Source organism: Lolium rigidum, chromosome 3, assembly GCF_022539505.1.
Source record: "Lolium rigidum isolate FL_2022 chromosome 3, APGP_CSIRO_Lrig_0.1, whole genome shotgun sequence".
Lineage (NCBI taxonomy): Eukaryota > Viridiplantae > Streptophyta > Magnoliopsida > Poales > Poaceae > Lolium > Lolium rigidum.
In genome coordinates this window covers 284,135,111-284,207,199 of record NC_061510.1, presented here as the reverse complement: position 1 = coordinate 284,207,199, position 72,089 = coordinate 284,135,111, and the positions used below count along the sequence as shown (strand labels likewise).

At 41.1% G+C, this 72,089-nt stretch overlaps 2 protein-coding genes and 1 pseudogene across 2 annotated transcripts; 1 reads left to right on the top strand and 2 right to left on the bottom strand.

Annotated features, from left to right (window-relative positions):
- Window positions 1–39,931: 39,931 nt before the first annotated feature.
- On the bottom strand, window positions 39,932–43,454 carry LOC124703504 (AP-2 complex subunit sigma). Its single transcript, XM_047235713.1, has 6 exons — window positions 43,323–43,454; window positions 43,128–43,226; window positions 42,988–43,038; window positions 41,716–41,889; window positions 41,050–41,109; window positions 39,932–40,174 (listed from the first exon to the last, which is right to left on the bottom strand). Exons 1-6 carry the CDS (start codon window positions 43,323–43,325, stop codon window positions 40,133–40,135), a joined length of 429 nt encoding a protein of 142 aa, XP_047091669.1. The 5' UTR covers window positions 43,326–43,454; the 3' UTR covers window positions 39,932–40,132.
- Window positions 43,455–45,057: 1,603 nt separating this feature from the next.
- On the bottom strand, window positions 45,058–45,663 carry LOC124703503 (21.9 kDa heat shock protein-like). Its single transcript, XM_047235712.1, has one exon. The coding sequence runs from the start codon at window positions 45,661–45,663 to the stop codon at window positions 45,058–45,060; it is 606 nt and encodes a 201-aa protein (XP_047091668.1).
- A 2,948-nt stretch (window positions 45,664–48,611) lies between these two features.
- Window positions 48,612–49,766, top strand: LOC124696613 (annotated as a pseudogene).
- Window positions 49,767–72,089: the final 22,323 nt, after the last annotated feature.

The window sequence follows — 72,089 nt, the reverse complement described above, 5'->3', positions numbered from 1 at the left end:
CCACTAATGTCCAGTAGCATTATGCAATGTCCAGAAGTGTTAAGAATGAGTGTGTCACCTCTGAATATGTCAATTTATATTGTGCACTAACCCTCTAATGAGTTGTTTCGAGTTTGGTGTGGAGGAAGTTTTCAAGGATCAAGAGAGGAGTATGATGCAACATGATCAAGGAGAGTGAAAGCTCTAAGCTTGGGGATGCACCCGGTGGTTCACCCCTGCATATATCAAGAAGACTCAAGCGTTTAAGCTTGGGGATGCCCAAGGCATCCCCTTCTTCATCAACAAATTATCAGGTTCCTCCCCTGAAACTACATTTTTATTCGGCCACATCTTATGTGCTTTTTCTTGGAGCGTCGTTTTGTTTTTGTTTTTGTTTTGTTTGAATAAAATGGATCCTAGCATTCACTTTATGGGAGAGATACACACTCCGCTGTAGCTTATGGACAAATATGTCCTTGGTTTCTACTCATAGTATTCATGGCGAAGTTTCTCCTTCGTTAAATTGTTATATGGTTGGAATTGGAAAATGATACATGTAGTAATTGCTATAAATGTTTTGGGTAATGTGATACTTGGCAATTGTTGTGCTCATGTTTAAGCTCTTGCATCATATGCTTTGCACCCATTAATGAAGAAATACATAGAGCATGCTAAAATTTGGTTTGCATATTTGGTTTCTCTAAGGTCTAGATAATTTCTAGTTTTGAGTTTGAACAACAAGGAAGACGGTATAGAGTATTATAATGCTTTCAATATGTCTTTTATGTGAGTTTTGCTGTACTAGTTCATCCTTGTGTTTGCCTCAAACAACCTTGCTAGCCTAAACCTTGTATCGAGAGGGAATACTTCTCATGCATCCAAAATACTTGAGCCAACCACTATGCCATTTGTGTCCACCATACCTACCTATACTACATGGTATTTTCCCGCCATTCCAAAGTAAATTGCTTGAGTGCTACCTTTAAAATTCCATCATTCACCTTTGCAATATATAGCTCATGGGACAAATAGCTTAAAAACTATTGTGGTATTGAATATGTAATTATGCACTTTATCTCTTATTAAGTTGCTTGTTGTGCGATAACCATGTTTATCGGGGAACGCCATCAACTCATTGTTGAATTTCATGTGAGTTGCTATGCATGTTCGTCTTGTCCGAAGTAAGGGCGATCTACACCGAGTTGAATGGTTTGAGCATGCATATTGTGAGAGAAGAACATTGGGCCGCTAACTAAAGCCATGTTCCATGGTGGAAGTTTCAGTTTTGGACAAACATCCTCAAATCTCTAATGAGAAAAGAATTAATTGTTGTTGAATGCTTAAAGCATTAAAAGAGGAGTCCATTATCTCGTTGTCTATGTTGTCCCGGTATGGATGTCTAAGTTGAGAATAATCAAAAGCGAGAAATCCAAATGCGAGCTTTCTCCTTAGACCTTTGTACAGGCGGCATAGAGGTACCCCTTTGTGATACTTGGTTAAAGCATATGTATTGCGGTGATAATCCAGGTAGTCCAAGCTAATTAGGACAAGGTGCGAGCACTATTAGTACACTATGCATGAGGCTTGCAACTTATAAGATATAATTTACATGATGCATATGCTTTATTACTACCGTTGACAAAATTGTTTCATGTTTTCAAAATCAAAGCTCTAGCACAAATATAGCAATCGATGCTTTTCCTCTATGAGGACCATTCTTTTTACTTTCAATGTTGAGTCAGTTCACCTATTTCTCTCCACCTCAAGAAGCAAACACTTGTGTGAACTGTGCATTGATTCTTACATACTTGCTTATTGCACTTATTATATTACTCTATGTTGACAATATCCATGAGATATACATGTTACAAGTTGAAAGCAACCGCTGAAACTTAATCTTCTTTTGTGTTGCTTCAATACCTTTACTTCGAATTATTGCTTTATGAGTTAACTCTTATGCAAGACTTATTGATGCTTGTCTTGAAATGCTATTCATGAAAAGTCTTTGCTTTATGATTCACTTGTTTACTCATGTCATACACATTGTTTTGATCGCTGCATTCTCTACATATGCTTTACAAATAGTATGATCAAGTTTATGATGGCATGTCACTCCAGTAAATTATCTTTGTTATCGTTTTACCTCGCTCGGGACGAGCAGTAACTAAGCTTGGGGATGCTGATACGTCTCCAACGTATCGATAATTTCTTGTGTTCCATGCCACATTATTGATGTTATCTACATGTTTTATGCACACTTTATGTCATATTCGTGCATTTTCCGGAACTAACCTATTAACAAGATGCCGAAGTGCCGCTTGCCGTTTTCTCGCTGTTTTTGGTTTCAGTAAATCCTAGTAAAGAAATATTCTCGGAATTGGACGAAATAAAAGCCCGGAGGCCTATTTTCTCACGAAGCTTCCGAAGTCCGAAGGAGAGACGAAGAGGGGCCACGGGGTGGCCAAACCCTAGGGCGGCGCGGCCCCACCCCTGGCCGCGCCGGCCCGTGGTTTGGGCCCCCGTGCCGCCTCTTGACCTGCCCTTCCGCCTACAAATAGCCTCCGTGACGAAACCCCCGCACCGAGAGCCACGATACGGAAAACATTACCGAGACGCCGTCGCCGCCGATCCCATCTCGGGGGATCTCGGAGATCGCCTCCCGCACCCCGCCGGAGAGGGGATTCATCTCCCGGAGGACTCTACACCGCCATGGTCGCCTCCGGAGTGATGAGTGAGTAGTCTACCCCTGGACTATGGGTCCATAGCAGTAGCTAGATGGTTGTCTTCTCCCCATTGTGCTATCATTGTCGGATCTTGTGAGCTGCCTATCATGATCAAGATCATCTATATGTAATTCTATATGTTGCGTTTGTTGGGATCCGATGAATAGAGAATACTTGTTATGTTGATTATCAAAGTTATGCTTATGTGTTGTTTATGATCTTGCATGCTCTCCGTTATTAGTAGATGCTCTGGCCAAGTAGATGCTTTTAACTCCAAGAGGGAGTACTTATGCTCGATAGTGGGTTCATGCCCGCATTGACACCGGGACAAGTGACGAAAAGTTCTAAGGTTGTGTTGTGCTCGTTGCCACTAGGGATAAAACATTGATGCTATGTCTAAGGATGTAGTTGTTGATTACATTACGCACCATACTTAATGCAATTGTCTCGTTGTTTGCAACTTAATACCGGAGGGGGTTCGGATGATAACCCGAAGGTGGACTTTTTAGGCATAGATGCAGCTTGGATGGCGGTCTATGTACTTTGTCGTAATGCCCAATTAAATCTCACTATACTCATCATGATATGTATGTGCATTGTCATGCTCTCTTTATTTGTCAATTGCCCAACCGTAATTTGTTCACCCAACATGCTGTTCGTCTTATGGGAGAGACACCTCTAGTGAACTCGTGGACCCCGGTCCAATTCTCTTTACCGAAATACAATCTACTCGCAATACTTGTTTCTACTCGTTTTCTCTCGCAAACAATCATCTTCCACACAATACGGTTAATCCTTTGTTACAGAAGCCTGGTGAGATTGACAACCTCACTCGTTTCGTTGGGGCAAAGTAGCTTGGTTGTGTTGTGCAGGTTCCACGTTGGCGCCGGAATCTCCGGTGTTGCGCCGCACTACATCCCGCCGCCATCAACCTTCAACGTGCTTCTTGGCTCCTCCTGGTTCGATAAACCTTGGTTTCTTTCTGAGGGAAAACTTGCTGCTGTGCGCATCATACCTTCCTCTTGGGGTTGCCCAACGAACGTGTGAAATACACGCCATCACATGCACACTGTCAACATCAGCTATGAAAGGGGGAATAGATCACATCAATACTATCATAGTAATAGTTAACTTCATAATCTACAAGAGATCACAATCATAACCTACACCAAGTACTTCATGATGCACACACTGTCAACATTACATCATGGAGGAGGAATAGAGTACTTTTAATAACATCACTAGAGTAGCACATAGATGATATTCAACTAGATCACAAAGAGAGAGATGAACCACATAGCTACGGTAGAGCCCTCAGCCCCGGGGTGAACTACTCCTCCTCATCATGGAGACGAGCGATGGCGATGAAGATGGCGTGGAGTCGATGGAGATGACTCCGGGGCAATTCCCGTCCGGCAGGGTGCCGAACGCAGACTTCTGTCCCCCGAGATTGGAGTTTCGCGATGGCGGCGTCTCCGGAAGGTTTTCCGTATCGTGGCTCTCGCATCGGGGGTTTCGCGACGAAGGCTTTAAGTAGGCGGAAGGGCAGGTCGAGGGGCCACACGGGGGCCCACACACTAGGGCCGCGCGCGGCCCCGCTCTGGGCCGCGCCGCCCTAGTGTGGCGGCCACCCCGTGGTCCCACTTCGTATCTCCTCCGATGCTTCCGGAAGCTTCGTGGAAAAATAGGCCCTCGGGCGTTGATTTCGTCCAATTCCGAGAATATTTCCTTACTAGGATTTCTGAAACCAAAAACAGCAGTAAAACAAGAACCGGCTCTTCGGCATCTCGTCAATAGGTTAGTGCCGGAAAATGCATAAATATGACATATAAGTGTGTATAAAACATGTGAGTATCATCATAAAAGTAGCATGGAACATAAGAAATTATAGATACGTTTGGGACGTATCAAGCATCCCCAAGCTTAGTTCCTACTCGCCCTCGAGTAGGTAAACGATAACAAAGATAATTTCTGAAGTGACATGCTATCATAATCTTGATCATACTATTGTAAAGCATATGAGATGAATGCAGCGATTCGAAGCAATGATGAAGATAATGAGTAAACTAATGAATCATATAGCAAAGACTTTTCATGAATAATACTTTCAAGACAAGCATCAATAAGACTTGCATAAGAGTTACTCATAAAGCAATAGATTCAAAGTAAAGGTATTGAAGCAACACAAAGGAAGATATAAGTTTCAGCGGTTGCTTTCAACTTCAACATGTATATCTCATGGATAATTGTCAACACAAAGCAATATAACAAGTGCAATAAGTAAACATGTAAGAATCAATGCACACAGTTGATACAAGTGTTTGCTTCTAGGATAGAAAGAATAGGCAAACTGACTCAACAATAAAGTAGAAGATAGGCCCTTCGTAGAGGAAAGCATTGATTACTATATTTGTGCTAGAGCTTTTCATTTTGAAAACAAGAAACAATTTTGTCAACGGTAGTAATAAAGCATATGAGTTATGTATAAGATATCTTATAAGTTGCAAGCCTCATGCATAGTATACTAATAGTGCTCGCACCTTGTCCTAATTAGCTTGGGTTAACACTGATTATCATTGCATAGCATATGTTTCAACCAAGTGTCACAAAGGGGTACCTCTATGCCGCCCGTACAAAGGTCTAAGGAGAAAGCTCGCATTGGATTTCTCGCTTTTGATTATTCTCAACTTAGACATCCATACCGGGACAACATAGACAACAGATAATGGACTCCTCTTTAATGCATAAGCATTCAACAACAGTTAATATTCTCATAAGAGATTGAGGATTAGCTGTCCACACTGAAACTTCCACCATGAATCATGGCTTTAGTTAGCGGCCCAATGTTCTTCTCTAACAATATGCATACTCAAACCATTTGATTGTGAAAACCGCCCTTACTTCGTACAAGACGAACATGCATAGCAACTCACATGATATTCAACAAAGGTAAAAGAGTTGATGGCGTCCCCGTAAAACATGGTTACCGCTCAACAAGCAACTTACTAAGAAATAAGACACATAAGTACATATTCTTCACCACGATAGTTTTTAAGCTATTTTATCCCATGAGCTATATATTGCAAATGTAAAGAATAGAAATTTTAAAGGTAGCACTCAAGTAATGTACTTTGGAATGGCGGAGAAATACCATGTGGTAGGTAGGTATGGTGGACACAAATGGCATAGTATTTGGCTCAAGGATTTGGATGCACGAGAAGAATTCCTCTCAATACAAGGCTAGGCTAGCAAGGTTGTTTGAAGCAAACTCAAGTATAAAAGGTGCAGCAAAGCTCACATATGAACATATTGTAGCTATTATAAGACTTTACATTGTCTCCTTGTTGTTCAAACACCTCAACCAGAAAATATCTAGACTCTAGAGATCAATCATGCAAACCAAATTTTAACAAGCTCTATGTAGTTATTCATTAATGAGTACAAGGTACATGATGCAAGAGCTTAAACAAGATCTATATGAGCACAACAATTGCCAAGTATCACATTATTCAAGACATTAAACTATTTACCACATGCGGCATTTTCCGTTTCCAACCATATAACAATGAATGAAATAGTTCAACTTTTGCAATGAACATTAAAGATAAAGCTAAGAACATATGTGTTCATACGAAACAGCGGAGCGTGTCTCTCTCCCAAACAAAGAATGTTGGGATCCGATTTTATTCAAACAAAACAAAAATAAAAACAAACAGACGCTCCAAGTAAAGCACATAAGATGTGACGGAATAAAAATATAGTTTCACTAGAGGAACCTGATAAGTTGTCGATGAAGAAGGGATGCCTTGGGCATCCCCAAGCTTAGACGCTTGAGTCTTCTTAAAATATGCAGGGATGAACCACGGGGGCATCCCCAAGCTTTGACTTTTCACTCTTCTTGATCATATTGTATCATCCTCCTCTCTTGACCCTTGAAAACTTCCTCCACACCAAACTCGAAACAAACTCATTAGAGGGTCAGTGCATAATTCATATATTCAGAGGTGAAATAATCATTCTTAACACTTCTGGACATTGCACAAAGCTACTGAAAGTTAATGGAACAAAGAAATCCATCTAACATAGCAAAACAGGCAATGCGAAATAAAAGGAAGAATCTGTCAAAACAGAATAGTTCGTAAAGACGAATTTTAAAGTGGCACCAGACTTGCTCATATGAAAATGCCCAAATTGAATGAAAGTTGCGTACATATCTGAGGATCACGCACGTAAATTGGCAGATTTTTTTGATTTTTCTACAGGGACTACTGCTCAAATTCGTGACAGCAAGAAATCTGTTTCTGCGCAGCAATCCAAATCTAGTATTGGCTTTACTATCAAAGACTTTACTTGGCACAACTATGCAATAAAATAAAGATAAGGAGAGGTTGCTACAGTAGTAAACAACTTTCAAGACTCAAATATAAAAGAAAGTGCAGAAGTAAAATAATGGGTTGTCTCCCATAAGCGCTTTTCTTTAACGCCTTTCAGCTAGGCGCAGAAAGTGTGTATCAAGTAACATCAAGAGACGAAGCATCAACATCATAATTTGTTCTAATAATAGAATCATAAGGTAACTTCATTCTCTTTCTAGGGAAGTGTTCCATACCTTTTTGAGAGGAAATTGATATTTAATATTACCTTCCTTCATATCAATGGTAGCACCAACAGTTCGAAGAAAAGGTCTTCCCAATATAATGGGACAAGATGCATTGCATTCAATATCCAAGACAACAAAATCAACGGGGACAAGGTTATTGTTAACCATAATACGAACATTATCAATCCTCCCCAAAGGTTTCTTTATTGTATTATCAACAAGATTAACATCCAAATAACAATTCTTCAATGGTGGCAAGTCAAGCATATCATAAATTTTCTTAGGCATAACAGAAATACTTGCACCAAGATCACATAAAGCATTACAATCAAAAAGATTGACCCTCATATTAATGATGGGCTCCCAACCATCTTCTAACTTTCTAGGAATAGAAGTTTCAAGTTTTAGTTTCTCCTCTTTAGCTTTTATGAGAGCATTTGTAATATGTTTTGTAAAGGCCAAATTTATAGCACTAGCGTTGGGACTTTTAGCAAGCTTTTGTAAGAACTTTATAACTTCAGAGATGTGACAATCATCAAAGTCTAAACCATTATGATCTACAGCAATGGGATCATTATCCCCAATATTTTGAAAAATTTCAGCAGTTTTATCAATTTCAGCAGTTTTAGCAGCTTCAGGCAATTTTGCACGCTTTGCACTAGGAGTAGTAACATTGCCAACACCAATTATTTTACCATTGATAGTAGTAGGTGTAGCAACATGTGAATCATTAACATTACTAGTGGTGGTAATAGTCCAAACTTTAGCTACATTATTCTCTTTAGCAAGTTTTTCATTTTCTTCTCTTTCCCACCTAGCATGCAATTCGGCCATCAATCTAATATTCTCATTAATTCGAACTTGGATGCAATTGCTGTAGTAACAATCTTATTATCAATATCCTCAGGTTTAGCAGCCATTTTATTAATTAAAGAGGATTGTGATGCAGACAGGTATGAGATTCGGTTTTCAGCATTTGAAATCTTAGTTTGCAAACCCGAAATCCCCATATTCAAATTTTCAAGTTGATTTCCTATATTTTTCAACAAGGTAGATTGTTCATTCATAGTTTTAGTAAACAATTGATTTTGCTCATATTGTGATTCCATAAAGCTCTTAGTGGATCTTTCAATTTCTAGCATCTTTTCCTCATATCTACCGTAAGAAAGATCATTACCACTAGCAGGATATGTCCTATAGTTGTTACCCAAGTTATTCCTATAAGCATTATTATTTTTAATGAAGTTCACATCAACATGTTCTTCTTGGGCAACCAATGAAGCTAAAGGAACATTATTAGGATCAACATTAGATCTACCATTCACAAGCATAGACATAATAGCATCAATCTTATCACTCAAGGAGGAGGTTTCTTCAACAGAATTTACCTTCTTACCTTGTGGAGCTCTTTCCGTGTGCCATTCAGAGTAATTTATCATCATATCATCAAGAAGCTTTGTTGCCGCCCCCAAAGTGATGGACATAAAGGTACCTCCAACAGCTGAAGCCAATAGGTTCCGCGAAGAAAAATTCAATCCTGCATAAAAGGTTTGGATGATCATCCAAGTAGTCAGTCCATGGGTTGGGCAGTTCTTTACCAAAGATTTCATTCTCTCCCATGCTTGAGCAACATGTTCATTATCTAATTGCTTGAAATTCATTATGCTACTTCTCAAAGATATAATTTTAGCGGGAGGATAATATCTACCAATAAAAGCATCCTTACATTTAGTCCAAGAATCAATACTATTTCTAGGCAGAGATAGCAACCAATCTTTAGCTCTTCCGCTTAAAGAGAAAGGAAACAATTTCAATTTTATAATGTCACCATCTACATCCTTATACTTTGGCATTTCACATAGTTCAACAAAATTATTAAGATGGGCAGCAGCATCATCAGAACTAACACCAGAAAATTGCTCTCTCATAACAAGATTTAGTAAAGCAGGTTTAATTTCAAAGAATTCTGCTATAGTAGCAGTTGGAGCAATAGGTGTGCATAGGAAATCATTATTATTTGTGCTAGTGAAGTCACACAACTTTGTATTCTCAACAGTACCCATATTAGCAGTAGTAAATAAAGCAAACTAGATAAAGTAAATGCAAGTAACTAATTTTTTTGTGTTTTTGATATACAGAACAAGACAGTAAATAAAGTAAAACTAGCAACTAATTTTTTTATGTTTTGATATAATGCAGCAAACAAAGTAGTAAATAAAGTAAAGCAAGACAAAAACAAAGTAAAGAGATTGGAAGTGGAGACTCCCCTTGCAGCGTGTCTTGATCTCCCCGGCAACGGTGCCAGAAAACAGTCTTGATGCGCGTAGATGACACGTCCGTTGGGAACCCCAAGAGGAAGGTGTGATGCGCACAGCAACAAGTTTTCCCTCAGTAAGAAACCAAGGTTATCGAACCAGTAGGAGCCAAGAAGCACGTTGAAGGTTGATGGCGGCGGAGTGTAGTGCGGCGCAACACCAGGGATCCCGGCGCCAACGTGGAACTCGCACAACACAATCACATAACTTTGCCCCAACGTAACAGCGAGGTTGTCAATCTCACCGGCTTCGTCGAAAACAAAGGATTAGATGTATAGTGTGGATGATGATGGTTGTTTGCGAAGAACAAGTAAAGAACAATTGCAGCAGCTTGTATTTCGGATGTAAAGAATAGGACCGGGGTCCACAGTTCACTAGCGGTGTCTCTCCCATAAGATAGCAGATGTTGGGTGAACAAATTACGGTTGGGCAATTGACAAATAAAGAAGGCATAACAATGCACATACATATATCATGATGAGTACTATGAGATTTAATCGGGGCATTACGACAAAGTACATAGACCGCTATCCGACATGCATCTATGCCTAAAAAGTCCACCTTCGAGGTTATCATCCGAACCCCTCCAGTATTAAGTTGTAAACAACGAGAAAATTGCATTAAGTATGGTTCGTAATGTAATCAACACAAATATCCTTAGACAAAGCATCGATGTTTTATCCCTAGTGGCAACAAGCACATCCACAACCTTAGAACTTTATGTCACCGTCCCGCATTTAATGGAGGCATGAACCCACTATCGAGCATAAATACTCCCTCTTGGAGTCACAAGTATCAACTTGGCCGAGCCTCTACTAGCAACGGAGAGCATGCAAGAACATAAATAACATATATGATAGATTGATAATCAACTTGACATAGTATTCAATATTCATCGGATCCCAACAAACACAACATGAAGGATTACAAATAGATTATCTTGATCATGATAGGCAGCTCACGAGATCTAACATGATAGCACAATGGGGAGAAGACGACCATCTAGCTACTGCTATGGACCCATAGTCCAGGGGTGGACTACTCACACATCGATCCGGAGGCGATCATGGCGATGAAGAGACCTCCGGGAGATGATTCCCCTCTCCGGCAGGGTGCCGGAGGTGATCTCCTGAATCCCCCGAGATGGGATTGGCGGCGGCGGCGTCTCTGTAAGGTTTTCCGTATCGTGGCTCTCGGTACTGGGGGTTTCGTGACGGAGGCTTTAAGTAGGCGGAAGGGCGGAGTCGGGAGAGTCACGGGGGCCCCACACGCTAGGGCCGCGCGGGCCCCCTCTAGGCCGCGCCGCCCTAGTGTGGCGGCGCCCCGTGGCCCCACTTCGCCTCCCCTCCGGTCTTCTGGAAGCTTCGTGCAAAAATAGTACCCTGGGCGTTGATTTCGTCCAATTCCGAGAATATTTCCTTACTAGGATTTCTGAAACCAAAAACAGAAAACAGCAACTGGCTCTTCGGCATCTCGTCAATAGGTTAGTGCCGGAAAATGCATAAATAGGACATATAATGTGTATAAAACATGTGAGTATCATCATAAAAGTAGCATGGAACATAAGAAATTATAGATACGTTTGGGACGTATCAGCCGACTCCGAGTCTGTCTCAACCAGATCCGTTCTGGGTCGGTTTTCTATGTATCTTTTCGACCTGAGGTCGTCCTGAACTCCTATATAAGTGCCCAGGACGCCCCCAAATTAGGTTTAGACCACGTTTAAGATAAACCCTAGTTCATAGTTGATTGCTTTGCAACTCTATTGAATCCCTACACCATATTGCATAGATTTGGTGTAAATTCTGAAAGTATTGTGTGATCTGCTGTTCCATTGGGAATTAGACGGTTGCAACTTACCGCTTCGTGGTCGGCGGCTACGTGCGCAAGTGTGTGGAGTTGCGAATATCTTGCAGGATTGAGAGATGTTGCATTGGCGACAGGGACCAATCGAGAGATCTCGTTGCATCATACAAGTTATCATCCACTTCGTCATCAAGTTATCTCCGCTGTGTTCATCCCGTGACCATCATCACCACCATTGCTTACTGAGAAGATCGGGCCACCCCTTATCATTTATCGAACTCAGGAAGGTAGAGGTCAAAGATATCCCTCTCAAGCAACCCTTCAATTACGATACAAGAAGTCTCTTGTGTCCCCAACACACCCAATACACTTGTCAAATGTATAGGTGCACTAGTTCGGTGAAGAGATAGTAAAATGCAAGTGATATGGATGAATACGAATGGTAATAACAATCTGAAATAAATATGACAGCAAGTAAACATGTAGTAAAACAGTAAATAAACGGTGATTCGATGCTTGGAATCAAGGCCTAGGGATCATACATTCACTAGTGGTCACTCTCAACAATGATATCATAAAGGAATATATATATATATAAGCACTTCACTATGCTACTCTGAACTACTCTTCGGTTGGATAACAAACACTAATTCACCGTGTATGGCTGCAAAAGTAAACCTTAAAGATGTATTCCCAAGTACTAATGAAAACCCCACGCTGTCACTTTGAGCATTCATAGAAGGTACTAACACACCACAATTTCATAGAGACATCCAACTCAAATCATAATTCAGTGAACAAGTATTCTGTGAAATATAGCCTAAGAGACCCACACGGTGCACACACTGTCACCTTTACACACGTGGGACAAGGAGTCTCCGGAGATCACATAAGTAAAATCCACTTGAATAGCATAACGACATCTGGATTACAAAGCTCATCACATAAAGATCACACCATGGGAGAGAGAGATAAACCACATATCTACCGGTAGAGCCCTCGGCCCCGGGGGAGAACTACTCCCTCCTCATAATGGGAGTCAGCAACGGCGATGGAGATGGCGGTGGAGTCGATGGATATGGCTCCGGGGGCAATTCCCCGTCCCGGCAGGGTGCTGGAACAGAGACTTCTGTCCCCCAAATCTTGTCTGCAATGGCGGCGGAGCTACAGAACTTTTCGTGGATGGAGGCCGATTGATTTAGGGTTTTTGCGTCGGGAGCTTTATATAGGCGGAAGGGCGAGGTCGGTGGAGGCCTGGTGGCCCCGGACCACCCCTAGGCGCGGGCCAGGGCCAGACCGCGCTAAGAGAAGGTCTGGCCGCCCTGTGGCGTCTCTTCGACCCCCCCCCCTTTGGACTTCGTCTTCGTTTCGGTAAAATACTGACTTCGGCTTTTGTTTCGTCCAATTCCGAGAATATTTCATATACAACTTTTCTTAAATACGAAAACAGCAGAAAACAGGGAACTGGCACGTGGCATCTTGTTAATAGGTTAGTGCTGGAAAATGCATAAAAATGTCACGAAGTGTAAACAAAACATATAACAATTGGTGTAAAACAAGCATGGAGCATCAAAAATTATAGATACGTTTGCGACGTATCAACATCCCCAAGCTTAACTCCTGCTCGTCCTTGAGTAGGTAAGTGATAACAAAATAATTTTTGAGGTGACATGAAGCCAACACAATCTTGATCAAGCATTGTAAAGCATTGTGAGGTGGGATCAAAGTACTCTAAACATAGGCATGATAGATATAATTCAATAGAACTTAGCAACTATGTTATAACATGAAAAGTAACTCAAACAAATGATCATGAATAATTGTGCATTGAAAGCAACTGTTTGTTTATGAGCATAGAGAAAACATAGCAAAGTGGTGCTCAACATGTCCTTTATGGAGTAGCAAAACATAAATGCTAGGGCACCTTTAAAGTTCAGAGGGTGACTAGATACAAGTAATTTAAGAACAAGCAATAGTCATAATAAAAAAAATCAATAATAATTTTGGGACTATGCACATTGCACTAAGAATGACATACCCATATGATTTTTAAAAGCAGTTCTATAAGCCCATAAAGCATCATTGATTTTTGTTGACCAATCAGATCTAGCTTTATTAACTATCTTTTCCAATACGAGTTTTATTTACCTATTGCTTAATTCAACTTGACCACTAGTTTGTGGGTGATATGGAGATGATACTACAAACCTAGGAAATATGGTGTCCTTAAGCATGTTCATTGTTGTAGCATGGTCAACACTTTTTGTAAGATTTGCTTCCACTCGTTTGGTAACATAGCCCACTGCAACCAAAATGTGAGCATGCTTTGACGTGGAGGCCGGGAATGGTCCCATAGAGTCAAATCCTCATACATCAAATGGTTCAAGAGGCTGTGAATAATTCATAGGCATGCATTTCATTTCTCTTACCAATGTTTCCCACACGTTGAAATTGATCACAAACTTTAACATAAGTAGCACAATCTATAAATAAAGTAGGCCAATAAAAACCAGATTGTAATACCATTACAGCTGTGCGGTCTCCCGCATGGTGGCCTCTGATACGTCTCAAACGTATCTATAATTTCTTATGTTCCATGCTACTTTTATGATGATACTCACATGTTTTATACACATTATATGTCATTATTATGCGTTTTCCGGAACTAACCTATTGACGAGATGCCGAAGGGCCAGCTTGTTGTTTTCTGCTGTTTTTGGTTTCAGAAATCCTAGTAAGGAAATATTCTCGGAATCGGACGAAATCAACGCCCAGCATCTTAGAATTCCACGAAGCTTCCAGAACACCCGAGAGCCACCAGAGGAGAGCCACAGGGGGCCCACACATGGGGCTGGCGCGGCCAGGGCCTGGGCCGCGCCCCCTATTGTGTGGCGGCTCCGTACCCCCTCCGACTCCGCCTCTTCACCTATTTAAAGCCCCCTGACCTAAATCTTCGATACGGAAAAGCCACGGTACGAGAAACCTTCCAGAGCCGCCGCCATCGCGAAGCCAAGATCTGGGGGACAGAAGTCTCTGTTCCGGCACGCTGCCGGGACGGGGAAGTGCCCCCGGAAGGCATCTCCATCGACACCACCGCCATCTTCATCAACGCTGCTCTCCCATGAGGAGGGAGTAGTTCTTCATCGAGGCTAAGGGCTGTACCGGTAGCTATGTGGTTAATCTCTCTCCTATGTACTTCAATACAATGATCTCATGAGCTGCTTTACATGATTGAGATCCATATGATGAGCTTGTAATCCAGATGTCGTTATGCTATTCAAGTGGATTTTACTTATGTGATCTCCGGAGACTCCTTGTCCCACGTGTGTAAAGGTGACGAGTGTGTGCACCGTGTGGGTCTCTTAGGCTATATTTCACAGAATACTTATTCACCGAGTTATGATTTGAGTTGGATGTCTCTATGAAATTGTGGTGTGTTAGTACCTCCTATAAATGCTCACGATGACGGCGTGGGGTGTTTATTAGTACTTGGGAATACATCTTTAAGGTTTGCCTACATGATGAATTAGTGTTCGTTATCTTGCCAGAGAGTAATTCAGAATAGCATAGTGAAGTGCTTATTTATATTCCTTTATGATTGCAATATTGAGAGTGTCCACTAGTGAAAGTATGATCCCTAGGCCTTGTTTCCAAATACTGCAATCATCGCTTATTTACTGTTTTACTGCATCTTTACTTCCTGCAATATTACTACCATCAACTACACGCCGGCAAGCTATTTTCTGGCGCCGTTACTACTGCTCATATTCATTCATACCACTTGTATTTTACTATCTCTTCGCTGAACTAGTGCACTGATGCGTGCAGTCGACACGTCCGTTGAGAACCCCAAGAGGAAGGTGTGATGCGTACAGTAGCAAGTTTTCCCTCAGAAAGAAACCAAGGTTTATCGAACCAGGAGGAGCAAAGAAGCACGTCGAAGGTTGATGGCGGCGGGATGTAGTGCGGCGCAACACCAGGGATTCCAGCGCCAACGTGGAACCTGCACAACACAACCAAAGTACTTTGCCCCAATGTAACAGTGAGGTTGTCAATCTCACCGGCTTGCTCGTAACAAAGGATTAGATGTATAGTGTGGATGATGATTGTTTGCAGAAAACAGTAGAACAAGTATTGCAGTAGATTGTATTTGATGTAAAAGAATGGACCGGGGTCCACAGTTCACTAGAGGGTGTCTCTCCCATAAGATAAATAGCATGTTGGGTGAACAAATTACAGTTGGGCAATTGACAAATAGAGAGGGCATGACCATGCACATACATGATATGATGAGTATAGTGAGATTTAATTGGGCATTACGACAAAGTACATAGACCGCTATCCAAGCATGCATCTATGCCTAAAAAGTCCACCTTCGAGGTTATCATCCGAACCCCTTCCAGTATTAAGTTGCAAACAACGAGACAATTGCATTAAGTATGGTGCGTAATGTAATCAATAACTACATCCTCGGACATAGCATCAATGTTTTATCCCTAGTGGCAACAGCACATCCACAACCTTAGAACTTTCGTCACTCGTCCCAGATTTAATGGAGGCATGAACCCACTATCGAGCATAAATACTCCCTCTTGGAGTTAAGAGTAAAAACTTGGCCAGAGCCTCTACTAATAACGGACAGCATGCAAGATCATAAACAACACATAGGTAATAGATTGATAATCAACATAACATAGTATTCTCTATCCATCGGATCCCAACAAACACAACATATACAGATAGATGATCTTGATCATGTTAGGCAGCTCACAAGATCCGACAATGAAGCACATAAGGAGAAGACGACCATCTAGCTACTGCTATGGACCCATAGTCAAGGGGTGAACTACTCACTCATCACTCCGGAGGCGACCATGGCGGTGAAGAGTCCTCCGGGAGATGATTCCCCTCTCCGGCAGGGTGCCGGAGGCGATCTCCTGAATCCCCCGAGATGGGATTGGCGGCGGCGGCGTCTCTGGAAGGTTTTCCGTATCGTGGCTCTCGGTACTGGGGGTTTCGCGACGAAGACTATATGTAGGCGGAAGGGAGGGTCAAGAGGCGACGCGAGGGGTCCACACAACAGGGCCGCGCGGCCAGGAGGTGGGCCGCGCCGCCCTGGCGTGTCGCCGCCTCATCGCCTCACTTCGTTTCCCTTTCGGTCTTCTGGAAGCTTCGTGGAAAAATAGGCCCCTGGGCGTTGATTTCGTCCAATTCCGAGAATATTTTCTTACTAGGATTTCTGAAACCAAAAACAGCAGAAAACAACAACTGGCTCTTCGGCATCTCGTTAATAGGTTAGTGCCGGAAAATGCATAAATATGACATAAAGTATGCATAAAACATGTAGATATCATCAATAATGTGGCATGGAACATAAGAAATTATCGATACGTCGGAGACGTATCAGCATCCCCAAGCTTAGTTCCTGCTCGTCCCGAGCGAGTAAACGATAACAAAGATAATTTCTGGAGTGACATGCCATCATAACCTTGATCATACTATTGTAAGCATATGTAATGAATGCGGCGATCAAAACAATGGTAATGACATGAGTAAACAAATGAATCATAAAGCAAAGACTTTTCATGAATAGTACTTTCAAGACAAGCATCAATAAGTCTTGCATAAGAGTTAACTCATAAAGCAATAAATCAAAGTAAAGGTATTGAAGCAACACAAAGGAAGATTAAGTTTCAGCGGTTGCTTTCAACTTATAACATGTATATCTCATGGATATTGTCAATGTAAAGTAATATAACAAGTGCAATATGCAAGTATGTAGGAATCAATGCACAGTTCACACAAGTGTTTGCTTCTTGAGGTGGAGAGAGATAGGTGAACTGACTCAACATAAAAGTAAAAGAAAGGCCCTTCGCGAGAGGGAAGCATTGATTGCTATATTTGTGCTAGAGCTTTGGTTTTGAAAACAAGAAACAATTTTGTCAACGGTAGTAATAAAGCATATGTGTTATGTAAATTATATCTTACAAGTTGCAAGCCTCATGCATAGTATACTAATAGTGCCCGCACCTTGTCCTAATTAGCCCGGATTACCGGGATTATCATCGCAATACACATGTTTTAACCAAGTGTCACAAAGGGGTACCTCTATGCCGCCTGTACAAAGGTCTAAGGAGAAAGTTCGCATTGGATTTCTCGCTTTTGATTATTCTCAACTTAGACATCCATACCGGGACAACATAGACAACAGATAATGGACTCCTCTTTAATGCATAAGCATGTAGCAACAATTAATGTTCTCATATGAGATTGAGGATATATGTCCAAAACTGAAACTTCCACCATGATTCATGGCTTTAGTTAGCGGCCCAATGTTCTTCTCAAACATTATGCATGCTCTAACCATTAAATGAGTGGCAAATCTCCCTTACTTCAGACAAGACGAACATGCATAGCAACTCACATGATATTCAACGAGGAGTAGTTGATGGCGTCCCCAGGAACATGGTTATCGCACAACAAGCAACTTAATAAGAGATAAAGTGCATAAGTACATATTCAATACCACAATAGTTTTTAAGCTATTTGTCCCATGAGCTATATATTGCAAAGGTAAAGAATGGAAATTTTAAAGGTAGCACTCAAGCAATTTACTTTGGAATGGCGGAAAAATACCATGTAGTAGGTAGGTATGGTGGACACAAATGGCATAGTGGTTGGCTCAAGGATTTTTGGATGCATGAGAAGTATTCCCTCTCGATACAAGGTTTAGGCTAGCAAGGTTATTTGAAACAAACACAAGGATGAACCGGTGCAGCAAAACTCACATAAAAGACATATTGTAAACATTATAAGACTCTACACCGTCTTCCTTGTTGTTCAAACTCAATACTAGAAATTATCTAGACTTTAGAGAGACCAAATATGCAAACCAAATTTTAGCAAGCTCTATGTATTTCTTAATTAATGGGTGCAAAGTATATGATGCAAGAGCTTAAACATGACCACAACAATTGCCAAGTATCAAATTATTCAAGACATTTTAGAATTACTACATGTAGCATTTCCCGATTCCAACCATATAACAATTTAACGAAGAAGATTCAACCTTCGCCATGAATACTATGAGTAAAGCCTAAGGACATATTTGTCCATATGCAACAGCGGAGCGTGTCTCTCTCCCACACAACGAATGCTAGGATCCATTTTATTCAAAGAAAACAAAAACAAAAACAAACCGACGCTCCAAGCAAAGCACATAAAATGTGATGGAATAAAAATATAGTTTCAGGGGAGGAACCTGATAATGTTGTCGATGAAGAAGGGGATGCCTTGGGCATCCCCAAGCTTAGACGCTTGAGTCTTCTTAAAATGTGCAGGGGTAAACCACCAGGGCATCCCCAAGCTTAGAGCTTTCACTCTCCTTGATCATATTGTATCATCTCCCTCTCTTGATCCTTGAAAACTTCCTCCACACCAAACTCGAAACAACTCATTAGAGGGTTAGTGCATAATAAAAATTCACATGTTCGAGAGGTGACATAATCATTCTTAACACTTCGGACATTGCACAAAGCTATTGGACATTAATGGAACAAAGAAATTCATCCATCATAGCAAAAGAGGCAATGCGAAATAAAAGGCAGAATCTGTCAAAACAGAACAGTCCGTAAAGATGGATTTTATTGAGGCACCAGACTTGCTCAAATGAAAATGCTCAAATTTAATGAAAGTCGTACATATCTGAGGATCACTCACGTAAATTGGCATAATTGCCTGAGCTACCTACAGAGAGGCAGGTCGAAATTCGTGACAGCAAAAAAATCTGTTTCTGCGCAGTAATCCAAATCTAGTATGAACCTTACTATCAACGACTTTACTTGGCACAACAATGCACAAAACTAAGATAAGGAGAGGTTGATACAGTAGTAAACAACTTCCAAGACTCAAATATAAAATAAAATTGCTGTAGTAAAATAAACACATGGGTTATCTCCCAAGAAGTGCTTTCTTTATAGCCATTAAGATGGGCTCAGCAGTTTTAATGATGCACTCGCAAGAAACAAGAGTTGAAGCAAAAGAGAGCATCAAAAGCAAGTATGAAACAAATTTAATCCTAACCCACTTTCTATGGGAAGGAATCTTGTACACAAATAAATTCATGAGGAGCAAAGTGACAAGCATAGGAAGATAAAACACGAGTAACTTCAAGATTCTCAACATAGAGAGGGGAAACTTAATATTATTAAGACGCATATAACCATGTTTCCCTCTCTCATAATAAATTTCAGTGGCATCATGAACAAACTCAACAGTATAACTATCACATAAAGCATTCTTATTCACATGCATAAAAGTATCATTACTCTCAACATAAGCATAGTCATTCTTATTAATTGTAGTGGGAGCAAATTCAACAAGGTAGCTATCATTATCACCATAATCATCAAATATAGGAGGCATAGTATAATCATAATTAATTTTCTCCTCAATAGTAGGTGGATGATAGTCATCATTGTAATCATCATATATAGGAGGTAAAGTATCATCAAAGTAAATTTTCTCCTCCATGCTTGGGGGACTAAAAATATCATGCTCATCAAAACCAGCTTCCCCAAGCTTAAATTCTTCCATAGCATTAGCAACAATGGTGTTCAAAGCATTCATACTAATAACATTGGCATTATCATGCATATAAAGTTCCATAGGTTTTTTAATTTTTTCTTCAAACACCTCATGTCCTAACTCAAGATAAATACTATAAAGATCTCTAATATTTTTGTTGTTTTCCATTAAGCCTAACTAGTGAAATCACACACGTTAGTGTTCTAAGGAGTATTCATTTTAGCAGTAGTAAATAAAGCAAACTAGATAAAATAAATGCAACTAATTTTTTTTTTTTGTGTTTTTGATATATAGAGTGCAAGACAGTAAATAAAGTAAAGCTAGCAACTAATTTTTTTTGTGTTTTGATATAATGCAGCAAACAAAGTAGTAAATAAATAAAGCAAGACAAAAACAAAGTAAAGAGATTGGATTGTGGAGACTCCCCTTGCAGCGTGTCTTGATCTCCCCGGCAACGGCGCCAGAAAAAGAGCTTGATGCGTGCAGTCGACACGTCCGTTGGGAACCCCAAGAGGAAGGTGTGATGCGTACGGTAGCAAGTTTTCCCCCGAAAGAAACCAAGGTTTATCGAACCAGGAGGAGCCAAGAAGCACGTCGAAGGTTGATGGCGGCGGGATGTAGTGCGGCGCAACACCAGGGATTCCGGCGCCAACGTGGAACCTGCACAACACAACCAAAGTACTTTGCCCCAACGTAACAGTGAGGTTGTCAATCTCACCTGCTTGCTGTAACAAAGTATTAGATGTATAGTGTGGATGATGATTGTTTGCAGAAAACGAGTAGAACAAGTATTGCGAGTAGATTGTATTCGATGTAAAAGAATGGACCGGGGTCCACAGTTCACTAGAGGTGTCTCTCCCATAAGATAAATAGCATGTTGGGTGAACAAATTACGGTTGGGCAATTGACAAATAGAGAGGGCATGACCATGCACATACATGATATGATGAGTATAGTGAGATTTAATTGGGCATTACGACAAAGTACATAGACCGCTATCCAGCATGCATCTATGCCTAAAAAGTCCACCTTCGGGTTATCATCCGAACCCCTTCCGGTATTAAGTTGCAAACAACGAGACAATTGCACTAAGTATGGTGCGTAATGTAATCAATAACTACATCCTCGGACATAGCATCAATGTTTTATCCCTAGTGGCAACAGCACATCCACAACCTTAGAACTTTCCGTCATCGTCCCGGATTTAATGGAGGCATGAACCCACTATCGAGCATAAATACTCCCTCTTGGAGTTAAGAGTAAAAACTTGGCCAGAGCCTCTACTAATAACGGACAACATGCAAGATCATAAACAACACATAGGTAATAGATTGATAATCAACATAACATAGTATTCTCTATCCATCGGATCCCAACAAACACAACATATAGCATTACAGATAGATGATCTTGATCATGTTAGGCAGCTCACAAGATCCGACAATGAAGCACATAAGGAGAAGACGACCATCTAGCTACTGCTATGGACCCATAGTACGGGGGTGAACTACTCACTCATCACTCCGGAGGCGACCATGGCGGTGAAGAGTCCTCCGGGAGATGATTCCCCTCTCCGGCGGGGTGCCGGAGGCGATCTCCTGAATCCCCGAGATGGGATTGGCGGCGGCGGCGTCTGCGGAAGGTTTTCCGTATCGTGGCTCTCGGTGCTGGGGGTTTCGCGACGAAGACTATATGTAGGCGGAAGGGCAGGTCAAGAGGCGACGCGAGGGGCCCGCACAACAGGGCCGCGCGGCCAGGAGGTGGGCCGCGCCGCCCTGGCGTGTCGCCGCCTCGTCGCCTCACTTCGTTTCCCTTTCGGTCTTCTGGAAGCTTCGTGGAAAAATAGGCCCCTGGGCGTTGATTTCGTCCAATTCCGAGAATATTTCCTTACTAGGATTTACGAAACCAAAAACAGCAGAAAACAGAAGCGGCTCTTCGGCATCTCGTTAATAGGTTAGTGCCAGAAAATGCATAAATATGACATAAAGTATGCATAAAACATGTAGATATCATCAATAATGTGGCATGGAACATAAGAAATTATCGATACGTCGGAGACGTATCATGCACCTATACATCTGACAAGTGTATTAGGTGTGTTGGGGACACAAGAGACTTCTTGTATCGTGATTACAGGGTTGCTTGATAGGGATATCTTTGACCTCTTCCTCCCTGAGTTCGATAAACCTTGGGTGATTCACTTACGGGAAACTTGCTGCTGTTCTACAAACCTCTGCTCTTGGAGGCCCAACACTGTCTACAGGAAAAGATGCGTGCGTAGACATCAAGCACTTTTCTGGCGCCGTTGCCGGGGAGGTAAGGTAAAAGGTATTCACATCCTCCGACTACTAAGCTATTTCCTAGCATTGTTGCCGGTGTGTGAGTGCTCGAAGCTATTTCATTTAGATCCTGCAATTGCATCTTTTTGTTTCTTGTTTACACTAGTAAGGCATAATGGACAACAATGAGCTTTTTGTTCTATTTCCTGAGTTAAGACATGGATTGTTTGATGCGAAAATTAAAAAACCTATGGAACCTTATTTGCATGCTGGTAGTAATATTAGTATGAACGCTTTGAACACCATTGTTGATAATGATATAGAAAGTTCTAAGCTTGGGGAAGCTGGTTTTGATGAGCATGATATTTTTAGTCCCCCAAGCATTGAGGAGAAAATTTTCTTTGATGATACTTTGCCTCCTATTTATGATGATTATAATGATAGTGGTCTTTTGGTGCCACCTACTATGGAGAGTAAATTTTATTATGATTATACTAAGCCTCCTACACCTGATGAGAATAATATTGATAGCTACTTTGATGAATTTTCTCCCACTATTACTAATAAAATTGATTATGCTTATGTGGAGAGTAATAATTTTATGCATGAGACTCATGATAAGAATGTTTCATTTGATAGTTATATTGTTGATTTTGTTCATGATGCTACTGGAAATTATTATGAGAGAGGAAAATATGGTTGTAGAAATTTTCATGTTACTAAAACACCTCTCTATATGCTGAAATTTTTGAAGTTACACTTGTTTTATCTTTCTATGCTTGTTGCATTATGCCTACATGACTTGTTTATTTACAAGATTCCTTTTCATAGGAAGTGGGTTAGGCTTAAATTTGTTTTGAATTTGCTTCTTGATGCTCTCTTTTGCTTCAACTCTTATTTCTTGGGAGTGCATCATTAAAACTGCTTGAGCCCATCTTAATGGCTATAAAGAAAGCACTTCTTGGGAGATAACCCATGTTTTTTATTTTACTACAGCAATTTTGTTTTATATTTGAGTCTTGGAAGTTGTTACTACTGTAGCAACCTCTCCTTATCTTTATTTTATTGCATTGTTGTGCCAAGTAAAGTCTTTGATAGTAAAGTGAATACTAGATTTGGATTACTGCGCAGAAATAGATTTCTTGCTGTCACGAATTTGGGAAGGGTTCTCTGTAGGTAACTCAGAAAAATCTGCCAATTTAAGTGAGTGATCCTCAGATATGTATGCAACTTTCATTCAATTTGGGCATTTTCATCTGAGCAAGTCTGGTGCCTCTAAAAAATTCGTCTTTACGGACTATTCTGTTTTGATAGATTCTGCCTTTTATTTCGCATTGCCTCTTTTGCTGTGTTGGATGGATTTCTTTGTTCCATTAACTTCCAGTAGCTTTGTGCAATGTCCAGAAGTGTTAAGAATGATTGTGTCACCTCTGAATATGTGAATTTTTGATTATGCACTAACCCTCTAATGAGTTTATTTTGAGTTTGGTGTGGAGGAAGTTTTCAAGGGTCAAGAGAGGAGGATGATACAATACGATCAAGAAGAGTGAAAAGTCTAAGCTTGGGGATGCCCCCGTGGTTCATCCCTGCATATTTTAAGAAGACTCAAGCATCTAAGCTTGGGGATGCCCAAGGCATCCCCTTCTTCATCGATAACTTATCAGGTTTCTTCTCTTGAAACTATATTTTTATTCGGTCACATCTTATGTACTTTACTTGGAGCGTCTGTGTGCTTTTATTTTCGTTTTGTTATTTTCATTCTCTGAATAAATTCGTGCTTGTGTGGGAGAGAGACACGCTCCGCTGGTTCATATGAACACATGTGTTCTTAGCTCATAATGTTCATGGCGAAGGTTGAACTGCTTCGTTAATTGTTATATGGTTGGAAATGGGAAATGCTACATGTGGTAATTGGTATAATATCTTGAATAATGTGATACTCGGCAATTGTTGTGCTCATGTTTAAGCTCTTGCATCATATACTTTGCACCTATTAGTGAAGAAATACATAGAGCTTGCTAAAATTTGGTTTGCATGATTGGTCTCTCTAAGGTCTAGATATTTTCTAGTAAGGGTTGAACAACAAGGAAGACGGTGTAGAGTCTTATAATGCTTGCAATATGTCTTTTATGTGAGTTTTGCTGTACTGGTTCATACTTGTGTTTGTTTCAAATAACCTTGCTAGCCTAAGCCTTGTATTGAGAGGGATTACTTCTCATGCATCCAAATCCTTGAGCCAAACACTATGCCACTTGTGTCCACCATACCTACCCACTACATGGTATTTCTCCGCCATTCCAAAGTAAATTTCTTGAGTGCTATCTTTAAACACTTCAAAAGTTATTACCTCTTATTTGTGTCAATGTTTTATAGCTCATGAGGAAGTATGTGGTGTTTATCTTTCAATCTTGTTGGGCAACTTTCACCAATGGACTAGTGGCTTCATCCGCTTATCCAATAATTTTGCAAAAAGAGCTGGCAATGGGATTCCCAGTCCCAAATTAATTAACCTTCATAATTTTACAAAAATAGACACTCCTCCATGGTATGAGATTGTTGGATGGCACCCGAGGATTCGGTTAGCCATGGCTTGAGAAAGCAAAGGTGGGGAGGAGTGTCATCTAAATAAAACTAAAATAAAAAGGCACTCCTTCATGGTATGAGATTGTTGGCAGGCACCCGAGGATTCGGTTAGCCATGGTTTGTGAAAGCAAGGTTGGAAGGAGTGCCACCCAAAAATAAAAATGTTTCATGGGAGCCGCTCTTCGAAGGTTTGTCTGGCAAGGGGGTTAGAGTGCCCATTACCATTCGTTGACAACAACAAACACCTCTCAAAACTTTACTTTTATGCTCTCTATATGATTTCAAAACTTAAAAAGCTCTAGCACATGATTTAATCCTGCTTCCTCTCGCGAAGGGCCTATCTTCTACTTTATTGTTGAGTCAGTTTACCTACTTCTTTCTATCTTACAAGCAAACACTTGTGTCAACTGTTTGCATTGATTCTTACATGTTTACCTATTGCACTTGTTATATTGCTTTATGTTGACAACTATCCATGAGATATACATGTTACAAGTTGAAAGCAATTGCTGAAACTTAATCATCTCCTTTGTGTTGCTTCAATGCCTTTACTTTGAATTTATTGCTTTATGAGTTAACTCTTATGCAAGTCTTATTGATGCTTGTCTTGAAAGTATTATTCATGAAAAGTCTTTGCTATATGATTCAGTTGTTTACTCATTGTCTTCACCATTGCTTCGAATCGCTGCATTCATCTCATATGCTTTACAATAGTATTGATCAAGATTATGATAGCATGTCACTTCAGAAATTATCTTTGTTATCGTTTACCTACTCGAGGGCGAGTAGGAACTAAGCTTAGGGATGCTTGATACGTCTCAAACGTATCTATAATTTCTTATGTTCCATGCTACTTTTATGATGATACTCACATGTTTTATACACATTATATGTCATTATTATGCGTTTTCCGGAACTAACCTATTGACGAGATGCCGAAGGGCCGGTTGTTGTTTTCTGCTGTTTTTGGTTTCAGAAATCCTAGTAAGGAAATATTCTCGGAATCGGACGAAATCAACGCCCAGCATCTTAGAATTCCACGAAGCTTCCAGAACACCCGAGAGCCACCAGAGGAGAGCCACAGGGGGCCACACATGGGGCTGGCGCGGCCAGGGCCAGGGCCGCGCCCCCCTATTGTGTGGCGGCTCCGTACCCCCTCTGACTCCGCCTCTTCGCCTATTTAAATCCCCCTGTCCCAAATCTTCGATACGGAAAAGCCACGGTACGAGAAACCTTCCAGAGCCGCCGCCATCACGAAGCCAAGATCTGGGGGACAGAAGTCTCTGTTCCGGCACGCTGCCGGGACGGGGAAGTGCCCCCGGAAGGCATCTCCATCGACACCACCGCCATCTTCATCAACGCTGCTCTCCCATGAGGAGGGAGTAGTTCTCCATCGAGGCTAAGGGCTGTACCGGTAGCTATGTGGTTAATCTCTCTCCTATGTACTTCAATACAATGATCTCATGAGCTGCTTTACATGATTGAGATCCATATGATAAGCTTGTAATCTAGATGTCGTTATGCTATTCAAGTGGATTTAACTTATGTGATCTCCGGAGACTCCTTGTCCCACGTGTGTAAAGGTGACGGTGTGTGCACCGTGTGGGTCTCTTAGGCTATATTTCACAGAATACTTATTCACTGAGTTATGATTTGAGTTGGATGTCTCTATGAAATTGTGGTGTGTTAGTACCTCCTATGAATGCTCACAGTGACAGCGTGGGGTGTTTATTAGTACTTGGGAATACATCTTTAAGGTTTTCCTACATGATGAATTAGTGTTCGTTATATTGCCAGAGAGTAATTCAGAATAGCATAGTGAAGTGCTTATTTATATTCCTTTATGATTGCAATGTTGAGAGTGTCCACTAGTGAAAGTATGATCCCTAGGCTTTGTTTCCAAATACTGCAATCATCGCTTATTTACTGTTTTACTGCATCTTTACTTCCTGCAATATTACTACCATCAACTGCACGCCGGCAAGCTATTTTCACGGCGCCGTTACTACTGCTCATATTCATTCATACCACTTGTATTTCACTATCTCTTCGCCGAACTAGTGCACCTATACATCCGACAAGTGTATTAGGTGTGTTGGGGACACAAGAGACTTCTTGTATCGTGATTGCGGGGTTGCTTGAGAGGGATATCTTTGACCTCTTCCTCCACGAGTTCGATAAACCTTGGGTGATTCACTTAAGGGAAACTTGCTGCTGTTCTACAAACCTCTACTCTTGGAGGCCCAACACTATCTACAGGAAAAGAAGCGTGCGTAGACATCAGCCTCCATAGCGACTATCATGCTTTAATCATGGTGGCCTTCAAAATCAGGCACACAAAGTATAATAATACAGTCTACACTCTTCTTATATAAAGAAATTGATCATCCCAGAAATAATGTCTAAGATCATAGAAGAATTTCTTTCGTTGTTGATAAGTAAAATGAGGTGGTATAAGTTCTCCAACAATAAAATTAGCATAATCATCAAACCATGGAGAAGCTATTCTTGCACTTGACACATTAATGTTTGCAAGTTGTTCATTAGCAAAGCTATCATTAATAGGAGTGAGATCTACCCGAATATTTTTCATTCTAGATAATTGACCAGCTACAGGATTATCCTCACCTTTCATATCAACAATATGCAAATCAAATTCTTGAAGTAATAAAACCCATCTAATAAGCCTAGGCTTAGCATCTTTACTATTCATAAGATATTTAATATTCGAATGATGAGAGTGCACTATGACTTTAGAATCTACAATGTAAGGTCTAAACTTATCACATGCAAAGATCACAACTAAAAATTCCTTTTCAGTAGTTCTTTGGGCGCCATCGAGAGTTTTACTAGCATAATATGACATTTAGCTTCTTATCAACTCTTTGTCCTAACACAACACCTATCGCATAATCACTTGCATCACAAATAATCTCAAAGGGTAAATTCCAATTTGGCGGTTGAATTATAGGAGCACTTATCAAAGCATTTTTAAAACATTAAAAGACTCCACATAATCATCATTAAAAGAGAATGGAACATCTTTTAGTAAAATATTCGTAAGAGGCTATGATATTTTAGAAAAGTCCTCAATGAATCTTCTATAAAAACCAGCATGCCCAAGAAAACTTCTTATACCTTTAATATCCCGCGGGTATGATAACTTCTCTATGGCTTATATCTTCGCGTGGTCCACTTCTATGCCTCTTTCTGAAACTCGAGGCCCAAAGACTACACCTTCTGTAACCATAAAATGGTACTTCTCTTAGTTTAGGACTAGGTGTTGATCCTCAAACCGCTGCAGAACTTTGTTAAGATTGAATATGCAATTATCAAAAGAGGTACCATACACAGAGAAATCATCCATAAATACTTCCATAATGTTTTCAATATAATCAGCAAATATATCATTCAGACATCTTTAAAAAGTAGCAGGAGCATTGCAGAAACCAAATGGCATTCTTCTATAAGCAAATGTACCAAAGGGACAAGTAAAAGTAGTGTTTTCTTCATCATCTTTGTGCACATGAATTCGATAAAAACCCTGAAAAATCATCAAGATAGCAAAAATGTGAATGTTTAGATAATCTTTCTAGCATTTGATCAATGAATGGTAAATGATAGTGATCTTTACGAGTAGCTTTATTGACTTTCTAAAATCAATGCACATTCTTTAACCAGACACTGAGCTACAAGTTCATTTTCCTCATTTGGAACCACAATGATTCCACCTTTCTTAGGTACACAATGAACAAGACTTGCCCATTTACTATCAGTTATAGGGTAAATAATAATACCGGCTTCAGTGAGTTTAATTGCCTCTTTTCGTACCACTTCTTTTATTTTTGGATGAAGGCGCGGCGTTGGTAATCAACAACGGGGCGTTGCATCTTCTTCCAACTTAATGTTATGCATGCATAAAGATGGACTTATACCTTTTGGATCATCAAGTGAATAGCCAATAGCTGGCCTATGAGCACGCAACACCTCAAGTAATTTTGTTTTTTCTTCTCCTGAAAGATTAGCACTAATAATAACAAGATATATTTTCTTCTCATCAAGGAATGTATATTTCATATCTTCCGATGAAGGTTTTAATTCAAAGCTAGGATCCTCTTTAGGTGGTGGTAATACTCCTAGATTATCAGGTGGAATATGTAATTGAAATTGTGGTGGTTGTTAAGATAATATTTATTCTAGTGCTTCTCTTTCTTAATTATTAAATGGCTCCTCTTGATTAAGTACATATCGTTCCATCGCATCCGATGAAGCGGCCGCCACAGAAGCAAGATTTCCACTATTTCTTTTTGAAAATTTTCCTTTTCTAAATGCTTATCAGTAAACTTTGAAAAATTAAATTCTAACCTTTCACCAAGACATTTAATGAATACTTTCTCTTTTGGTGAACTAATTTCAGCACCCACTGTATGTAAGAAAGGTCTTCCAAATATAATAGGACGAAATGCATCTTGGGAGCAACCAAAGACAATAAAATCAGCGGGGTACTTAATCTTTCCTACTAATACCTCAACATCTTTTACCATACCAAGAGGAAAAATATACTCTTTATTAGCAAGTTCAATAGTTATACCTGTTTCTTCCATGTGTATGGGATTAATGTCAAGCTTGATTTCAAGATATATAGAATATGGTATCACACTTATACTTGCTCCAATTTCACAAAGACCATGATAGCACGAAGTTCCAATATCACACTTATACTTGCTCCAATATGACAAAGACCATGATAGCATGAAGTTCCAATAGCACATGATATAATAGCACATGATATAATAGTGAATATGGTATCACACTATTTTATACCTCTTCTTGATCAAGCAATTTCCTCACTCACAAGTAGATTTGAACAATATAAGGGCTACCAAAAAAATCTTTGGTTTCTTATTTACCTCTTGAAAAATTGGAGTCGCTTGATATCTTCTTATGAGAATCTTGAGGCTGCCTTATAGAAGATAAAAAAATATGATATTGATGCCAATGATCTGTATGTTGAGCTGAAGTTTCTTTAAGAATTCATTCCAAAATAAAATATGGGCGCGTGCTGAAGTTCTGAATTATTTGAAGCAGCATGATTATTTTCCCAACACAAGTATTGCATATAGAATTTGGTTGATCATTCCTGTGATAGTAGCACTTGTTGTTTGCTATTATTTATTGCTCGATTTGGTCTTGTGTGGCTCCTAGTAAATGGTTTTTCTTCCCAACTTGAATTAGGTGTTTATAGAACTCCACCGCGCTCCAACATACCTTTTTTAGCATCGTTGTTGATCTTTTAAACACGTTTTTTACGTGGGGTTTCACCTGTTTTCACAACTAATTCGTGTTTTGGGTTTTGTCAAAGTTAAACCATGTAACGTTTAACTAAATATTTAGGATAAAATATCAACGTCTACAATATAAAACCTATAGTGTTATTTTTGGTCAAACTTGATAAGCTTGACTTTGACTAAACGTCTAAACCTATAATAACGCCAAGTAAATGAAAACTGTGGGGGCATGATTTAGGGGTTAAGGTCTGGCACCAGACAGGATAAATGCGGATGAGCCTCAGTTATTAGTGGCAAACCAAAACAGCAGCAGTGGCATGCATGGTGTCGTAATTACGTACTACGGCACGCCATCGTCTTCATGCTGGCTACAGATCAGCATGCAGTCAGCGTACTGGGATTCAGATTTGGATGTAATTAATCATGTAGGGTGTTTTGTGCTCAGATCACGGGCCAGCCCCTGTGTCGACGATCTTCGGCTCAGGCTAAGCTGTCTGCTTATCTTTTCTGGACAGCAAGTCAGTAACTAACCTGGCCAGCTTTCAACTGCAGCCGGTTTCAGGCTTTCAGAGCTCCTCTGAACGGTAAAACTTTGCTGCTCAGCTCAGCTGAGAAGTGAAGATAATGCATCATCTAAATTTGTTTATCAGTCGATGTTACTTCCTCCATTCCATGAAAGATGTTTAGTTATCTAAATTTGAATTTAGTGTCTACATATTTCTAAATTTTTATAATAAAATATTTTTCATGGGACGGAGGGAGTAATTTTTCCTAGAAATAAAATATTTATTGCTGAATCTGCTATTCCATGTGTTCTAGTATATAACCATGCAGCACATGAAAGCGTACACGTGTACGTAGACTTCAGATGATCGAATTTACACACTAGTAGCTAATTTTTTTTATCAGTCCATGTAACTTCTTCCATACCATGAAAGATATGGATCGCGAGTTCCGCCAAATTGCAAGGTGTTCCTTTGCCTTGCAGCAAGGAATAGATATGTTGGACAGCTGGCAGGCTGAGTCGGCATGGACTACCACACCCGGTGTCCTGCTCATCTGTGATCAAGTGGACGAGATCTTAGATTGCCTTCTGATGGGTTCCGTCCTGGCATACGAGGTGGGGCAAACTTCACTGTACGCCGCAACTAGACACCAGCTTGTTAGCTGGTTGCAGGAGAAATGTGGGGGGCCGGGAGCAAACTGTGACTTCTGGACAGGATTGACGCTCATATTTCGGTGTCTATGGCGTCATCGGAGTGATGTGGTCTCCGAAGGTGCAACCCCCTCCAAATTTGCAGTGGTTACGAAGATCTCCGACAATGCAGAGCTTTGGCGAGCTGCTGGTCTTCGAAGCGTTCTCGCGTCAGTGGATAAATGGAGATGTCGCGAGTAGTTCGGTAGTGTGTGCGTGTTGCCTTTCTTCGAGGTAGTGTGAGTTGCGTTTCTTTGGCGTCTGTGCCATAAACACGTTCTATCTCAGCCTCCTGGCATCTCCTTCTATGAAACCGATACGTCTATCCATGACGTATCATTGAAAAAAATACCATGAAAGTTGTTTAGTTGTTTAATTTAAATTTAGTGTCTAGATATATCTAAATTTAGATAATAAGACATCTTTCATGGAACCGAAGGAGTATGTTTTTCTAGAAATAAAATACTTATTGCTGGATCTAGTATTCCAAGTGTTCCAGTATATACAATGCAACTCATGAAAGCAAACACGTACGCTTGAGATGATCGAATTGGACACGCTATAGGAGTAGTAGCTAGCCAGTAGCCCAGCTGCAGCATACTAAGTACTACGGTACTTTGCTAGAGGACGCGCTGCCCATCGTGCCGTTCTCTGTTTGCTTTGAAATCGTCCCTTGAAACGCGCGAAAACAACACGGATGAGCCGTGCTTTCGGACCAAAACCGCCAGGACCATGCATGGGAAGCATACCCTCATCCGCCGTAAAGCACAGCAACAGTAGTTAACTACCAAATGCTGCAAACGCCCCCAATGCTATTCCAGGAACTATACACTGTTCGATCGGCCAACATCATATCATATCGATGGACGTACGCACGCACGGGGAGTAATGACTGTATATCAGTATATGTACGGGGATATATACAGCATATGGTTGCTACTGCAAAACGGTAGAAAACATACGCCAAAACTAAGTATGTACTACGTAGTAGAGAAGGGATATAGATATATACTTGCCCCAGGAGGACAAAAATCTTTTGCTGTAATGAGCGAATAGGTACAACGCCAGATCTTTTTCATACGCCAAAGCTGATATGTCCCAGTTTAAAGCATCGATCTTGGCCGTTAACAAACGGCCTGGATTTCATTCAGAAAGCCGTGGAAGGAAATTTGTAGAAATCATCATGCATTCTTTGGTGCTCCGTACATAAATAATTTTACCATAGAGTACCAACAGTAAATAAAATATGGTAATTTAACAAGAAAAATATCAGAAATATCCCTATACCATATTTTCTCAACGAATTCAGAGCGGATCGAATAATGACCAGTTGCGAATTCCACACGAATATGCGAGACTGCAGAAACCGAGCAGACTTTGTGCGGAAATAAATTTAATCGGATATGTATGCACATAAGTAGGGTGGCAAACCATATAATATTTTTTGATAAAACAAGTTATGAACACTTATACAAATAAATAATGTCACAAGACATAATGGATAAATATAGCATAACCACATGAGCAAAGTAAGCTCATAAATGAAATAACCCAAACATAAGTGCTAGCATAACACCACTGCATGCTTTAATAGCACACTTCAATAGCTCAGTGTATACTCATTTTCTTTAGAGTTGTTGTTTAACGGAAAAACTCGAAAACTCACTAACTACTAAATATGCTATATTAGTTTCGACGTTTCGGATGAAAATCAGATTGTTCGGATAAAATCCGTCGAATAATTGTAAATAACTTTTTGAAACGAATATCCAGGTGTTATTTGGCATACCATATCCAGTGTTAAGTTCAAAATCGAACATTCTTATTGATCAGATTTTGAAATTTAATTTAAATTCTCTAAAACAGATTGAAAAACAAATGTGAGGCAAATATTATTCTCTCCTTTTCCTCCCCTAGACGTCGGCCACGACCCACGAGCATAGATACGCAGCACGCCTACGTTTGCTTTAGTGGATGAGAGTGCAAGGAAAAGGCCCAGCTAGGCCAGGCCTAATAAGTAGGTTAGAGGAAATTAGGCCTGTTCTATTGAGCCCATGTGTAGGGTGATTTAAAATTGTGCAGAAATCCAATAAAATAAAGAACATACAAACAATGTCCGGCAACTCATATACTACTTGGATAATTCAGAATACGTAAGAACGAATCTGTAAATCGTTTTGATAAATGAAAGTTGTGCTTGCTTTGAAAGTCTCTCGCTTGAGCAATTCAAATTGGTTCAATATATATTTGTATCGACTCAAGCAAAAACCACAAAGTTATTGCTACGACTACCTAAAGTAACACCCCATATTTGAAAACATGCGCATTTTGGTATTTCACGCTTTCTCATTACACATGAGATACAAAACACATACTTCCTCTATTTCATATACTAAATCAACAATTAGTATAAGATGGAGCAAGTATTGCACTTGCGTACACGTCCCAGCCGATCGATCGAATCATTTTGTACCGCAAACATCTCGTTGGTTCTCTAAAGTGAATTTTTCGAACACGGGTACTCCTAAATCCGATTAAACTTACTCCAGTACTGAATTACATAATTATCGTACCACCAAGTTACATGTCAAGAGGAGGGGTTTTATTTAAATTGTTCATATAAAACTTATGATTTTTTGCTTAAGCTACATACTTTTGAGTTTGAGTATAAAAATTGGCACGCACATACATGTGTGTTCTCTACCCGCAAATATTTTTAATATTTTGTAAATGCTAAAAATTCGAATTTTTAGACCTGCAAGTTATAAGGTTTATGAGTACCCGTGTCCCACTATGTATTTTCTGTTGGTACTCCCTTGCTATACGTGTCGGGTCGATTTTACTTCGAAGGATCCGCTTGTCCGTCCTCTACACTGCCGTCCAGCTCACCCACTGCAGCAGCTGCTACCCCATCGTACATTTGTACTGTACCACTGATGATTGATCCGTGCACGTTTATACTCCCTTTGTTCGGAAAATAAATGACTCAGATTTATGTAGATTTTCCTATATTTATATATTATATGTGTTTAGAATCTTTAGATATATGTGAGTCTAGATAAATTTAAATCACTTATTTTTGAACGGAGGAGCGTTATATATATATGATCATGCACTGTCAGTGCGATCTTGAGGGGTCTGAGTACTAGTGGTGCTGAGAGAACCAACATGTGGTTGAATGGTTAGGAGGGCAGTGATACCCCCAGCCCACCAGAGTTTAAATCCTAGATTTAACACTTTGGTGTCTCATAAAGACGAATATTCTTCAGTGGGATGCGACGTTCTCGTCGACAGCGAGGCGTCTGTGGTGACTTCGAAAATCTCAAGACCTACCGGATCAGTTCTTCAACGCAATCTCTTGAAGGTGCTCATATGGGTCGGATGTGCATGTGTGCGTTCATAGAGATGAGTGTGTGCGCGTATATATGAGCGTCTTTGGTTGTACTGTGTTTCGCAAGAAAAAGAGCAAAAAAGAGTACTAGTGGTGCTCCAAAATGTGTTTCCGTACACGGGGTTTACACAGTTCCACTTGCAGACTCCAGCTCATAAAGGCTTGCTTTCGAGTGAGCTCCGGCCCGACACTATAGACTCCAGCTCTTCTCCGAGTCTCGTAGGCGCTTTGGTTGAGCTTGTTGGTCGCGCTTCCGGCTGGAGCTTCTTCGGTAGTTCGTGTGGGTGTGTGGTATCGTTCTGTAAGCTGTGTTCAGCACTTTGTTTCGTTCTCGCCGTTGGTGGCTTTGTTAATTCAAAGTTGGGCACTTGAGTGCCTTTTATCTTAAAAAAGTTCCACTTGCAGACTTGCAGTGCTCGCAAAAAATGCTTCTTCCTACAAGAAAGTTTACAAATCCACTTCTACGTAATGTTTGAGCATTTATATATGTATGATATTTACTTTCAGAACTTTTTGTGTTTTCATCGACCAAAACGAGGTTCCGCTGACCAGTCTCTTTCCAATCGATTTCCTTTCGCAACGATCGTCTTTGGACCGGAAAGACAAGACTGTCGATCACGTTTGCCTTTTTCATAATTCGTTTCAGATACGGGCGAGTGTCTGGTTTTGGGACCAAAAATAGGCTACGCGAGCAGTAGGTCTTAGCCGCATGCATGGGTCCTCATCCACCTTAATTATTGACCTTATCTCATCATCATCATCTTCTCGAAATCACGTCCAAATGATGGCCATAATTACCTTTTGTTTCCTGTTTCTAGATATAAGGTGTATATATAGCTTTTGACATGAAAAGTAAAAAATCATACATAAAGAAAAAATTACACCAGGCTTAGACGGGACTACCAGTGGACAATTGGCTTGAGAAAAAAGAGAAAGAGAAGTTTGCAAAAGATAACAAAACACAATTAAATCCTTAAAAAAGTTGTCTGAACATGTGGTGCAGTGCAATGGACATTATATTCTAGATTTTTCTCTCAAAAAACTATACACCTTATATCTTAGAATGGAGGAAGTATCTATTAGCTCGAAGGGTATATGATGGTTGATCCTCTATCTCTCTCGCTCTCCCCGCAGGACCACACTACCTTAATCAAAATCCACTTGTTTTAGTTTTTCTTTCATTTTCGGAACCATTAGTCTTCCATTATCCAAATAAGAGTTGGCTACTTGTTGGTTGATGATCTATGTAAATGGTACGGATAATTTTTGTTTCAAAGCTGTATCCTCATCTGTCTTTAAGATACGGTATGCAATTATTCAAATTCGACGGATATGAACACGGTTACGGATATTTGTCACGCGGATATCCGATGAATATGGTAGCGGATATGGTATTGCTATTATCTAGCGTATACTGACTATCCACCATTTTTCGTGAATTATCCAATCTTCTCAATTAGGATAATCCGGTTAGATTAACCTACTCACGGGACCAAATACCTAATTAGTCCATTAGCCAAAGGGCTGTTTTTATATATAATGGATGCCGACACCATTTTGGGCTTGCCTCTATGAACTTGAAAAGTTGATGATTTATGGGCTTGGAATTTTGAAAAGAAGGGAGTCTTCACACCGCATGTTAGTAGAGACGAAGTATCGTCGTGAGGTTGGCTAGAGAGAAGATGAACCTCATTAGACCAAACTATAGAAAGAAGGAGCTGGACGTCTCTATGGAAGGTCAAGGTTCCCTCTTATGAAGTCGTCCTATGGAGACTTGCTAAATTGTCTCTACCTTCTTCTGACCTCTTATACATCGGAACATGGTGACCACAACCAGGTGTCTTGTGGAAAGTTGGACTCCGAGTGTCCAATGGCCCGGTGCGTATGGGCGCAGAAGAAGATGAAGTACGGGAGCATCTGCGTGCTACTACTGAGCCAAACTCGAAAAAATTGGATCTTTGTGGGATGGATTCCATGTCGCATGAAGAGTTCATCTTCAGATTGGTGTAATTTGAACAACTTTCCACTCTAGTGTTATTCTTTTGAATATTTTTTCCATATGTTTTGTGAAGTTGAAATTATGTCTCATGTATTTAACCGATAATAGGTAAGTTCTATAGGACCGAAATCAGATCGATAATGCTAGAGCAGAATACTGGCCTGTAAAAAATAACACATTTAACAAATGAGTGTTACGGAGATGCGAATGCTAGTGGATGTGTTGACATACAAGAAAAGACCAGATTAGAAACGAGATAATATGTGATAGGCTAGGGATGGTACCGGTCAACGAGGATTAGTTCAACATTGATTAAATTGGTTTGATCATATCCAATGAATACCTAGAGAATCACCAGTTAGGAATTCTAATGAGTATGGAAAATACGAGGGGCAGAGGACGATCAAACTTGATATGAACGGAGATGGTAAAAAAAAATTAGGTGACTGAAATATTCCTAAAGATTTGGTTTCTGATAGGACCGAATGAAAATCAGCGTTCCATGTGTCAAAATCTTAGTTTACTTGTTCTTTTTTTCTCTCTCTCTCTTTTGAATTTTCTTACGTTTTTGTTAGGTTTCATATTTAGCCTACCCAAACATGGTTGGGGAAAAGACTTTAATGATGATGATGTTGTTGGTGGTCGTTGTATTTAACCGACAATCTTTGTACTGTTTCAGTTTAAATTCGCTCTATTTTCAATCCGAATCTATTGCCCGATCTAATCCTTATTTAAATTTACATCTGGTCAAAAAGTAAGGAAAAACATCAGAGCAAGTCGAAGACCCTGGACTTCTTCCTCTCCCCGTCCACAGTAACGAGAGGCGATTTGTGAAATCCTGTAGGCTTCCCACTTCGCCGGCGCCGATTCGTCGGGTCCCTCGGCCTCCGTCGGCCGCTCCGGCGGCGGGAGGGCGGGGGAGCCTCGTCTCGCTCCGTGTATATAGTAGGGGTGCGTATGGTGTCCAGCCGGCGGCGTCGGGCGGAAGCGGCGCGGCCGGAGTGGTTTTGCAGGGCGGTGGTTCTTCCCTTCGACGGCGGTGCTCTCCGAAGTCCTCGGCGTCGATCTACCGTCTCCGTCGAGCCTGCAGGTCTACGGAGCTGCTGGCCTCGACTTCCCCACTCGCCGGATGCCGCGGGGCGGCGGATCTGGCCGGAGTTGCCGAAGGTGAAGGTGGTACCGTACTGCATCGAGGATGGCGTCAGCCGATGCAAGGTGGAGGTTCCTCGGAGCCGAGTTCCGTCGACTTCCCGTCCGCCAGGGGTCTCCTTCCGTTCCAGGGCTGTAGTGGAGGAGCGGCGGCGGCGCGCCGTAGTACGTCTTCGTTGTTGTCGTCGTCTTCGTTTGCTTGCAGGACCGGCTTGTTTTTTCTTTGTTTCTTTGGGTTGTTCTGTAAGCTTCCTGGTATAATATCACTTGATCTTTCCTCGCAAAAAAAAAAAGTAAGGAAAAACATACAAGTAAAGCATTATCCAACCCAATCAGATCTGCACACAGCACCGTAGAGAACAATCTCGTACGTCACCTACCATCCGGCTGTATACGGTACGTATTAACATATTCTCCTGACGGATGCTGTATGCGGTCCGTGTGGCACGACTCACGTGTGATCCCCACACGCAGTACCTCCGTATTATGTTCCGTGGTCCATTCCATGCCATCAAATATGCTTACGAGTACCGCAGGCCTGTGCTACTCTACGTAGTGACAACAGTACACTAGGAAAAGTAAAAAAGCTCGATCATCTCTATGGTGTACACATTCATCAGTGCCGTAATTTGGGATTACTACCAACGAGAAAACTAATTTCACCCACCTGAACCCGTTGTTCTGGAACGTACCGCACGTACTGAGATACTGCTTGGTGTACTTCCGCTGGATTAATCAGTTCACAACTCAATACGACCTTCCAATTAACTTCCCTCCTGTTGTCGACAAAATGCATATCATAAATTCAGATCCTTCTGCAGTAATAGCTGTTGAGCGTTAAAGGCCTAGGCAAACGCGTTTCCGACACTAACTTCAGTTCCAAGTGTATGCAAACGAGCTTAACTACATCTTAAGCCAAACCGGGTGTGTTTGGTAGACTGGGGCTACTCAGAATATCTTCTCCCAACCGAGATTTTGAAGGAATCCTTTGTTTGTTAGACCGGTTCTTCCCACCTCCACACTGCTAAGGAGATACGGAAAAGGGCTCAGCGCCCTGCCGAGGAGCGAAGGCCGAATCGAGCTTCTCAGGTCGCCCAGGCTGAACTCATCCCCGCAAAAGACTGTAGCATGGGCCCCGCGCGTCTCTCCTCCCCCCAGACCCCCAGCCCCCTCCTCATTTCCCCCCAATCTTGCTCTCCCTCCCGTCCTCCTCCTAGAGAGCAACCACCGCCTCCTCCTCCCTGCGACCGTCCCACGCCCTCTTCCCGCTCCGGCGCTCCTCCACCGACGAGGAGCTCGCATGCCTGCCCTCCTCCCGCTCCGACGCGAGCCACGGCCGCCGGCATCTGACGTTTCCTCACGCGAGCAGGCCAGCGCCGCATCGGCCTCGCGCTGCCATGGCCTAGCCCCGTCTCCAGCCACGGTCGCGAGCAACGGCCGCCTCGGCCTCGCGCCGCCTCCAGCCAAGTCTGCCTCCCTCACCGGCGCGAGCCACGGCCGCCTCCCTCACCGGCGCGAGCAGGCCAGCGCCGCATCGGCCTCGCGCTGCCATGGCCTCGCCCCGTCTCCAGCCACGGTCGCGAGCAACGGCCGCCTCGGCCTCGCGCCGCCTCCAGCCACGTCCGCCTCCGTCACCGGCGCGAGCCACGGCCACCTCCCTCACCGGCGCGAGCCACGGCCACCTCCCTCACCGGCGCGAGCCACGGCCGCCGGCCTCCACAGCAGCATCTCTGCCATGGACGAGTATTCTAGGGACCCGATTGCTCTTGTTTCTTATATTTAGGGACCCGATTGCTTTTTATTTTTGTATGGCCCGGCTCTAGTCATACATGACCACCAAACAACTTCTCTACTCAGCAAATCTCAACACATCCGGCCTGCCAAACAAAGCAAAAATCTCAACTCAGCATAGTTGAGGTGAGCATAGTTGAGGAGAGATGAAGAATCTGAGTAGACCCAGGCTACCAAACACACCCTAAGTATCTTGAAACTACACAAAATTATATTAACAAAACGAATGAATAACAGCTGCAATGGATTTGGATGAATAGACTGTTGTTTATCATTATATTTGGATAAAAAATACTGCTGTTAGATTCCCACAAAGTTCAAATATCAGTGAACTCAGAATACACCGGTGATAAAGATAGAACAACTATACAAGATTGAACAGAACATGGTATGATAACTGCATACATTCTCAAAGGAGAGTTTTGAACGGCTTCATCAGACAAATTACTTAGTCCAGCTTCTCCAGTTCGCCCATCCTCTCTATTATTGCCTGCAAGTATGTTAGGTGCTGACAGTTACTTATTTTTGGAATACATAGGCCCGTGTCCAGCGATTTCAGTAAATCACAGAAGTTGAAAATACATAATTTGCTGACCGTACAGATCACTGCAAGTGTTACTTCATCAAGAAGAAGAAAGGAAGCATTAAACATGCCGAACCAACATGTCCATAAGCATCCACTTTTGCTCAGGGTGCTGTTCGTTGCAAGTGTTAAAAAACCGTTTGAGTTCAAACTATGAAACTGTGTGTCTTTTTATGTGCTAGCTTGATCGCTTGGTTTGCAACCAACGACAGAAATTGAGCTAACCTACTTGCTGCTTGTTTAACACTCTTTAAACACACCTAACTATGATAGTTTAGGGAACACATGAACACACTTTTAGTGGCACCACTGGGCTTCCACAGATCGAGGCTGACACCACTAGCAAGTTAAGAGATTTAATGCACCAACATGACTTGTACTGCCTAAACAAAGATAAAACGAAGTCTGAAATAGTGAAGGGACATGTTAGACCCCCACTGTAGCCCTAGTCCCCACCTCGTTCTTTATGCAAATAAAAAAATATGAAAAAAATTCAACCCAAGTGGATCTCAACTCAAGAAAGCTCATGAATTTGATCATAGCATAGTATATCGCCATGCCGTCCTTACGGAAAAGAAAAGGCTAAAACCACAATAATTCTAGACAGCATAAGCTGGCCAATCATAGGTCTCCCAATGGGACTAAACTGAGTTATGTTTCCTTCATTTCATACGGTATTAAAATGAGGAAATCGATATATACATCTATTAAATGCGATAAAAAGAAATAAATAATTACGATCAACACTATTGTGTCAGAAAAAAGAACAAAGAGATACACACCTTTTTGCTTGTCTCTTGCAGCTCTCCAGCAAGAATAAACTCATCTAATATCAAGTAAACCTACATGATAAAGTGAAATAAGAACAAGATACTTCCAAAAGAACTGCAAACTACATGGTAAAGCATATTTTACACGGGTGCAAATAAATGATTAATTGTTGAAAAATAACCTGATACTACGCTGATACAGAGAGAGGTTGCGTAACAGAAATGGTCAAGATGTCAGTAAAACCTATATGCTCTATGTGGATAACTATTTCATACATCTCAGTCGCATCCACACATTATATTATTACTATTATTATTACATTATTATTGGATAACCTGAACCCTATCAATAATTTTATATCATGAAATTCATTAAGTTGTTGGTGAACATAATTGCAACATAAAGCTTAGTAAGTTTGGATCTTGGATATACAGAGGAACTTCGCTAAGCAACATTATTCTAACAAACCATATACGCATATCAAGTGAACTGGTACCCCTCGAATCAAATGTTAATTGTTACACATAATATTAATTATGGTTATGCAAAAATATATTGAGAAGAAAAGTATGAATTGGTTAGCCAAACATGTGTCTGTTCTAACACATAAAAAGGGATCAGAACAAGACCATAAGCTGAGTAGGGAAAGTGTGAGCCAGGGATGAAAAAACAGTTACCTTATGAAAATTAAATACTAAATCAAGCTCACAGACGTTGCTGAAGAAATGGTCCAGTATCTCAACGAACAAGTGGATGCATTCCAAGTATGCCAACTCATTGTCTGTGATATCTACACAAATTGCGAAAAATAGTCCAGCATATCTCCTGTAGATAACTTTGTGCGTGCGAAACTGCATCAGAAAAATTCCACAATGAGGCAAAAAAAAACACAAACCAAGCAAATTTAAGGTTCAAGTGCTGCTATAGATCATATGCCAGATTTTACAGTCTGGAATCAGTCAATGCACTAGGAAACTACAAAGCCAGATCTACTAACTTTAGCAATGAAATTGAATCAATGGATTCATCAGAAATCAAGTTCAGATGGAAAAGATTACAAAGAGGTTCTATATTGTTACACTTCCATATATACTTTAGTTGTCAATTGCAAAATTAAATTTAGCTATGTGTAGATATCCAACAAGGAGCTAATCAGTCGACACAATATTGTCTCATATAGCAAGTCCAATAGTGAATAAAAGGTCTTATAACATGTCTATTTACATTCTTTTGAGACAAACAATAGAATAGGGTAAGTCATGTTTTCCTCACTTTCTCAAAGTCTCAATCCAGATGTAACTAATACCTAAGGTTTAAGTGGGTGTAAGCAAAGGTCATAACGTGTCTATATATATTCTTTTGAGACAAACAATAGAATAGGGTAAGTCATATTGATAAGACAGTGGAAAAGTCTTGTTACTAGACGAGAAATCAATCATCGGACCGTGTATAAGCAAACATACCAGTGAATTGCAGACAACAGAATCTTGGATTACCCTAGTAGTTGAAAACAATTTGGATTCACTAAAGACTGCTGTGTGTTGATAGTAAATCATACCCCTTTTCGTATTCCTTTAGAACTAAAATGAATAAACCGCTATCCAAACTATCGTTCTTTGGAAAATTTATACTACAAGAAATCATATATCGTAATCCATAGCAGCTGCATAATAAGCCAGCACAGAATAAAAGGAAGATATAACTCATGCACACAATTCACATCGCAATTAATAGTTTCTCGCTTCCAATCCCATCGATCAGCTCAAGAAAGTCTGCTGATTTAAGCACCCAGCCAACCAAACTGCAAATGAAAGAAGAGTCCTTTCGCTGGTACTACCTAGTCTCTGGCAGAAGGCTAGTCCTAAGCTAACTAGTCATTTTTGTGCCAAGAGAAAATTGTGCAGCCGAAAATAGCTCAGGATCGAATCAATATCAAGCAGTCGACATACCTCCACGAAGTTGGTGAACTTGGGGTCCCGATTGACCACCAGCCGGTGCACCTGTAGACCGGCGAGGAAACAGGATCAACAAAGGACAAACCGAAACTGGAATCGGGCCGAACTAATGGTGATCCGCGCAACCCTCTCACCTCGTACTCGACCTTGTGCTTCTCGGAGTCTTCCAGCGGGACGTAGTACTTGGCCAGCCGCGTCTTCCCCTGCCGGTTCTGCAGCAGGATGAACCGGATCTGCAGCGCCAAATCCAAGAAATGGAAGAATATTTAGCCAGTCTCGATTAGACGTAAACCTGGTTGAATTGGTGCGGAAGCGATTGGTTGCGGTACCATGTCGTAAGATCGGGTTCGTAATCGGGGATGGCTTCGGGTCGATTTGGCAATCGATTTAGGTTTGGGGAGAGACTGGGGAATTCCCTTCTCTTCCCCTCTCTCTCTCTCTCCTTGACCACGTAGTCTGAAACTCTGAAAGACCGTTGTAACTCCAATTGGTTTCATATATTTTTGTCCACTTTGGACTATTTTTGGTAGGAGAATAATTTTATAAAAACCCGTCTACAAATTTATCCTGTACACCAGCTTCAGCAATTGACACATGGACAGGAGTGAGAAAAAATACAGGATGTTGATATCTATTTTTAGCCATATATATACCACTTGTCGACTACTGAAATTCATCAAATCATCTTAATTATACCCTACATCTTATATGTGCACATCTTATAGGTGCACGAATCACAATTTAAGTTCAAGTTTGATGGTACGCTATAGGCGCAAAAAAATTACATATAGAATAACATACACATAGTTTTATTCAATAACATTTAAAAAAATTGGTGGAAGAAACATACACATAGTTGTCCATCTCCAGTTCTCCACCACTATAATTGCATATTAGGCATTCTCCAATTTGTGGATAATTTAACAAAAAGTGACTTTGGTACATGAGCATTAGTGTTTTCAATTTTTTAAAAACATATTTATGAGATTTCAAAAAAATTGAGCTTAAATCTGCACATACATAGAAATTTTCTGAATGTATTGTAAAACTTTCGGAAGAAAATATGTCGTATTATGAACTATATAAAAAGACAAATTTCTAACAAAAATTATCCATATATATAGCCATAATGTTTTTTTGTAGCTAAAATTATAACATAATTTTTACCGAAACTTCGCACGAGTATTCATAACATATGTATGTATTCATGGAATAATTTTATAATTCTTTAATACATAAAAATATAATATTTAGATATTTCGAAAACCGGAAGCACTGATACTCATGTGCACCAAATCTTCATCCTTCAGCATAATTTAAGAAAAACTAAGATTACAAAGGAGCAATATGTAGGAAATTATCACGAAGGAGTACATGTTTTTGTGAAATTTAACTCGGCTCTCGGGGTGCATATGCTCTCTCTATCAAAAAATTATATTTGAAATTATTGAAAAAAAATTACAAAAAAATTCAAGTTCCATAAAAAACTAATATTTTTTGTGATCTATATAAGCAACCTTATTCTCTGCACCGATATTTTTCCTTTTTACACACGCCACATGACAAATTAATTCTTCCCGAAATGACTTCTAAGCGCGTAGCATGTGAATATGTGTGTGAATTGTGCATTTTTTGTTTTATTTTTTTGAAAATTTCAAAATATATGTAAGATTTATTTTAAAATAAAGATAGGATATCCTTCCAGGTTCCAAAATACCACTTCCGTACGCACAAAAGCAACTTTTGCTTACGAAAACAGGCGAGTACTACTATTATTGAGTATGATGCTCCAAGAGATTAAATCAGTACAAAATTTAGCGTAGAAGTGGCAAATGTTTCGATTGATCGAAGGATCCAACATCAGCTCATAAGGGTAGAACACAAGACAACTCTCGCCACGTTAATATTGAACAGAAATCCCATTTCATCGGCAATACAGAGCAACCTCACAATTTACCACACACACACACATAGGCAAAGGCATTTCCACATATGAACGCGTGAACAACCGATAGTTCTCCAAATCGTGATCTCCTGCACAAGTCACAAGCGCTATGTGCTCGATCACACATCGGCCTTCGACGTCCTGACCTCCGCGCCCTTGCCACCGCTGTTGGCGTCCTCCCCGGCGATGCTGATGACGCGCGGCTCCCGCCTCCGGTGCTCGGCAACCTTCGGCACTGTGACGGTGAGCACGCCGTCCTCGAGGCGCGCAGTCACGCGGTCGACGTCGGCGCCGGCAGGCATGCGGAACCGGCGCCAGAACCTCCCCGCGGCGCGCTCGGCGCGGTGCCACCGCTCGCCCTCCTTCTCCTCGTCCGCCCTGCGCTCGCCGGAGACGCGCAGCACGCGGTTGTCCTCCACCTCCACCTTCACGTCGTCCCGCCGCACCCCGGGCACGTCGAGCGAGATGACGTGCGCGTCGGGCGTCTCCTTCCAGTCGCACCTCGCCAGCGCCACCGCCGGGGAGATTGCCCCCGCCTGGCTGCTGGCCGACGCCGGCCTGGACACCGCGAGCGGCGTCTGCTCCAGCACCCGGAACGGGTCGTCGAGCAGGTCCCATAGCCCGCCGCTCAGGCCGTACGGCACCAGCGCGGCCACGGGCGGGGCCAGCACGGCCATTGCGAGAAAAGCCGCTACGGCCAGAGCCTTCTTGGACACAGCCGCCATTGCTACACTCTCCTGTATACGAAGCTTCAACTATTGTTGGATGAACCGCTTTGTTTCGCGCTAGCTGCCTAGCTCTCGATCGTGTTAATTCGACAGCGTGTGTGTCGATTCTTTTCCTTACTCGAGATGTGGCGTGAGCTCGTCGGTATTTATACAGGTTGTGACAGGTCGATTTCCATGCAAGCAGCTAGCTCGAGGACTCGAGAAGCTTCGTTCGTTTGATCCCATTTCTACGAGCTTCCGGAGATATGGAGGTTGGTGGCCAGGAGTTCCCGGGGACTCGAGAAATGTCTTCTGCCTGGTTGGGCCTAGCTGTCTCACTGGGCTTAATATATGGGTCCAGTTAAGACATAGTTGACTGAGAACTTTTTTTTTCTCCCTCTCCGGTGAGCCGTTGGCCCCCAGCCACCGCCAGCTGAACCTGAGCCCTGCCAGCCCGCGGCTGGCGTGCTGCCCCTCTCTGCCCGAAGCTTCTCCTCCGCCGGTCCACCGCCACCCCAGCCACCCCTCTAAAGCCCCCACACCCTTCTTTTCTAGCACTTGTGACCACGCACCCGCACCCTCTACTTGAGTTTCTTTCTCGCCATCGCCCTCTACGGCGCGGCAACCACGTCATCATCGGCTATGGCTCGCTGGTCTCTCCTCCTCTCCTCTCTTCATTGTTTTTGGGTAGTGTGTGCAAGGAAGAAGAGAATCTTGAGAAGATAAGGTGGGGACTGGATAAGATAGACCCATAGCACGAATGTAGGAGCGTTGATCTATCGGTGTTGAGTTTGATCGAGCCCTAAGATAAATCTCAGTTTGTTGAAAATTAAAAAAATTGTTAATATGTAGATCAATTTTACGGTCACATGTAGACAAGCTATGACCATATTGGTACCAAAGTTGTGATATCCTCAGATTGTTCCAAAATAGTTTGAGTGAATTCCACTTTTTACCCTGTAGTTCTGCATTTGTGACACTAATTACCCCGTTGAATTAAAAAATCATATAGATTAGGCATTTTAGAACATTTGGACCCTTGATTTCTGGTGTGTATTCATTGGGCAAGGTGTGAGGTGATTACCGACTTTCAAAAATATCATTACGGGGACGAGGAATGAAACAATTATATAAGAGAAGTCTGGACATAATTGTAGATGATGGCCTCCGATATTTACACATTTTGCCGCACCACATCGACGAAATACGCAGGTCCTATCTAACAAAAATAGAAAATTGCTAAATTGGGGTAAAACCGTGTTTAAAGACTCCTAGATGTGATATTTGTGTAAAAGTTGCACTAAATGGGGTAATATGTGTCACAAATGCGCAACTGTAGGGTAGAAAGTGGAATTCACTCAAATAGTTTAACAACTTATATGTTGTTCTGAAGGGCAAAACTAAGTTATGGGTCTAGGTTTGAAGCCCTCTTCTATACAAAGCCAAGGGCAAAAATATGATGCAAATCAACCAGATGATATTGAGCTACAAATCATTTTAAATTTCCAAACCTAGCTTGTAATAGCATGCACCCAAAAATTTCCCTTTCCCTACTATGCACACTGAAGCAAGAGAAATTAAATGGCATACATGCAAAGTACAACATTTTTCATATATAGAAAATTAGAGTGTTGTAAGAGTAAAAATTCTCCCATCTTGTACTTAATTTCACTCACTTCTCTCTTTCACCCTAATGGTGTAGAGGAGATTGAAGACCAGCCTCACCAATACTACCGAATGGCTGCCACGGTGTCGAGGCCGGGAAAGTATCATCGTGGTGGCATGCCTCCACCACCTCATAGGTGGACAAGGATGCCACCACAAACATTCAGAAGTAGGGAGGTGTTTAACTGTTTGCTCTACGATGGGGCGAAGTTGGTGAAGCCAAATAAGAGGAGGATGCCATATGTTAGGAGGAAGATGTTGGCAACTGACAAGATTAGGAGGTGATGGATAAGGTACAACGAGAGCAAAAGGCTTGCAAGGATGATGTGGGCGGTGAATGCACTAAGACTTAGGTATGCATGTATTTTGGAGATTGAGGATTTAGCCTATGTTAAACATCTATATGTGGCTGGCTGAATGTCGTTATAAATTATTCATGATTCATTGAAGTGAAACCTGCCATAGATGTCACAAATATGTGTACTATTTCTAAAGAAAAAAATTATCGTTTTTTTGCGGGGGGGGGGGGGGGGGAATCCCAAAAGACACATGGATTTTCCTCATGATTTAAGAAAGTTACGTATTCTTCTCTTTTGTGAAAAAATAGTTGCGAACAAATTACAACCGTCAATGTTTTCAGAATAGTCTCCCAGAGACCTTGTATGACCCTTTCTAGTCTAGTGGAGTGAACGCAGTTAGCTAGCATCGTACTTGACGACGATTGAATAGAATACCAAGAAGTATAATTAATTTTGGTTTTGCTAATTCTTAGCCGGCTGAGAATTAAGTTAGAGCTCATACATCTTTTTTGACTTTGTATCGTGTGGGATGAAATTGTAAGTGGGTTGTAACTATAAAGAATCTTGTTGCAAAGGGGTAGCAACTGAAGTTTTTTCGTAACTGAGAAAAATAGTTTACAATACAAAATCGTGAGATCCCATCACGTGACTAAGAATTAATTTTCGGTCGATTGAGAATTAGGCACGCCCGAATAATAATCAGTTAACACATGTGCAGAAGTATAGCGTTACGTGGAATGTCAGCCGTGTGCACCGCCAGAAACAGCTCCGAGTCTCCGACTCTGTTCCAAACTCAAAAATAAACGCAGCTGCTTCCAACGATTCCAGCTTGATCTTGGATTGCTCTACGTGCACTTCGGGGCTGTATCATCAACTGATTCTTTCCAACGCCGACTCGGATCGGTCTACGTGCTAGCCATGGTTATATAAACTACGCCGTAACCAGCTACAGCATCGTCCCAAATAATTTGAACCCGTGAGCGATCGATTGGCCGGGCAGACATGTCGTCGCGGAAGCGCTTCTCGCTGCCGGTGGTGCTCGCCTTCCTCCTCGCGCTAATCTTCCTCGCCGGCACAGGCTTCACGGTTCATCACAAGGATCATAGTAACCTGACATCAGGATCACGAACGGACAAAGTTTCTGAAGATCCCGGCGCAGTCTCGCGTAAACTGCTACGCATAGTCCATGGAGCGAAACAAGCCAAGAAGGAGCCGTCGGGCGGCAAGGCTTTACCGAGGGGCATCGTGCACGGCACGTCCAACCTCGAGATGGTGTCCATGGTCGGCGACCCTGAGAAGCAGCACGGTGGCTCCTCGAAGAGCCTCTTAGCGATCCCGGTGGGCATCAAGAACAAGGCCGCCGTCGACAAGCTCGTCTCCAAGTTCCCGGCGGACAGATTCACCTTGATGGTCTTCCACTACGACGGCGCCGGGGAGGATCAGTGGGATGACCTCGAGTGGTCGCGCCGCGCTGTGCACGTGTCGGCGCGCGGCCAGACCAAGTGGTGGTTCGCCAAGCGGTTCCTGCACCCCGACATTGTCGCCGAGTACGACTACGTCTTCCTGTGGGACGAGGACGTCGAGGTGGACGCCTTCGACCCAGTCCGGTACCTCGACATCGTCAAGAGAGAAGGGCTTGAGGTATCTCAGCCGGCGCTCGACCGCCGCTCCGAGATCCACCACGGCATCACGGCGCGTGCAACAACCAACGGAGGAGGCGACGTGCACAGGAGGTTCTATAAGGCGGCTTCGGCCTTGGGAGGAGGAGGGTGCGACGACAGCAGCACGGGGCCGCCGTGCGCGGGGTGGGTGGAGATGATGGTGCCGGTCTTCTCCCGCGCAGCGTGGCGCTGCAGCTGGGGCATGGTCCAGAACGACCTCGTGCACGCCTGGGGCCTCGACTACAAGCTCGGCTACTGCGCGCAGGGCGACAGGACGCTCAAGGTCGGCGTCGTCGACAGCGAGTACGTCCTCCACAGGGGTGTCCCTACGCTCGGCGGCACCGAGGGCAAGGCCGCGGCCTTCCGGGTCGCGGTGAGGAGGCGATCGCATGCTGAGATGCAGATTTTCGACAGGAGATGGAAGGAAGCTGCAGCCAACGACGCGTCCTGGATTGACCCGTACCAGTAGCCAGCGAAGACAACTAGTGATCGGTAACTTCAGAGTAGATAGATAGTAGTAGTAGAATGTTTTACTGATCGATCAAGATGGCTTGAGATCTTCATATATTCTTTCTTGTACAGCATCACAAATTTGTGCCCTATATATAGCTCTTTGTTTGTTTCAGCAAAATTTGTTTGTACAATAAGCAATGGGATGTTGACATGTTGTACTGAGATGTTGTCAAATACTCTTACATTCAAATAAAAGCAACTATCAGCAAGGAACAATGCACAACAGACTAGCGATGAGTGTTGGCTGATGTTTCAGAACCGTGCTAGGTCTTATCCCTGCAGGCAAGGAGTTGCAGATCTAAATTGATCAGACCGATTTACTGATTTTACGTTTTTGGCATCTACTTCCTCGGTCCCATTCAACATGTCTTAGATTTGTTTAAATTTAGACCAATCTAAGACATGTTTCGTGAGATGGAGAGAGTATAAGTTCTGCTAAATAACCAACTTCGAGACCAAGTTGCAATATCTAGAAAGCCACATTCATGCATCAACAAAAGAGCTTTCACCAACGCAGCGAATTTACAGCACTGGTGCATACCGGTGTCATATCCACCGTCCAGTCTGCTTTGAGATTCGTGAGCCTTTTGATATTTTGTCCAATATAAAACTAGTAATTGAAATATGAGTGAAACTTTTGTAAAACTAAACTGATACATGGGTAACATTGTGAAACATTTTGGTAAAAAAGTGAAACTAGCTACTGACATCACTACCGTATGTTTTACAAAATAATCGTGTTTCAATTATGTTTCAATTTTATTTCATAATTTTATGAGAGAATTGAGTCAGCACATGGTTGATGTCATTGCTGACATCACTGTTGTAGGCACCAGCAACTGTAAAAAGAGGTTTTCGGAGCTTTCACGGGCATGCCTGACTTGGTTGTGAAGTACAACTAGAAGGATAGCCCGCGCGTTGTAGCGGGAATTTCCCCGATAACTCTATTTTGTAAAAAACAAAAGGATATAAGTTGATTGGAATAGAATGTTATTTGTAGGAACATGCAGGATTCAATTGGTGTAAATAGTCAAGAGGCTAACTTAAAAAAAAACTAACTTGAAATGGTTATGTAGTTGGCGGCTAAAAGTTGATGATGTGGATAATTGGATGGCTTAAAAAATAGATGATGTGGCTTGCATGTAGAGTATTAATGAATATTAGTGGGGGATGACATGGACAATTGGATGGCTAATAGAATGGATGATGTGGATAGCTTGCATGTTAAGATAGATAACTTAAATGATCCTCTAGTGAGGTTTTGCTTTATAAGAGATATAGATTCCCAAACATAATCTAAATCTGACTATTGGTAAGTGTAGATTCTCCTCTTCCTCACGCCCCGAGCGCTAGTTATTTAGCGTGCCACACAAAAGAGATAATCCCTCCGTTACATAATTCTTGCCTTGTTTTTAGTTGAAATTTGAAATAAAACCACAACAATAATTATGGAATAGAGGATTAAATAATAAACGGAACTCATAAACACCCAGCGTGACGGGACATGAACCGTTGGATAGATGCAAGCAAGGGAAGGATGGCAACTTTGATTTTTTTTCCAGCTCCACGTGGCGAACGGCCACTAGATCACGCCCTAAGTTGCCGTGCCCTATGGGGTCCACAATAAAAGTTGTGAGGTGAAAGTGTGAGATGAATAAAAGACATGTACAGGTAGGGATTATTACCATGAGTCTTTTTGAATTTTGATTTTCATTTTTTCTATCAGGCAAAAAGGCCCTGGCAAATTGGCAACCTGATTTCTCTTGAATAGGCGAACCCCATGAACTACATGCAGCTAATCTTACATAAGCCATTAGTATGTATGATAAATAGAAAGATGCATCTCCTCCTTGAAGGTTAGCGTGGACAATCCAAAAGAAATGTCAAAGCATAAGCCACAAATACCCTCCACGTAGGCCAGCCGATCCAAATTACTTATAACTGTCAATTTTGCAACAAAATTCGAATGAGGGACATGGTTTATTCATAAGAAGGGCAACACTGTTGTTCTACGTGTATTAATTTTTTCACATGTAAAAATAGAATACAGATCCTCAATTACTCTTGTGTATGGATCAAGGTCGGTGTCGTTGACAACGAGTACGTCGTCCACAAGGGAGTCCCTAGTCCCTACACTTGGCAGCACCGAAAGCAGAGCTGCGGATTTCCGGATGGCCATGAGGAGGAGATTGTTCGTTCAGATGCAAATATTCAACTGGAGATGGAAGGAACTTACAGCCAAATACGCGTGCTAGACAGACCGTTACCATAGTCCTAGACCACTAGCTATCAGTAGCTTCGAAGTTACTCCCTCCGGTAGGGAGTAGATGATAAGTGTAGTTACTTAGTATATGATTTTACTGATCTAGATAGTCGCAGCACTTGTATATGATGGGGTGAAATCTTTACATGTTCATGCACAACATCACAAACTTGTGCCATATATAAGCTCTTATCGTGTTCTCGTTGCTTTTTTCAACGAAAAAGGTGTGTTTACTAAAATAATGTCAAGTACGTACATTAAAATAGAAGCAACTATGTGCAAGAAACAATGCTCTAGAAACCTAGAATAGGCTTGCTCAATCAGCTCTCTATTGTTTCCGAGCAACGCGCCTCAGCTCTGTAATTTGGCTGAGGATTACAAATGAAAGTTATTTTAGAGAGGGGGTAGCTCTGGTAAGTATATATGTACACAGCATGCAAAATATGTGAATCCAGAGGTGAAAACAATTACTCCCTCCATCCATAAAAGGATGTCTCATAATCCTTTTGTGGCAGAGGAAGTAGGGTTTTTGGTCAGAAAAATTGGTGCTAATCTGCAGAAAGAAGTGTGAACTTTTTGTTTTGATGCTTTTCGTCAGAAAGTAATGCAAACAGCAGAATTCGGCGAAACATAATCTCCAGGAAGATGTAAAACATCAGATAACGTTGCATACTGCACCAATTGCTTACTTCTCCACGAGATCTCTCATGGCACGCGACAGATCGATAATCAACCGGAAATCCTTTTTCATATGAAGAATATACATCGATTCATCGACAGGTCGAGAACTACCAAACAAGCAAAAAAAAAAACTAAAGGGTTCTAGCTACTGGAGTACTATTGCTGCTGATGATGAGTACAACCGTGGCGGCTACCGGGAAGTAGCTAGGAGGAGACGAGGGCGGAGGGGTCAGGCGTAGCCGGTACCGAACAGGACCGCATTGTTGTCCGCCTGCTGGTTGAGCAACTCGGTAAGCTGATTCTCTTGATCAATGGAGAACACGAGCGGCAGCACCAGCACGATCGTCGACGTCGCCACGATCCACGCCGCCTTCCCCGTGCTCCGCGCCAGCTTCCACGCCACCTCCGGCACCGCCTGGCGTCCCTTGTCCGCCACGGACAGGCACGTCGCGCCGGCGGACCAAGCCGCCTTCCCGGTGCCCCTCGCCAGCTTCAGTCCCTGATCCGCCACCGCCTTCCCCGTGCCCCTCGCCAGCTCCAGCCCCTGGTCCGCCACGGACGACAGCATCGCCATGTCGGCCGCGTTCGCTGCTTGTTTCGATTAGATCTCGCGGGTTTAAGGGTTTAGGCGTCTCCTTCCTTCTCCTCGTGTTAAGCCTCGGCGCGTGGTGTCTCCGGCGTATTAATATAGTAAACGTTTGGGGTTTGGAAAGAACTTGGATCCGGATCCTGTCCAACTTGTGCCTGAAGAAATTGCAAGAACTAGGATCGGTGTCCTGTTCCGCGTCGTAGGATGAGTGATCTCCCGATCGTCTCATTGATAGAAGACGTAGGTGGGACCGCTGGACAGTTAAGCTTCCTTTTTTGCTTTAATCTACATCTACACTACTTAAAAAGAAGGAACATGTTTCTTATTCTCCCAAATCCCAATACGTCAAACCTTTCGTTGTCTTCCGTTTCGCCCCGCACGCGCACAAATGGGCCAAGCCCAGTCTCGCGTGACTTCCTCCGAGAAAACGGCAAACCCTGCGCTCATCCTCCTCCAAAGAGCTGGGTCGGCCTCCCGATGGTGCCTCCTACCGCAAACCCTCGCGAGCTGAAGATCGGGCCAGGCGCGGCGGCGGCAGCGACACCTTCTAAGTGAAGAGAGCTGTCGTCGCCCACCGCCGCCGCCTCCTACCGCACGCACCTCGCCGGCGATGGCCATCGGCTCCGTTGGATCCCCCCAACGTCCCTGTATCCACAACGCACCCGCTGTCCGCGTCTGGTAGTCTGGTTCAATTTACGGTAGGATAGTTTGGTCTGGTCTGGTTGCTGGGGTGGGACGGAGGCCTGATTTTGATCCCTCTCTGCAGCATCCAGATACGATGGAGGTGGGGCTCGCCAAGGAAGCGGTCGCGGAGGCTGCTGGGCCCGTGTGCATCGTGTCCGGACAGAAGGCGTCGCTGTGCCTCATGGGGTTCAAGGTCTGAATCCATCTATTATTCCCCGCAGTATTCTAATAGTAGCCTGATCATTATGCATATGTTATTGATCTAGCAATTAGTTGTTGAATGGTGCTAATAGGAGTTTCATGATAAGTAAAACCACATCTTGGATGGGAGCCGACAGTGTCATATACGACAGAGGTAGTGGATTCACGATGGGATTTTCTTTGACTCCTCCCAGTGATCAGGGATGGGAGATTTCGGTGGATTTGTTTGCTGCGACTTTACGGGGGGTGGTCGCTTCAAGGATCAGGTACCTGATGCTTGACATGTTGCTTGGAGAATAGGGGTCCGGTGTTCAACACCACCTTCAGCCCTCTGTCCCAGATGCTTATCGCAAGTCAGTCGACCATTAATATCCCTTCTGGATTCTGAACATTGTTATTATTTGGTCAGATTGCTGTTTGTGAAATACAGCAGGTAGAAATGAGCTCGATTAGTGTTGATTTGATGTTGATTTTGCAGCATGCTGGAGTCAATACGTGTGATCATGTGGCTCTACCTTGTTTATCTGGTTGCATGTATAGTCACATGTGAAATATTAGGTGTCACTCAAGTTGAGGAATTGAAGGAGGCTTGAAATAATGCACATGGTTGGAAATTTATATTCCTTTTGATTTCATAAACTGGTTCAGTTTTCTGCCAGACTCAGTACTATGTCATTGGTTTCGTGAACTGAAAAAGTCCATAGTTGATAACTGGTTCATAAACTGAAAGTCCCAAGCGGCTGAGTTTGATTTGTAAAGCTGCACAGGCTGGCGGCGCTAGGCGCGGGGATGGGAAGGCCGAGAGGGAGCGAGAAAAAGGGGGTGTGACGAAAACAACACTGTTGTCGGCGGTGGTGGCCGGAGCGAGGCACAGCTATTTCCTATGTATCTTTTTAATGTACAAGTCTCGTTTTTGTTCCGCCTGCAAGGTGTTGGGAAATCCATGCTTTGTGCTGGAAGGAACGCTCTATTAACTTTTGACTACATTTTTTATGTTGGCTAAAAAATTCATTCACGTCTTTGATCTAGATTTGTCTATTAGATTTTGAGAACATAAGAAATGGTCTACTAAGTAAGTTGGCAGATGAGTACTTAAGCTCATGTAAGGATTTTGAGGTCTTTGTCTCGTTACTGAAGGTTAAAATTGTGGAGTTGAAGACGAAGGTGGATAGCTTTTTGAATGCAATCAGCTCAAGTGCATGGAAGTATACTAGGAGCATCAAAGAGTCATCGGTGACCGGAAGAGCATCATGTCTAAGGTTACATTGAAGCAATAACCATATATTTAGCACGTGAGCTCTTTGAGATCTATTATTGAACATGTAGATTGGCTTGAATTTGACTTGTGGTAATTCAATTATTAAACAACTTAGGGAACACCGAAATATGATGTAGAACGGTGTGAATATTTAATGTGTGAACTCTCTGGGAACTGTTATTGAACATGTACATTGGCTTCAATTCGAATGGTGAAACAAACAATTATTTTCCATTGTGTTGTCGAGAAAATATGTTTATCTTACCAAAAAAGGATCAACTGAAAAATGACTTCAATAAACAATGAAGCCACTGTGTCTTAAAATATGATGGTTTTATCAAAAAAAAAAGATAGTACTGATTTCTCAGTTATGATTTGCTGTACTGATATGTTAGTATAAAAAGTAAGATTGGCACTTCTGTCTTATTATTGGGTTATAGAGATATTCTAAGTGGTCTGTGCTATCATCTAGCAACATAAGGTGTGCCAAAATGCTGCTGGCCAACCACCGCAATTGTCTTCGCCTTGTGTTAGCATGTCAGAAAAGCTAAAATACGACGGTCCAAATTGTGTTCTCTTCGCCTTGTTTTCCAGTGAAATTTTCACTATTAAAAGTTGTATTTGTTTGTATGTCATCCACATCTCTGATAATTTGCATGTCCATTAGGTTTACATTTGAAGTGAGAAAGAACTTGCTGCCCAGTTCTGTTATAATAATTGCGCTGAGGCTGGACATGATAATCTGTATTAGAGCGAATGGAGTTTCCGTGAAAGAACACCGTGGAACATGCAGTTTTAACTTTCATGATGCTGGCATATTAGTAGACAGGGTGAAAGGTTCTCTAGCAAGATAGAGACATATGACAGTGCAGGTTATGGTCATGATTGTTGTCTGCATGGCATGAATGGAAGTTGCATGGCCTGCAATGATCAAGAGTTTGGTAGAGAACAAGGTGGACATTCCCTGAATGAACCTTCTGCCCGCCTTGTTGAGAACATATGGTTTTGCTTGAACTATATGTGCCAAACTTGGATGAGGTTACACATTGCCATGTAAGATCTTTTTTTTTGTGATCAGTCAGCCATATAGCTAATTGCAAGCTTTATCAGAGTATGTCCAGTCATAATTGCAAGGTAGCGAGTGTCCAGATATATCTAATTTTTAACAAACTTGCGACATCCTTTTATGGAGAGTGGTAGTACTATGGGTTATTTTAGCATGGCTTCCGAACTTAAAGATAGGCTACGGCAAGTCGAGAGCCAATATTTGCGGCTGAATTTGAGAACTTATGGAGCTTTAGTATTTGACATGTGTCTCATCTTCCGAACAATAAAGCAGTGCACCTGAAATTTGTTTCAGGGGGCATTCAATGTTCTGATCTGCAACTTCTGTTTTTCCCATGTAATATTTTCCTTGAATGGTATTTAAGTTTATCGCTGATTACCTTAACAAAGTTCCTATTTCTTTCCGAGGCAGGTTTCATATAGTTAAATATCTGTGGCAGGTGGTGATGCAGAACTTGCACCAAGCGTACGTCGATGAATTTTTTACAAGTTTTCTCACTGCTAATAATAATAGGAGCAATTGCAAAGATGGTATCTATAGGTATAGTAGAGTTTGAATATTGTGTGCCTTTCTTTCAACTGGTTCCGATTTTTCTTTCGTGTAATTACAAATAGAAATAGCTAACTTTGTTGTACTAATTTTCAGGTGAAATAGGGCGAGTATTGAGAAGCATATAATCATCTGGGGCGAGACCTTAATCTTAAGTACCACAAATGTACGATTTATGCAATGAACAATGCTGAAATGTGATGCTTTACTAATAGCCAAGTTGATTAGCCTGAATCAGACTCTTGAAGCTGTCTCCTAGGAGGGATCCTTACTTTCCCCTCATCATCAGTGTATTATTTTCTCGGGTAATTCAAGTGAAGTCAGTACAAGCTACAGAAATACTCTCGGATGAGTAGTTGGACACGTTAGAAGCAAATGAAGATGCAAGCCCTGGCTGTCACGTGTCAGCAAATGATGTGACTAATTAGACAGTATTTACTACTAAGTACTATAAATCTACTAGTTGAATTCCCGTGCGTTGCTACGGTCCATCAATATTTTTTCGTATTTCCACATGTGTAGATTTGATGTATGATTAATTGGTACCTAGTATCGATTCAACTTTCTAAAAGTACACACAAGTACTCATCTCTTATTAACTATGATCTACACTCGGACGCATTTGGTATCTCAATTTTCTCATACAATGCCACGATTGTAGGTTGTGTAAAAATCTGTCATCTTTGAGCAACTTTATATATTCCATAAAATTTTGGTGTGTAAAACTACTTGGGCGCCGATATGAAAAATGATCTTTTGGTTCTTATAGATATCATCATATTGTTAATAGAACTGCAATAACTGTGGGACTGTTCAACTGAATTCGGTGATATTGCATTGTCCTGGTCTACCTGGCCTATCATGTTCTTGAGATCATGAAGTGCATCACCATCTAGAAGGTCGAATGTCCCTTGCTTTGTTTCTGAAATTCATCATAGAAAGCGTGATGGCAACATAAATATTGACGATGAAGTACATATGTGAAAACCTTAAGAACCAAGCTAGCACCTCTGAGCGCCACGTATATACATAGACAAGTCAGAGGCATGCCACAACTCAAAAAAATAGTGAGATATATACCAATATGCAATGACAACGACATCCACGTGTCGAATTTATGGTTGTAGTTTTTTGAAAACCTCCTACGCCACATAGTATTATAGTAAAATCTCACATGCATGAACCAACATATTTTGATCATATGAGACACAATGTGAAAGGGGTGATGGATAGTTCCGGATTGATGTAAATATTACCTTTTCGGATGCACATGGAGAGACCGAACCACCAAAGTCAACAATCTTAAGTGGTGTGTCATCCTCGGGTCCTCCTTCTCCTTGTTGATAAATATGAACTTAATTCTCATCTTTGAGGTCCTAGTTCATATGATGAACCCCAAATGGTAGGATTGTATGATGGCAGCAAAGAATCGGGCCAGCTCAATGGGAAGATTTTAATTCATTTACATTAGAACTCTGTTTATGGAAATGATGGACACCTAAAAAATATATCTTCGCGAATATTCAAAATAATGCAACTATGCAAAGGGTAAAAATCTATAGTGGAGTACCTCTATAAGAAATACCAGGCCACAGTTCCAACTTATGACTGCCTAACTGACTGAGCATGATTACCATGTTCATCCCTTGAGTCATTGTCGCCATAGCAAATTCATAAGGACATTTCTTGGAGTACCCAATCTTGCAAGTCTTCTTCACTTTTGCCATGCATCTTTTTAACTCCTCGCAGCATTTGATTCAAATTAGACCTAAATGAATTTACACAAGTTAAATAGACCCATTGCATGTATTCAGCATGCAGATCATCAGAAGAATTTATATTTTTCATGGAACTGATGCAGATATCTGAAGCAAAAAAAATGTTGGGATGACACTACTTGATCTGTCTAGGAGTATCAAAGCACGCTCACCACCATCCAATCCGGTAAATTAACATCTTAAACCATTTACGGAGAAACAGTTATGCAATTACCAAATTGACAAAGGGATTTTCATATTTACATTTCCACCATAATTTTTTTTATCTAGATGCCATTCTAAAGGGGTCAAGATATAAATACCTTTCTTGTCAACGCTGGTCGTGGTCGCAGCAGCGAGCGTATAGGGATCCTCCTCCTCCTCGCATCCGCTCCACTCGCGGGGAAGACCGTCCAAGGCGACGCGAGAGCTCAGGCAGCCAGTTGTCCTTCGCAGGGCCTTAGGCGGTCAGTAGGGTGCTCTGAGGCAGGATTCATAATGGTGGCGTGCTGACAGTCCCGATCTGGCCTGGCGGCAGTGGGAGTGCAGGGCGGCGGTAGCAACGGGGCTACAGGGCGGTGGCAACACCAACAATGGGACTCCTGGCTTGATGAGTGAGTTAACTATGGGCGAGCCGTGGATTAATTAGCCCATTAGTTGTGCGTGTAATCTCCTATTTTTTTGGAGATGTGGGTGTGTAATCCCTGAATTGTTGGGATTGCGTGATTGCGAGCTAGAGTAAAGAACCGATGCATGCAAAATGGAAACCACCCCATGAATGAATATTTCTTTCCTTACGCATCAGAGAAAGAAAATGTTAAGATATTAATTATTGGCGTTTTTTGAGAGCAAGACATTGTGGCAAGCGTTCAATTTTTGGCATGTATTTTAATGCCTGTGCGGGATTGATTGATACCGTGCGTCAGATTTGTTTCCTAATTAGGTCAGAAAAACCGGAGACCGTTAGATAAGATTGGAGGGACACGATGCTTCCAATGACGACCATCAAACGCGTTGAGTGTCAAACGACCAACTCCAATTTAATAGTAAAGATAATCTACAATTATAGGTTGATGATTTGCTCTTTTGGAATAACAATCTCTCAACCTGAACTGTTTTTTGACCTGCCTATCTTTCTATGTACTAATAGGTTGATTTGCTCTTCTGGAATAACAATCACTCAACTTGACTTCTTTACCACCGGATAGTACAATCTATTGGTCCCTTTCTATGTCCGTGTTTACAGTAAGTGGTATTTGGTGTGTTTCACTGATTCCAGCTGAGCACTTGAGCAAAACAAGATTGACAGTTGTTGGTGTTGTGCTGATACTTCCAGACAATTATTATTTACCACATTATACTTGGAAAAGTGATGCATGACAAGCTAACTACAGGTACGTTGCAGTTCGTTCGGTAGCATGTGTCTTCAGAGCATACTAGATTTAGATGTGCGCCTTGGCGCACGATCCCGTGAAAACCACGTCAATTTACATTTTGTATAACAATAATAAAAATAAGTTGGGAAAATGAATAACATTTGTAAATTTGAATTGCCCAGTGCGAAGTCATTAGCTCATGAAGTTGAGCACAGAACTAACCATTCTGTGGTATAATGGAACCATATGCATACATGTGTAGGTTATGAAACCATATGCATACATGTGTAGCTTTCCATAACAGAAGTCACAATCTGTTTTTCACAAGTACAAAATGCAATACTTTAATATTGAGGAAGTATATGTTAGTAAGATTTACAAAACTAACCTTATTTTTTTATTTTCCAATTCAGTGTCCAAAACATTTGAGTCACTCCAATAATTGTGATTATCCAAGTGAGTACTTAGAATATTTTGAGGTAAATAGCTGAAATTGAATGATAATTGGAGTCTTTGGTGACACCACACAGAATTGTTACAGGCAAAAGAAATGTTATAACAATATTGCAATAAAAGCAGAGTACTGTAAATCAGCAACAATATTTCACTTCGATATAGCATAACGTGAAATTCAATCTGATTGACACCGTCTAATTCCCACGTTCAGGTTTTGTCACTGACAAAAGTAAGATCCTGTGAATAAAGAAAAAGCTCAACATCACAATAGGCAAAGCCTACGCTGCATCCTTTTAGGCTCAAGACTAATAACAGCTTATCTCAGTGTGATGTATGTATCCATCTTCCACAAGTTTAAGTTTATACTTCTCATCTCGTCCAAACTACTCTTGAATGCAGCGGAGAAACTCTGGACTGACCATATCTCTGGGTCACAAAACATAGCAGTACAAAGGTAAAAAGAACACTTGGCAAACTGAATTCTGCAATGTAATTTTAATTAAACTGCAAAAGTCCTACAGCTCTTTTACATCTCCTGTAAAAAGAGCCAACAAAATAAGGAGAGAAAAACGGAGGCATCTTCCATATTGTTGTTCTGTTACTGACTAAGTGGACACTGGAGACACACAAGAAACTCAACATCGGTGACAAGAGACTTCGGTTCATGGTTGCTGAAAGAGACTCTTGCAAGTGGTGTGATTGATGTTGGGGAATCACACAAGTTCATCGCAACACAAAATCCCTCACCATCCGTAGTCTTGTCTAGTTGTATGAAAAATAAAATGGGGAGCATCAGATAGGACGAACATAGATTTCAAGTAGTATACCATAGTACAGACATTGATAGCATGCTAGCAAATTTAGTGATCATGTGCAGCAAGAAACAAGGCATATAAATTGAGCAGCCATCTTTTTGCTTTGGCCAATATACCAGATGTATCCTCTGATAGGATAAAACCACAGAATAATCATAGTACAAGACAGAAACTTACGAGCACTGCAAGTGAATATTCAAACAACGTGGATTCTCCTCGCTTGGGGAGATCATCATAGAGCCTTCTATGATTTGATCATGTGTCACCTCTATAGGATCAGAGGAGTAAAATATAGTCTGCAAAAAGAAGAGCATATTACATCAAAAGGGCACTGGGAAATAAAGAAGTGAACTGTTTTACTGAGTAAAGTTAGTCTTCATAAATCAGAACAAGGTGCCAATGTGTTTGCTCATCTTCGGGAGTTGTGGACAGCACAACTGTGGCATCTGATCCTTGAATTATTTTATTATGGATGTATCACGTGGGTTTGAATGGATAATATCAAGTGGGTTTGAATCTGACGATAGATTTTGAGAAGATTCTAGAGGCCTATACAGGGTCTTCCAGGACTGGGGTTCTTCCAGATTTTTTTGCCTTGCACCCTCCAGTTTTACCATTACATACTATCTTTCCTGACTGTTGTCCTGCTACCTCTGCTGCTACAATTGTATTTCAGCTCAGTTCTTACTTACAGTTGTGATTGATATGAATGATTCTTTGTTGGGAATTGCGATATGATAAGTTGATGATGCATCCTAATGGAAAGTAACTGGTGTCTCGTTGTTATACTTAGGATGGCGTCGATAAATAAATAGGTGAGAGTACCGATCTCCGCCTATAGGGCATCTACGACATGAAAATCCTGAACCAAAAAGTCGATTTACAAATCAAGAGCTAGCTATTGTTTTAAGTTGTGACAACACAATACAAAAAGGAGAAAAGGTAGAAAGAGGCCATGCATGTAAGGTGTAAATCAAGAATAGTTAATGACTAATGGTCGTAAGGGCCTCACTTTTTGTCAGAGATTGATGACCTAAGGGGCCAGCTGTAAGTGAATTATCAATGGTTCTGGCATCAGAAGTATCATGTATCCCAGATCTTTCTGCTCCCTCTCTTCTATCCTATTGCAGTCCCAGAGTTCTTCCTATCACTCTAATCTTTCATGAAAATCCTCACTCTAGTGGCTGGGACAAAAAGGTAATACGCATATTATTCTAGCTCCATATTTGCAATAAAATTATTTCATGAGCACAATGTAGTGCATGTTTACTGGACAAATTCTTTTTTTACCTCAAATCTGGATACAAGCTAGAGGGCATCTGAAAATTACTTGCAAGTGTACGCTAATTTTGGGTCCTCGGATTCAGTTATTCAAGCAAGAAATTTTTTAAGTGCATGTATACTCCCATGCATAACAATAGAATGAGTCTGCTATTTTCTTATTTAGACAAGAACGCAATAACATGATTGCAAATATAGCACTCTAACTTCGGAATAGTTGCGACTGTAGTTTTAGAGACGAAAAAATTGAACTGTTCAGTTACCAGTCAGAAGCTTTGCTAGGAGTAGGAACAATTGGTAGTGACCACCTGAGCCTTGTGCTACATTAACTTCTATATTGAACAATTAGCAGCCAGCAAAAAATCAGTCAAATAACCAATTTAGATAGGTAAGTGTAAAAACAAATGTAGTCAAACAGAAACCTAACTCGTATTGAATGCAAGAACCTCTACATCTCTGCTAAATCTAAGTATTAAAAATGTGAACAACATGCTTGGAATTTTGTTGGCAACATGGTGGAGAAGGGCTGGTGGATGGTCACCTCACCTTGTCACTGTCATTAGGTAGAAGAAAGGTGTGGCTTAAACTCCCAGCTCAGCATGTCCATTGCTAGGAACCACAACATGCATGCAATCCAAAAAAGAGTAAAAATAAAAGCATGGAAAGAAGATAAATGTTGATTTACCAGAACATGATTTGATCCCAAATGCAAGTAAACATAATGTTGAATATTTTATCAATTCTTTTATTGAAGGATTTTTTTGTAAAATACAAAAGCACTAAGGATTTAGTGACTAAACCTGGTACTCTTCTTTATCATCTCTTATTTATCTTCCCTGCATGTCTATGAAGTTGCCATTGGTTTGAAAATGTACAACTCTAATATTAACCATATTAGATACAAGGTAAAATGGTTACGATGGTAGGATTAGTAAATATGAAATTAGTTTTTGCGAATTTCAAATGTATTATTACTTGATCTAGTGCACTCCCATGTTTTGTTCTCACCTGAATAATTTTATCCACAGGTTCTGCAGAAATTCTGGGACCTCCAGTCCTCCAAGTTCTTCCCGCGGACTGCCCAGAAGCTGGGTCGTCCCTGTTTGTCTGTTCTGGCGAAGCGATCTTGTTGTTAGAAGTAAAACGGATATGGGTTTCAGTATCAATATGTTTCACACTTTGCTATTTGCCAAGCTTTGAGCAGACGATTTTGAAGAGGCAAAATCACAATGAGTTATGTGTTTGCCTTGATACAAGTTCAGTAAAAAAGGGTATGTTTTGCAGGATATATTATTTTATATGATCAATTTATGTTGCACAAGCATCTCAGTAATATAAGAGATGTTCTAAAACATAGAATCACCTGCATGAATATAGCTATTTGTACCACCCCTGGAGAAACACCCATGCAACAGGGAACCTACGAAATGGTCGAAACCTACAGAATATCAGAAGTTTATAAATAAGTTAATTTAGAATGATGTATTTATTTTCATAAAAAAGGCAGTCACAAAGGAGCTGGATCCTAAGAAAAGAGTTGAGCAATCGTGCTTCTTCATCCAGGATAAATAATAGTAGTAGACATAAGAAGATATAGCCACCCACTAACTCAACATACAAGAAGCAACAGAATACAAAGGCCCACCAGGCTGAAACACACTATGTTAAAGGACTAACATGCAACAGATCATGATTCCTATCACTCAAGCATCAATATAAAAAAATGATCAAAGGGGATGAGAATATATTGTTGAAATAATGCAAGAAAAAGGTAGTTTACAAAGCTAACACGGCAATAATGGAAAAACCTTTGTTTCACTTGTTGATTGGTTCTAAAGGAAAGATGATAGTGGTTGTTAAGGAAAATTAATCCAGAGACATATGAAACCTAATATGCATAGCTTCTTGCACACAGTTTCCCTAATTCTATGCATACGAGTCACGATGGAATGCAATTGTGGTCAAGGGATTTCAAAGCCTATGTAGAGGAAATCTAGGATTCATGAGTTTCTTACCAAGCTGATAAATAAGAAGAACCTTCCATCTGTGGCATCCGCCATGCCACCAGTTTCATGTGCTATTGATCAGCACCTCCTGCACCAGTATGCACTATAAGCGATGTAATTAAGCATTCTGTATCAAAAGAGGAGTATAAATAAACAATATAGTTTGCATGTATATGTGTCATAACACATCAATCCTTTCAAAGAAACCACATGACCAAAGGCAATAGATTTCACCACAAAATAAGATGGCATGCATTTGGTCCTCTTAATTTCTACACAAAAAAATTTAACACGCTAACAAAAGGAAAGTTCAGATAAACGGATGGTCAGAGACAAACCTCAATCCAGTTGAAAAAATATGGTGAATAAGGCTTAGAAGCTCTGTGCTGCAATTGATAAAGGCCCCCGTAATGAAACACCTAACTCGGTAGCCAACATTCTGCAAGCCAAAGAAAAACCAGAGTTTCTAAATCTCCAGCGCTACTTTAAAGGAAATGAGGTTTCAAGAATAAATTAGGGAACAAACTGCCATAATATGCCAATATAATCAAATCTAATTAACCGGATAGAAGGAAATTCAAGTGGTAGAAAATAGTGACATAACTACGGATGAGATCTGAACTCACCATCTTAACTTCTACACATTTTTTTTAGCACCCTAACAAAAGGAAAGCTCAGAGAAGCGGATGGTCAGAGACAAACCTCAGTCCAGTAGAAAAAAGATGGTGAATAAGGCTTAGAAGCTTTATGCTGCAATTGATAAAGGTCCCTGTAACGAAGCACCTAACTTGGTAGCCAACACCCTACAAGCCAAAAGAAAAACCAGAGCTTCTAAATCTCCATCGTTACTTTAAAATAATGAGGTTTCAAGAATAAATTAGGGAAGAAACTGCCATAATATGTCAATATAATAAAATCTAATTAACCGGACATAAGGAAATTTAAGTGGTAGAAAATAGTGGCATAACTACCGATGAGATCTGAACTCAGTATACCTTCTGACATGATTCATACAAAAAAAAAGTATTCTCAGAGCGCCGTGTATTCCACAGGTCTTCCTAGGATCAATCACACACCAATCAAGCAGAAAAGCAATTGTTGCTGAGATGTGGGATGTCAGAGTCACATGACATGCATCTGGCTTCACATCTCTGTCTCCTCCACCCTCATCTCCTTAAATAGTACATAGTACAGATATTAATATTAGTTAGGATTTTCATCAAACACCCTATTAGCATAGATAAAATCAGATCTGTGCAAAAGAAGATAATATTTTTTGGTTATTCAGAGTTCAAGCAGAGGTGAGATTTTACCTCAGCCTCGAGGATGGAGAGAAGACGGACAAGTGCTCTCCAGAATTCCTATGTATGAGAGAGAGATAAAGGGAGCCTGTAGGTACCAGAGAAAGATGAGGACGGCGGAGGTCTGGCCAGTGTACTGCTGGATGACGTACCTGAGAAAGATGAGATGGATGAGGGCTGGATGGAGCACCGTTGGATGGGTTGGAGGAGCCCAGGAATTTGTGCTGCTGGCCGATGTACTCCTTGAAGAACTCGAGCAAGCACATCGCGTTGACGACCTCATCCTCAGGCGCTGCAGCTCCGTTCTTTTGTCGATGGCCAACATCGCGGCAGTTGGCAGCAACTCCCGCAACTCCCGCATCGCCTTGATGTCTTCGCCCGTGGAGAAGCCTCTTCCCGGTGGAGTTGGCCGGCTGTTATCACCAGATTTTAGACAAATCCAGAGGTGGGCCGGGCTTGGAAGATTACATGTGGGAGATTTCTAAAGCGGCCTGGCACGAAGGGTTTTGGGCTGAATTGCCCGTGTATCTTTATTTAGTAGTTTATTATTTTAGATAAAAGATAGAATCTTACTCGTGCACGGTTTAGTGCACGCCCTCATTAGAAAGTCCCCTGGACTATAAATATGTACCTAGGGTTTATGGAATAAACAACAACTCACGTTCAACCCCAAAAACAAACCAATCTCGGTGCATCGCCAACTCCTTCGTCTCGAGGGTTTCTATCGAGTAAGCGACATGCTGCCTAGATCGCATCTTGCGATCTAGGCAGCACAAGCCCCACGTTGTTCATGCGTTGCTCGTCCTGAAGCGCTTTTGATGGCGAGCAACGTAGTTATCATTAGATGTGTTAGGGTTAGCATTGTTCTTCGTTTAAGCATGCTTACGTAGTGCAACCCTTGCATATCTAGCCTGTAATATCCCAGGTTTAGAGGCAATAAAAGGAGAGAACACCAAAGTGTGCATTGCATTCATGCATAGAAAATCCGGGGAATTTTCGCGCTTCAAATAAAACTTACCACGATGAATCGAAGTTTCACTTGACTTGCTGGAATTGAAGTAGATCATCAAGTCAAGCGCTATAAACTTCACTCGTGATCTTTGTTAAAACCTTGTTTTGGGTAGAGATGATTTGATCTATGGATTAGACCAAATGGAATTATATTTACAACAACACATTCTTTAAGAATCAAACCCTAACTTATTAACACTTAAAAGTTAGCAACTACCTTTGTGTGTAAATTAATTCACTTATAAATAAGTTAAACCACAGTGGTCTAAAGTGCATAAAAGCCACACATTCTTGTTTAAATCATAACTTATTAAATACATGGAATATCATAAAACTAAATCCATTTACATTACGAATTATAGTTCAAACTATTTGAATCAAACTAACTATGAGTATTTTGAAACTCATATGACCATGCCTTGGTGAAATCAAACCCAACTATCCAAAATTGAGGAATAACCTTCAACTTTAACTTTTTACCAATATTATAATGTAAATACAATCAAATATGATATGATGACTCATCCACAATAATAAAACCATCCACATGATATTTAGTAGCAAATGCCACTTGGCTATCCAAAAATAAATCATATGAGAGGATAATCTCTATGCCATGTGGGATGAAAATATCTACATGACTTGCTTTCCAAGCTTTGCCACCTCATGCTCAAAGGATTGCTATGGATGAGGGCATGACAACCAAGCACCTTACTCATCAAACCAAATCAAGAGTCACCACCTATGTGTCATGATACTAGAGCTTGCCCAAGCCTATAAATAGAGCCACACCCTTCATCCATTTGCTCATCAAGTACCATGATACATGGGAACAAACACATAGAGCCACTCCATGTGAATTAGCTAGGATCAAGATGAAGAAGATAGGAGGTGGAGGCATACCACAAGAAGAAGGTTTATCAGATTTCCTGAAGAACAAGCTACATAAGATTGCAAGGTAGAATTCCTAGGCAAACCATATATTTAGAGGATCATATCATCATCTCTTGAGTAGGATCTTAGGATATTCCAAGACATTGAGAAGTGAGAGAAGTTATAATACTAATCATAGCCATGTTCATACAAGAATACTAGAGTAGTACTAATCTTAGTTGTTCAAGTCAATATTTAATCTTGGAGGTGAGAACCCTATTCCAATAACAATATCTTCGAAAACCAATTCCATAATCATCACAACTTAGTATTAATTATAAACCCTAAGAATCTAGGATGAGTGTGATGAGAGGAATAATAAGGAGGGATTAGTGAGGAATGAGTGGATCTTATCTAATGCATGATCATAACTTGTAGATATAGATGATAAGTTAAACCCATATGATTGATAGATATCATCTACCACATAAAATAATAAGTATATCACTAGTAGTTAACCCCAGCACCAAACCTCATGCCTTGTATGGAGGAGTAACCCTAGCCAATTTAGCATAACCTAGCTTATGCTTATATTCTAATCCTAGTTGTGTATCACCTTGGTAATCACTACTAAAATCCTAGACCACATTTAAATACCAATCCAAGTATCCCTTTGGATTATAAGTAGAACCCTCGCCATGCCTCATGCCTATTTATACTTAAATTAGTGAAGCATTATCAAAACCCTAAACCTCTTCACATAGGATCCAATCCACCTAAAATATTGTTCCCTAACTTATGTATCATAGATCACAAGTACACATCCAAACTAGAAGTGCTAAGCAAGAATCATAATCATAAAGTTATCCAACCATTTTCTTAAACCCTAGAAATAATCACTCACATAAAATCATGAACCAATCCCATTTCCTTTACCATTTGTTAAACCCTAGCCATAATTAATTTTTATGTGAATAATCAATATGGTTAAGCACTTGCAAAATATAATATGTTCACCATTCACATGTTATCAATTTTAGATCTTTTAAAACAGAATTGATTCCTAAATTTAAAGTAATTGAATTGAACCCTAAAATTCATATCTATTTGAATTTTAACTTGTGCTTTATAAGAACTAAAGTTAATCCATTATAAATGGTTGTTTAAAAACAAAACAATGCAGTGGGTATTATCATAAAATGATATTGATATTCAAATAGTGTTGAACCTACAAAACAAAGCAGTAAATCAAATTTGAATTCAAACCAGAAAATAGAAAACAAAACGAAATTCAAAATAGAAATTTAAAAGAGAATTGGAGGGAAACTTACCCGGTGGACCTCAGCACCACAGCAGCCCATCACCACCACGTCCACGCAAGCCCACCAAGTAGCCCGATCCACGAACCAAGCACCAGCCCACCGTACCGATTCGCTTTAAGAATCGTGCGAAGAAGAAAGCCACCTTCTTCTTCTTCCCCGGCGTCGACAAAGACGCCCGCGCCGCGAGGGCCACGACCCCGGCGGCGATAAGGACGACCTGGACGTCGCAGGACATCTCAGAACCGTGCCCAACTCCTCTCGCGTCCGTCCTATCCAACTACGTCAAGATTCACGCCCAGAACTAACGCCGCCATTGCCGTGCATCTCGGCCAGACGCCGCCGTCGCGTCGTCAATCCTGATCGCCTCGAGCTCTATAAATAGGTCAAGAGCTTCCCCGGAAACCCTAAAGCTTCGCCGCCCATCCATTCCTTCCCGCATCCTTTATATCTCTCGCAATCAAGAAACATCACCGACGGCCGTTCTCCGGCTAGCCGTTGATTGAGAGCACCCCGGAGACCGTCGAGTGGCTTGGAGGATGCGCCGAGCCTCGCAGATCATCCTCATGGAAGGAATCGAGTAGGGGAGCCTGTGGTGATGCCAATTTAAGTTTTTCCCCTTGCAAGCACATCGCCGGGAATGGCGAGCTAGAGCTCGTCTCCGTCCTCCATCCACCCCGTCGAGCACATCATCATCATCGTAGTGAGATTCCGCACCTCTGGAGCCTTTTATCTCGATTTATCTTTCATCCTAGCTTCATTTTGCGTTTTGGCCGGAGCTCGCCGCCGCAGACCTCGTTGCCGGAGCTAGCTCCGGTGACCATTTCGAGGGGGCGCTGCCACCAGTAGATTCGCCATCGTCTTCTCGTTCAAACGCAACAAGCCGCTCTTCCCGGGGAGCTCTAGATCGCCAGAAACACCGTCGCCGTCGATCGCCGGAGACCTTCCGGCGAGGTGACGTGGCCGGTGGGGTTTGTTTCTCTTGTTGACTCGGTCCAAGCCCAGCTGGCAGCCTACGTGTCCATAGGTCCCACCAGTCAGTCTCTGCGGGTATAGGTGAACGAGTAAGTTTAGTGTTTTAGATTTATTTCAAATTCCAGTAAAATACTGAAACTTTGCAAAATTGTATAAAATTCATTTCAACTCGGAAAATATAAATAATATATCAAAATGTTCACAAAAACAAACTCTATTCAAATAAAATATAAAATAAAAATGTGTGTCAAAATAAAAATTCACTTATTTTTAATTTTGTTAATTATGCCTTTCCAATTATTTGAAATCCAATTTGAAATCAATAAATTAGATAAGTTCAAAATTAAATATTAGTTATTCAAGTAACTAAGTAAAATGTTAGGATTAATTTTATTTATCATATTTGTATTAACTTAATTATCAGTGGTAATTCATAAACCCTAATTTGAAAATTCTAAGTTACTATTTTCTTAAATAATAATAAATCAAGAAAATACTAAAAATCAATATTAATTTAGTAACTTAAATATTGTGAACTTAAATAATTTTAATTTGCAAGTTATTATTTTTAAAACCTAGTAATAATTGTTAAACCCTTATCTCTCGAATTAAACTTAATTAGGAGTTACCCTGATTATTAATTCTTGTGGAAGTTAATAAAATATCAAACCATTATTAATTATGCTTCAAAGTAATTAGTTACCACACCTATATTTCCAATCATCATTTTAGGAGTTGTACCATAATTTAGAAACCCTAGTTTCAATTTGAATAAGAACCTTGAACTCATTATTCCATGTGTTCATCCATAGTAGTTGCAAACCTAAAACCCTAGGGGTTTAGCCCATGTGATCATAGCCACCTCAACTCTACATGTAGAACCTTGATAGGTAACCAATGAATGCATGTTTATAATCCACCCACATAAAACCAATTCACATGAGATTATCATTTCATGTTCCTATTCTTAATTAAAACCTATATAACCCACTAGTATCACCTAGGTATAAACCCTAGATTATCATTTCACATCACATGCTCCTATTCAACTAAACCCTACTTAGGAAATGATAAGTCACTTAACTTAGAAACCATTAGAGACTATTTAGTAAAGCAATTGTGAAACCATAGTAAACCCTAATAGCTAATTTATAGAACCATCTTAAATAACCATTCTTTGATATGATGTATATGGGAAACCATAGTAATAACCTTACCAATACTTGTTGTATATAGAACCAATTCTATTTAAGAACCCAACTAGTTCCTATTAGTGAAACTAAAGGAATCCAATAGTAAACCCTAGAAAGCCATAGCACCTATATATAGTAGTTCATATTCTTATTTTAACATGTTCTTCAAAAGTTATTCTCTTGAAGTACAAGTGTCAATCAAACCTTAGAAGCCCAATACTTCTTTGAAATACTAATTATTTCTTAAACAACATGTTCTTCAAAAGTTATTCTTTTGAAGTATAATATAAGTAATCATCAACCATGTCCCGTAGAATTTAAAATTGACAATCTGTTCTTCACATATTATTCCACTACTATTCTTTATGTATATGATTGTTATAATGCCTTATATCACTTAGTTATGATGCTAATATAACCAAACCCTAATAAGAACCTTGTTTGAGAACCATTCTAAAAGTGCAACCAACCCTAAATAAATCTTTACAACTCATACATCCTAAATCTTCGAGGTTAGGTTACGCTCGGGACGATTGCATCTCATACTATGCATTATAGCATCTTTGCCGGTTCTTTAGACATTGTCCTTACCGGACGATGATGGTATTTCAGCATTTGGAGTTCTCACGTATCGAAGCTTTTGCCTGCATAA

What these genes read in the sequence shown, in the direction of transcription:
- LOC124703503 (XM_047235712.1), bottom strand. Translation starts at nt 45,663, where the DNA reads ATGGCGGCTGTGTCCAAGAAGGCTCTGGCCGTAGCGGCTTTTCTCGCA.
- LOC124703504 (XM_047235713.1), bottom strand. An exon ending in AGCACAAGGTCGAGTACGAG is followed by an intron (nt 43,039 to 43,127) that starts GTGAGAGGGTTG and finishes GCCGGTCTACAG; the next exon opens with GTGCACCGGCTGGTGGTCAA. An exon ending in TGCAAGAGACAAGCAAAAAG is followed by an intron (nt 40,175 to 41,049) that starts GTGTGTATCTCT and finishes ACATACTTGCAG; the next exon opens with GCAATAATAGAGAGGATGGG.